General features: G+C 36.0%; 1 protein-coding gene and 2 long non-coding RNA genes across 3 annotated transcripts; 1 reads left to right on the top strand and 2 right to left on the bottom strand.

Annotated features, from left to right (window-relative positions):
- Window positions 1–27,109: 27,109 nt before the first annotated feature.
- On the bottom strand, window positions 27,110–30,567 carry LOC115961042. The gene is made up of 7 exons (XM_031080092.1): window positions 30,451–30,567; window positions 29,804–30,114; window positions 29,470–29,691; window positions 29,252–29,344; window positions 27,981–28,082; window positions 27,346–27,889; window positions 27,110–27,255 (listed from the first exon to the last, which is right to left on the bottom strand). Exons 2-7 carry the CDS (start codon window positions 30,005–30,007, stop codon window positions 27,236–27,238), a joined length of 1,185 nt encoding a protein of 394 aa, XP_030935952.1. The 5' UTR covers window positions 30,008–30,114; window positions 30,451–30,567; the 3' UTR covers window positions 27,110–27,235.
- On the top strand, window positions 29,319–40,163 carry LOC115961044. The gene is made up of 3 exons (XR_004085287.1): window positions 29,319–29,402; window positions 38,563–38,568; window positions 40,150–40,163. It is a non-coding gene; the product is annotated as an uncharacterized LOC115961044 (long non-coding RNA).
- On the bottom strand, window positions 33,506–35,575 carry LOC115961043. Its single transcript, XR_004085286.1, has 3 exons — window positions 35,454–35,575; window positions 34,494–34,578; window positions 33,506–33,811 (listed from the first exon to the last, which is right to left on the bottom strand). It is a non-coding gene; the product is annotated as an uncharacterized LOC115961043 (long non-coding RNA).
- Window positions 40,164–72,089: the final 31,926 nt, after the last annotated feature.

Here is a 72,089-nt window from a genome sequence, read left to right on the forward strand (position 1 = left end):
TTAATATAACTTAATGTCCCATGAAAGCAAATCAATAAAGAATTAAAATTGTATAATTATGACTATAAAAAAAAAAAAAAAATTACCTTCAAATCTATATAGCTAACTTTTAGTATACAACGTAGCTTCCACATTCTCAGGTAAAAGACGTGATTAATACAGAGTAAGAATTTTTTTCCCAATGCTACAACTTGATTCAAAAGCAACAGTAGTTATCGGAATGCTCATGAGATCCCGTGTGCAAGAGAAAGATGGAAAGAGTAGAGAAACTGGGAAAGGAAGCTTTGTGGGTTTTCACTGGTTTGGTTTGACTCAACTTCCAGCTTTGCCGTTTATGGCTTTGTGGCTTTGGTCCTTTGGAGTTTGGACAATGCACTACAACTCAGTTGAATCCTGAATGAGATATATATATATATATATTTAATGGTTGTCTTGACTGATGAGTGATGACTCTTGATAGCCTTGGCCCTTGTCTAACATGTTGTAGGCAATTGGCATTGGCAAGCATAGAAGCTAGGCTAGCTAGCTCTTATTGGTACTTTTGATGATTTTTTTTTTGGTGGTACTTTTGATTAATTAAATAGCCATTCTCTATAATATATTAATTATTAGTTTTGGTACTTTGTACTTTATGCACCTAGTATCAGAACGTAGTTAAAATATTTTTTTAGAGAATTTTTTAACGAGTCGAGTCATGGATTATTCGAGCGGATCGGGTTGACCCGCAAAAAAATTAGGTCGGGTCATGAGTCAACCCGTTTTTGCTTCGGGTCAAAAAAATTGGGTTCAGGTCAGGTATTTCTTGGGTCGAGTCTGATCAGAAAATTTTGACCCGTATTGCCATGTCTAGTCTCAACCTGTCAAAGTAGAATATCAATTAGTATGAATTAGATGATATTGAATACCACCTAGACATTTTTGGGGAAATGCATGTTCCTTTGTTCATGCGCCAGATTTTCTTCAGTCTACATGTGTATAATGTCATACACTGCATGAACCAGTCTACAACATGTTCAAATATCTTGTCATACATAAATTCAATTGCATAATAGATACATCAATAATTTAGCCTCAATCGATGCAAGAATATTACGGTGGATTGACTAATTATCTCCCATCATCCAACGGTTTCAATGCTTTGTTTCTTATGCTATCATACCCAGCAACTGTATTGGAAGAAGAACTTGGACCAACATCAATACTAAATGATTGAGTAGGTGCACGACGCAAGTACTCAGTCTGTTTTGCATAGACACTAGCATTTCTCCAAGGGTGTTTTTCCATGATAACAAACCCCTCCAATTCCATTGCCACTTCCTTCATAGAAGGCCTATCCTCGCTTGTCACCTTTAAGCACCTTTTTGCATGATTAGCAACCTCTTTTAGTTGCTCAATATTACCCTTATTAACAATATGATCTTCAAGAATTTGAACTAGGCGATCATCTTTCACAGTAGAAATAAAGAACATTGCTAGATTTCTGTCAATTTCAGGCCTATCAAATGAAAGTGCCATCTTACCAGTCAGAAGCTCTGCCAAAACAACACCAAAAGTTTACACATCACTTTTCTCTGTTAGTTAGCTAGTATGGAAGTATTTTGGGTCCAAGTATCCAAAAGTTCCTTGCACCAAAGTGTTTAATTGTGTTTGATCTAGAGTAACCAGTTTGGAAGCTCCAAAGTCAGACACTTTTGCTATGAAATTATCATCTAACAATATATTTGCAACTTTAACATCTCTATGTATAATTGGCACAGAAGTTGCAGAATGCAAGTACGTAAGTGCTCCTGCAATTTCTACAGCAATCTTCAAATGTTTTTTCCAAGAAAGTAAGGCTGATAAGCCTTTATCATGAATGTGTTTAGAAAGGGTCCCTTTTGTGATGAATTCATAAACTAGTAAGGGCACTTTTGTTTCTAGACAACAACTTAATAGCTTAACCACATTCCTATTGTTAACATGGGTAAGCACAATTATCTCATTTACGAATTGCTCAATTTGGGTCTGATTACCAATTTTGGATTTCTTAATAGTAATCACTTTGTTATTTGGTAATATTCCTTTATAAACTATTCCATAGCCTCCTTGACCAATGACTCTACTTTCATCGTAGTTGTTGGTGGCCTTTTTGAGCTCTTTTGCACTATAAATTATGCCTGTTTCTACAGATTAGATCGTTTTTGTTGTAACAATAAGCCACCATTTTGTTGGAAGAATTTTTCTCTGAGCTTGATGAGCTTGTGAAAACTAATTTGGGAAAAATGATTTCATTGCATGATTAGAATTACAAGCACTAATCTATATATATACAAGCTAAGAGATAACTAACAAAAATCTAATCACTAATAGCACTTGGCACATGTGACACATGTTTTACTAACATCAGCTTGCACGTGAGTAATACAGACATGCACTATTAACTAAACAAAACTACAAGTCGCATACATCAACTAACTACAAGTCATGTTGCTCTGTTCTTCTAAGTTTTGACTTTCCCTGCTTTTTGTGTGTATAAACTTATTTGCTACAACTGATACTTTAGCAACAGATGCTGCTTGATTAGAGGACTTCTTGGACTTCTTCTTTTGATACTCCCCCTCAAGATGGACTGAGGGCAGATGAATATTAATCAGTCCCATCTTGGAAATAAGCTCTGAGAATTGATTAAAACCCAAGGCTTTAGTTAACACATCAGCCAATTGACATTGAGTCCTGACATGTATCAACTTAATTACCTTAGCCAACACTTTATCCCTGACCACATCACAGTCAATCTCTATGTGTTTGGTTCTTTCGTGAAACATTGGATTAGAACCAATATGGAAAGCAGATTGACTATCACAAAAGAGCAAAGCTTCCCTCTCATGCCTTACTTGAATGTCCTTTAGGAGATAAAGAATCCATACCACTTCACATGTAGCTACTGCCATTGCTCTATATTCAGCTTCGACTAAGGATCGTGAGACAATGGACTGTTTCTTGGATTTCCAAGAAACCAAAGAGTCTCCAATGAAGATGTAATATCCAATAACTGATCTTCTTGTGTCTGGAAATGAAGCCCAATCCGAATCAATGAAACCTTTCACATGCAATTCTGAGCAGCTGAAAAGAACACTCCCTTCCCTGGTTCATTGTTCAAATACTGTAAGACCCATAAGTTGCCTCCAAGTGTGGTTTTCTTGGCTTGGACATAAACTGACTCAACTTATGAACAACATAAGTGATGTCAGGTCTGGTGATTGTTAGATACAACAACCTCCCCACTAATCTTTTGTACTTGCTAGGATCATTTAGCAACTCTCCATCATACTTGCTCAACTTAAGGTTCTGCTCCATTGGGACTTTGGAAGGCTTGCAACCAAGCATACCAACATCGCTTAGAAATTCCAATGCATATTGTCTTTGACAAAGGGCTATACCTTTATCAGTCCTTGCAACTTCTAGACCAAGGAAAAATTTTAAATCTCCTAAGTCCTTGAGCTTAAACTTTTGATCCAATAAAACCTTGAATTGATCAACCTTGTCCTTGTCATTGCTAGCAATTAGCACATCATCGACATAGACAAATAAAGCCATGAAAGACTCCCCCTGCTGTCTAGTAAATAATGAATAGTCTGCTTTGGACTGCACAAGGCCTTATTGAATCAAAGCTTCAAAAAATTTGGAGAACCATTGCCGAAATGCTTGCTTCAAGCCATAGAGAGATTTGTTCAATTTGCAAACAACCTCTCCCTTGCTGTGGAAGCTAGGTGGAAGAGCCATGTAAACATCCTCAAGTAAATCCCCATGAAGGAATGCATTGTTTACATCAAGTTGGCTCAAAAACCAGCCTTTCATAGCAGCCACTGCCAACAAGCACTTCATAGACACCATCTTGGCAACAGGGCTAAAGGTCTCAGTATAATCCAAGCCCTCTTTCTGGGTCAAACCCTTGGCAACCAACCGAGCTTTGTATCTTTCCACAGAGCCATCAGACTTATACTTGACCCTATAAACCCACTTACACCCAATGGCCTTTTTGTTTGAAGGAAGAGGAGTAAGGGTCCAAGTATTATTAGCCTCCAAAGCTGCAATTTCAGCATCCATAGCAGCTTGCCACTTGGGATCAGAAACAGCTTGAAAATAAAATGGAGGTTCAACAATAGAAGAGATGGAACAAAAAAATGACTTATAGGAAGGAGATAAGTGATCATAAGAGAGAAAAGAAGAAAGAGGATGAGAAGTACCTGACTGAGGCAGGTTGAGAGTAGGAGCTGTGGTCACCTGACTACAATGGTAAGCTTGAAGATATGATGGAGGCTTAGAAACTCTAGAAGACCTCCTAAGAGCTTGATCAGGAACCATAAGCTCATCTGGAGCCTCAGGCAGATTTTGAGGAAGATCCTCATCAACATCATGATGAACATTAATGATGGTGTCATCAGAAATGGGATGAGAAGCAGCAAATGGAAAAGAGGTACAATTTGGAGAAGTATCATAAAAGGAAGATGGAATGGGGGACATAGTAGGAAGTGGAATAAGAGAAGGAAAGGAAGACACAGCTTCATGAATAGAGAAAGGAAAAACTGTCTCATGAAAGACTACATCTCTAGAGACAAGAACAGTGTGAGATAAGAGATCAAAGAGCTTATAACCCTTGATATTATAGAGATATCCAATAAAAACACACTTCCTGGCTCTAGGAGAGAACTTAGAAAACTCAGGACCAATTGTGGAAGGAAAACATAGATAACCAAAAGCCCTAAGATGGGAATAAGAAGGAATCTGTCCAAACAGCAATTCATAAGGAGTTTTGGGCAGTCTATTTATCAAGTACATAGCAGTGAGCACACAATCACCCCAAAAATAAAGAGGCAAGTTAGACTGAATTTGTAAAGCTCTAATAGTAGATAAAATGTGTTGATGTTTTCTCTCCACGACAGAATTTTGTTGTGGAGTATAAACACAACTAGTTTGATGAATTATGCCCTTAGCTGAATAAAAATAAAAAAACTTAAACTCAAGAGCATTATCAGACCTAAAACATTTGATCTTGACATTGAATTGAGTGAAAACCATGTTATAAAAGGAAACAATCAATGCTTGGACCTCAAATTTTGCTTTGATGAGAAAAAGCCAAGTTGCCGTGGTGGCATCATCAACCAAAGTAAGAAAATATCTATGACTAGCTGAGGTAGGAACAGAAAATGGACCCCATACACCCATATGCACTAAATCAAAAGAAGAATCACACATTGTATTATTAAAAGGAAAGGGCAATTGTTTTTGTTTTGCCAATGGACAAATAGTACACTGTTTAGTACAACAGTTTTGTAAGAAAGGAAAAATGTTGCTCAAAGATTGAAGCTTAACATCAGAGGGATGGCCTAGTCTAGAATTTCACAAAGAATATAGATTATTGTGAGCATTATTAGAAGAAAAAGCAGTAAAAGAAATAATCTTGTGCTTGGACAAGAAATCAACAAGGGAACTAGAAGCTGAAAATAAGCTTGACTGTTACAGTAAGTACAAACCATCAGACATTTGGCCCACTCCAATCGTGTTCTAATTGGTAAGGTCCTGTATAAAGCAATGAGTAGAAAGTAAAACCAGACAAAGAAATTGTGTTTTAGTCATGGAATTGACAGATAAAAGGTTAAAAGAAAAAGATGGTACACATAGGACATTAGTGAGGGTTATATGTGAAGAAAGTTGGATAGTGCCAACATGTGTGACAACAGCTGATTCCCCATTAGGAAATTGTACCATAGAATGTGAAATAGTAGTAATTGAAGTTAATAAACTCACAGAACAGACTATGTGGTTAGTAGCCCCAGTATCAATAACACAAGTCTCCATATTGTAAGCCTTTCTATTAACAATCTGAGCAGAGAAGACAGAATGCTTGAAGTTCAAGGACATACCTGCCATTGTGTTGTTAGGGAAACCCACAGTATTGGGCATGTGGTACTCCTACCCTGTAGTATGTTGCTGAGATGGCTGTGGTAATGCACCAATCAGGGCCAGCAGCTGTTGGTACTGATCTGTGGTGAAGGAATGAGCAGGAGTATTAGCAGCTACATGACCAGGTACACCTTCTTGAGGAGTCATTGCCATATGATTGTGAGGTTGATCTAGGGTAGGAAAAGAGACCAAATGAGCCATGGACTTGTTCTTGGTTTTGTAACCTGGTGGAAACCCGTGAAGCTTGTAACATTTGTCAATGGTATGGCCTAGCTTGCCACAATGAGTACACATCGGTCTATCTTTGCCTTTGCCATTATAACCCCCATTAGTGAAATTTTGAGTCTTGGTGGCCAAAGTAGTAGATTCAACCCTTGTACCCATGCTAACACTCCTTTGCATTTCTTCTTGAATCAACAAAGAATGCACCTTGTTAACAGAAGGTAAAGGATCCATGAGTAGAATTTGAGTTCTGACTTGAGAAAAGGAATCATTGAGTCCCATGAGGAACTTCATCACTGATTCTTTGGCTTGGAGAGATGTGAGCCTTTGATTCACATTGCACTGACATTTGCCACAAGTGCATAAGGGAAAAGGGTTGAGACTTTGCAACTGATCCCACAAAACCGTCAACTGTGTGAAGAAATCAACGATTTTAACTTCACCTTTATGAAGCTCTGAGATCTGCTTCTGCAAATTGAAGATTTTTGGTCCATTTTTGTGACAAAAAGTGTCCCTTAAATCATTCCAAATTTCTAAAGTAGTTTCCCTATAGACAATGCTAGCCTGAAGTCTTGGAGAGACTGAATTCATTATCCAAGTCCCTACCACACTATCTGCACGAATCCAGGCTTGGATTGCAAATGGAGAATCTACAATTGGAGATAACAAAGTGAGAGAGCCATCTATGAAGCCAAGCTTATTCTTAGCAATGAGAGATTTCCTAATAGACAGAGCCCAAGCAAGGTAGTTTTCTCCACCGATTAGAGGTTGAGAAACAAGAACAGCACCAGGATTTTCTCCATGGTGTAAGAACAAAGGATCATTCACATTTGATGAATCCTGTGTGGAAGATTGAGTTTCAGAGGCTGCAGCAGTAGCTATAGCAGTGACAGCCATGGAAAAAGCTTCAAAGCTTGTGAAGAAGAAGAAGAAAGTTCTCTAAGAAAAATGAAGAAGAAGGTTCCCAAATCTGTTAAAAGAAAAAAGAAAAAAAAAAAAAAAAACCCTAGGTTTTGCGCTCTGATACCATGTGAAAACTAATTTGGGAAAAATGATTTCATTGCATGATTAGAATTACAAGCACTAATCTATATATATACAAGCTAAGAGATAACAAACAAAAATCTAATCACTAACAGCACTTGGCACATGTGGCACATGTATTACTAACATCAGCTTGCACGTGAGTGATACATACATACACTGTTAGCTAAACAAAACTACAAGTCGCATACATCAACTAACTACAAGTCATGTTGTTCTGTTCTTCTAAGTTTTGACTTCCCCTACTTTCTGTGTGTATGAACTTATCTCCTACAACTGATACTTTAGCAACAAATGCTGCTTGATTAGAGGACTTCTTGGACTTCTTCTTTTGATTCTTTTTTTTTCAATCCCCAATATATCCAAGAGCCGACCATAAACAATAGTAAAAGGCCAACGCTGATACCTGCACACATTTAAACATGCATTTTCACCTTGAACAGCTTTCTAACCTTTTGTATTCGTCATTCCCATTAATTTTAATTTTGTAATGGTAAAAACTTTGAAATGGTATGAACTAAATATTTAACATATCTATAATACAAAGATGACTAAATCAATATGTGAATTACAAATTTACAATGTAATTTGTGACTATGACTACTGAATAAGCATATAAGATGTGTAGAGGATCGTGATCAATGTGAAATGGAACATGCAAAGCAAATGTCAACAACACTAGACAACGACTATCTACGATGGGTAATTATTGGAAAATTGTTGTTATGACTATCGATGGCTACACCAGTGTCCGAAATGATGACATTGGCAATATGAAATGGTAATTGGTGGTTTGTAACTTTGCATGAGGAATAACTATAATGTAATATTTAAGCTTATAAAATTGATAAAAATAAATTTTGCTTTCACATAATCGGCTTTGCATATAACTTTAGGTAATTCTATAATCAAGACCTTTTAAAAAATCTAAAGATCAAGTTTCAAGTTTCTCAAAAAAAGTTTCAAATTTTTTTATTTAAAATTTATTTTTTTTAAAGAAAACAATTGAGTTCTGTAAGGACGCAATTTAAGTCCCTCACCCAAAAGATAAATGAACATAGGCCCAAAAAGCCCAATACAATGAATTTGTAGAGAATGGGTTGGAAAACTAGGCTTTAATGAATCAGACAACAAGTAAAGTAGATTTTGATGACCAGAAAATGAAAATAAGCTGGTTTAATCTAAAGGAAATCATCCTCGACACAGTCCGAGGAGATCAGTTCTTATATATTTCTTAGAAACTTGATTATATGCTTCAATGCTTGATTTCTACAGTGTTTCTTTCTTAATTTCTCGATCTCCTCCCCTCCGGTTCTCCTTTATATTCTATACTATCTTCCTCCTTCATCTTTACCTTCCACGTGTAGTCTAGATTACTGGTGTTGATCCTTGTCCCATCAGCACCTTCTTGAAGTATTTGAGGAGAAGCTGTGAGGCTGAAAGATACTGTTCAGGTATCACTTCTTCATTAATATGGCTAGAGAGTTAGCCGTAGAGCATTTAATGCAGTGGTAGCAGTTTTTCCTTTAGATATTTCATGGCCTCCCTTTGTCTTGTTCCTTCTGGATACTTATCTTCATCAGTGGAACTATTCGAAACGTTGCTCTTGATGTTAGACCGCATCTTCTGACCGTGTCCTAGGATCACTTCCCTGGAACATAACGCCTAAATCCCTTCCTTTATTTATCAGTGCTGACCTCTATCCCATTTCTTTCCATCCTCAAGCTTATGAGGTGTCCTCAGACTGGGCCCCCGGCCCAATACATTCTATTGGGCCCAATATCCCTAAAATAGCCCCTCGAAATTCCCCTCTTTTTCTCCTTGAGAAAAAAGGAGGATTTCAATATTATAGCATCCATTCTACTCATCGTACATCACTCCTGATTGTGTAGATGCCTTTTTAACTACCCAAGGCTTGCTCTTGATGCTTCAGTATACAAGACGTGAACTCATTAAATTTTTCAGCTCTATGTTCCCCACGTTCTACGGTGCGATACGAAACTAATGACTGAGGATTTTGCTGGAACCTGAGCGGGAATTTTCCTGCTCGTAACTCTCTTTTGATATAAATACTACCTAAATCAATCATTCATCTCACTTTAGCATTCATTTCACTGTAGAGCTCATACACTGAACTTGCAAACTTACCCAAACTACTCGTGCCCTCACAAATACCAAGAGCTAGTTCGAGGAGATCAGGTCCCTTCTTTAAGTAAGTCTTTACAAACCTTTTCACTTTATTTTTCCATATACTTTTCTTTTCTTTACGTCTTTTTCTCCTCAACTCCTCTTACTTCTCTCAATCTTCTTTGTACCTCCAAACCTTTCTTAGGAATGGGTAGATTCGCCTATTTGGTAGACTCTGAGGAGGGTTTAGAGAGCTTTAGAGCTCTATATAGGATCCAGCCAGGAGTGATTATTAGGTATTGTAAAGAGGGAGAGTGGCATGAAAAAAGGTAAGAGGGAGAAGTGGTAATCCCAATGATTGCCTTTATAGAAGGTGGGATGAGAATTCTCATGGACACCATTACTAGGGACTACCTTAGAGCTCATAGGTTAGCTTTCATCCAACGTGCCCTAAATAGGTTTAGAATATTAGGGAGTGTAGATGCCCTTAATGAGAAAATGGGCTTAGGGCTGACCCACCATGATGTCAACTGGATTTACAACCTCCACCACCTAAAAGGGTAAGGGTATTACCTAAAATCTAGGTACCTTGTGGTTAGGCTCATCTAGTGCCTTCTCGACTCTAACAAAGGCCTAAACAAGGACTTCCTGATCGTATCAGGGGAGTGAGACGATGGCCTTCCCTGCTTAACAAGAGAGAGGACACCAGGTGGGGTCTTAGCTCTAGGTTGAGTATTTATATATGAGTTTTCCTTTGATTTGTTTTGTTTTTTGCTAATGATGTTTTTCTGTTTTTCCCTATAGTTTTGCAGATAAGAACACTGCTATGCCTAACTTCAACCTTGTCAATCAACCAACCCTAGAAAAATACTAAAGGCCAAGATGTTCGTCCATAGTGATGGCCAGCTTAGAGCAGCACACCTCATCCTTGGCTACACCCCCATCTCCAAGAGCTACCAAGTATCGAAGTGCATCATCAAGGTGAAGGACCCTCATCTACACTGGATAAGTGTTGCCGCTCCTGGCTTTCTCATCATTGGTTCGATACCAGAAGGCACGCTCACCACCGATCCCATTCATGAAGTCACACCAAAGATAGCATTACCCTTGCAACGCGCTACCAAGGAGGAGGCAACCCCATCCCAGCCCACAATCGGGGAAGTGGAAGAGGTTGTTGAAGTATCTGACTCAAAAGACAATTTCGAAGTCTTTAATCAGCCTCTATCCCTAAAAGTCTAAACTGGTGACCTTGGCCATCCTTCCTTAGCCCAATCGAGCCATCACCGAGGATCTACTTCTATACCAGACAATATAGGGATCCAATGTAAATCGAGGTCCACCCTGTAAGAATTGTTGGAGTCCCAACTAGGTAGAGACGTGCTTGGGAAGGTAGCCAAAACTAAGCTTCCCACTCCTCCACCCATCCAACCCCTTGATATTGATCCTGTTGACCACAAAAGGAAGAGGGAGGAAAAGGGTAAGGAAGTGATAGAAATAGGGAGAACCCATCCCTCCCAGGAAATTAAGCCTTAGAGGGGGGTCAAGCAGCCTAGAGATATGCAGACGAGGTCAGCAAATGAAGGAGAGAGGAGGGGCGACCATCGAGCTGCAGCCCCAACCTAGGCCCCATGCATGGAGCTAGATGGAGCTCCTCTCCCTAGTGACGCCTCTATTCAAGACTTCTAGTAGGGCACAACTAGATATATGGCTAACACTGTAAAGCAATCCCTGTTGCTACCCAAAGACATGACTGACCTCAAGTTTATGAAGTAGCATGAAGTCTTCCTCGGCCTAAAGAGGGACCTGGCCATGGTAAGTCTTTTTCTTCTCTCCCTTTTTTTTTTAATTGTACTTTTCTTCCCTTCTAGGACATCAAAGCTATGTTTAGGGCCGAGGAAATGGTGAGTAGTTCCTATCAAAAGATGAAGAAGGAGGAGGGAAGGAAAATCACGGTTGTAGATGCCTTCCATGTGGCCGAAAAGAGCAATCAGGATCCAAAGAGCAAGTTAATTGAGGTGGAGAGGGGTAAGAGAAGCGCAAAAGCTGCCTTGAATAGCGTTGAGAGGCAGGCCGAGGGGCAACAAGTGCTTCTTCGTCAGGGCGAGGACCAGCTGGCCACCTCTACAGAGTAGATTATTGCCTTAAAGAAAAACTTAGAGAAGGTTGAAAAGGCATGGGCTCAAGCAGAGAAGGCCAAGGATGAGGCCGAGTAGGAAGGGAACGACGAAGGAATGGTGGAGACCGAGAAAGCCCTCAAGGTTGAGGTCTTGGGGGTATGTAGGAACTACTACCTCCAAGTATGGAATAAAGCTCTTAACCAAGCTGGGGTTGAGTCTTCTTTTGTACTTAGGAAGGCAGAGAGTGTATACTACCCTCCAGCCATCCAAGCATCTAGCCCGACCTACTCGAGGACTGAGGTAGAAGTAGGCAAGGATAGTCTAGCCAAGTTCCTAACCTCCTCTGACAACCCCTTTGAGGTGGCTAAGGACCCCAGGGTAATCGAAAAGGAAAAGAACGCAAACAAAGGAGTGGCCCCTGATGCAAAGAAGCCCCCAACTATCACCTAGGACATTGCTACTAAGAAAGAAGTTCCTAACAAAATAGAGATAGTCTTGGCCACTCTTCCCCTACCCACCAAGGTTGATCTTGCAAGCAAGGGCCCTGAGGTCTCTAAAGCAGCATCCACTCAGCCCATCAAAGCCTTTTTAAAAGAAAAAATTATAATAAAAAAGAAATATCTTTTAGTGTAATCCTTTATTTATTTATTTATTTTTTAACTATTGTTTTTATTTTCAAAGTTTGTAATTAAGTCACCCCTTTGTATCCGGTCTGTCTCTTTCCAAGGCTTCAATTAATGAAAGTTATGAACATTTTCTTTCTTCCTATGATTCTCATACAAGTGTTGATATAGTTTCTATCTTATTTAACACCTAACTAACATGGAAATGAGATAAAGCTCCACTTAGTTTTCTGCATAAGTGGTAGCATAGTTATCCCACCTTATATGATTAGCAGCAAGATAAGTTAAATCTGCTAAACTCCCTATCTCAACAAAGTAAAATTTTTACTTAAAAAAAACATACACATTGATGTAGTATACATACAAGTTTAACTTCACTCAATCCTCCACTCATTAGTAAAGTTTAAAGGACTAAATGAGCAATTAACTCTCAAACAAATATAGGTATTCCTGCAAATGCTTTAAGTGATGCTCATGAGCATATCTTTTTCTTTTAAACATGTTACCACAATGAAGACCTTTGCCATTTAGAGTGGTTGACCTCATTTGACATTCAAATATTTAATAAGTAGTACTAACTTTACCTCAGGCATGTGGTCCGAGGAGCCAAGTATGGCTAGGGCTTTGTTTTTATACCCAGCAGAATGATAGGATGTATTAATTTACCCAAGGCATGTAGTTCAAGGAGCCAGACATGACTAAGGTTGTGTTTAACACTTAGAAAGATGTCATTAAGTATTAATTTACCTGAAGCATGTGGTCCGAGGAGTTAGACATAACTAAGGTTCTGTTTAACACTTGGAAAGATGTCATTAAGTATTAATTTACCCAAATCATCTAGTCCGAGGAGCCAGGCATGACTAAGGTTCTATTTAACACTTAGAAAGATGTCATTAAGTATTAATTTGCCCAAAGCATATTGTCTGATGAGCTAGGCATGACTAAGGTTTTGTTTAACACTTAGAAAAACAGTTTAAAGTATCAATATACCTAAGGTATGTTGTCCGAGAAGTCAGGCATGACCAAGGTTCTATTTGATACTTAGGGAAATGATAGAAAGTATTAATTTACCCACAGCATATGGTTTAAGGAACCAGGCATAGCTAAGGTTCTGTTTAACACTTAGAAAAAATAGTTTAAAGTATCAATTTACCCAAGGTATATGGTTCGAGAAGCCAGGCACGACCAAGGTTCTATTTGATACTTAAACAAATAGTTGAACACATGATGCATAATGTAATAAACCAAAACATGGCAATGGAAACTTTTATTAATAATAATACCTTCTCAGGTTGTTTATATTCTAGGGGCATGGTACAAATTTTTCATCTAGATCTTCGAGATAATACGCACCTATTCCAGCCATTGAGGTGATATGATATGACCCTTTCTAGTTGGGCCCTAACTTTCCCCATGCTAGGTTCTTTGCAATATCTAATGCCTTTCTTAATACTAGGTCTCCAGGCGCTAATGGCCTTAGCTTTATGTTAGCATCATATCCTTACTTGAACTTATGTTGATAATACGCCAGTTAGACCGTGGCATTTTCTCTTTGCTCTTCAACTAAGTCTAGGGCTTTTCCTAACAACCCATCATTGTTGCTTGAAGTGAAAGAACTTGCTTTTAGTGTTGGGAATCTAGTCTCTAGAGGAATGACAGCCTCGGCTCCATAAGTCATTGAAAATGGTGTCTCTCCTGTTAATTTGCAAGGTGTGGTCTGATATGTCCAAAGAACGTGTGACAACTCTTCCACCCATTTTCCCTTCGCATCATCCAACCTCTTCTTGAGTACACCCACTATGACCTTATTAACAGCCTCGGTCTGTCCATTCCCTTGTGGGTAAGTCGGGGTGGAATACCTATTCGTAATTCCCAAGTTATAACAATACCTCCTGAAGGCTTTGCTATCAAACTAAAGTCCATTGTCCGAGATTAGTGTTTGAAGCATTCCAAACCTAGTAACAATGTTTTTCCAAACAAATCTCTTGGCATCCACACCCTTGATATTTGCCAATAGTTCAGCTTCAACCCACTTGGTGAAGTAATCCGTGCCGATTAGTAAATATCTTTTATTCCCTGCTACCTTAGGGAAAGGTCCAACAATATCCAAGCCCCATTGAGCAAAGGGCTAAAGGCTGGATAGAGGATTAAGGACCAGTCTTGGTTGGTGAATATTTGGGGCAAATATTTGGCACTGGTCACATTTCTTCACGTATTCTTGTGCTTCCCTTTGCATGTTTGGCCACTAATATCCCTGTGTAAAGGCACTGTAAGACAAGGATCTGCCTCCTGTGTGGCTTCCATAAATCCCTTTATATAACTCCTCCAGAAGTAACTCTGATGTCTCAAGGTGTATGCATAACAAGTACGGCTCAGAAAAAGAGCATTTATACAACTTTTGGTCCTCGGACAGCCAAAACCAAAGAGCTTTTCTTCGTACCTTGCCAGCATCTGACTTCTCCTTGGGTAAGATATCCTCCTTAAGGAACAATACTATAGAGTCCATTTAGCTAGGTCCCACTCTAATTTGATGGATATGGACCACCTCATTCTTCACCTCAGTAGGTTTATGCAGATCTTTAACAAGGATAACCTGAGGCAGGCTCTATGCCGAGGAGGTTGTGAGCGTTGTCAAAGAATTAGCATAAGTGTTTTCACTTCTAGAAATGTGCTGTAAATTGAAAGACTCAAAACCTGATTGTAAACGTCTAACCTGATTTAAGTACTCTTGCATTCTTATGTCCCTAGCCTCCAACTCCCCCTGAACTTGGCCTACAACCAGCCTTGAATTTGAGAATATCTCCATTGCTTTTCCACCCATTTTCTGAACCATGGTCATTCCTACCGACAAAGCTTCATACTCAACTTCATTGTTAGTGGCCGAGAAGCCCAATCTTAAGGATTTCTCAATTATGATCCTCTCGGGAGATATCAGGATTAGCCCTACTCTAGATCCTTTGTGATTCACTACACTATCAATGTATACCTTCCATGACAAAGGTTCTTGTAAGGAGACTACCCTAACCGATTTTCCATCCACATCCTGCTTCTCCATTCTCTCTTTTAATGGGGATACAGCAAACTCGGCCACTAAATTAGCAAGGACTTAACCCTTGAAAGAGGTGTGAGTCATGTACTTGATATCAAAATCCCCTAGGATTGTACCCTACTTGGCAATCCTCCCTATATAATTAGCACTTTGAAGTAGAAATTTGAGCGGAAGTTGGGTTAGGACAATAACTGTGTGTGATTGGAAGTAGTAGGGAAGTTTACGTATAGCATGTACCACTGCCAAAATGGGCATCTCCAGTGGAAGGTAACGAACTTCGGCCTCATGTAGTGACTTGCTCACATAGTAAACTGGCCTCTGCACACCACTATCAACCCGTACCAGCACCAAGCTCACCGCATGGGAGTCCACTATAATGTAAGCAAATAAAACCTCATCCACCTCGGGTCTAGACATAATGGATGGCCGAGAAAAGTATTCCTTCAATTGCTAGAAAGTCAAGATGCATTCCTTGGTCCCTTTAAATCCTTTCCACTTGTTCAACAATTGATAGAAAGGCCTACACCTGTCTACTGACCAAGAGATAAATCGGTTTAAGGCAGTAGTAATTCTTGTCAACTTTTGGACTTCCTTAGGATTCCAAGGTGGTTGTAGACTATTAATTGCCTTAATCTGATTAGGATTGATCTCAATTCCACAGTGAATGAAGATATAGCCTAAGAACTTTCGTGATCTAACACCAAAAGAGCAGTTAGAAGCATTAAGGTGTAGCTTGTGCCTCCTTAAGATCTCGAAGATATTCCCGAGGTCATTAACATGCTCAGATTCTAACTTACTCTTGACCACCATGTCATCTATATAAATCTCAATGTTTTTTCCTTACTGTGGCTTGAATATTCTGGTTATCATCCTCCGGTAGATAGGCCCCACATTCTTTAAATCAAAAGGCATCACTTTGTAGTGGTAATTTCCTGTGGGGGTGACCAAAGCTGTTTTCTCTTGATCACTCAAAGCCAGTGGTAGTTGGTGGTACTCTTGGAAGGCATCAAAAAAGCTCATTCAAGGATGGCCTACAGTTGCGTCCACTAGCTGATCAATCCGAGGCATAGGAAAGGGGTCCTTTGGATAGGCCTCATTCAAGTCTGTGAAATCCACACATACTCACAACTTTCCACTTTTCTTCTTTATTACTATTGTATTGGCCAACCATTCAAGGTAGAACACTTCTTTAATAGCCCTAGCCTACTTAAGCTTGTTCACCTCCTCTTTGATAGCATCAAAATGCTCTTTAGATGAGCGTCGAGATGGTTGCTTCTTAGGGAGGATAGTTGGGTTGACATTCAGATGATGACAAATGAAGTTTGAATCCACCGCAGGAGCTTTATAAGCATTCCATGCAAGCACATCAATATTCTTTCTAAGAAATACTATCAACTTTTCCTTCTCCCGAAGAGGCAACTGAGCTCCGACTTGAAAGAACTTCTCCGAATCATTATCTATAACAATTTCTTTCAGCTTTTCACACTTTGCCTCTTCCGACTTCGCGTCTGCATATGGGACTGGAATCTTTGATTGCTATAAGACCCCTTCAATAGAGGTCGAGGACTCAACCTTAGGCTGATGCATAATTGCAGCCACCAGGCACTACCTAGCCATGGATTAACTCCCAACAAGCTCTTCAATCTAGTCCTTAGGCAGATATTTTACCTTCAAATGCAGAGTGGAGGAAACAACCCCTAGGGCATGAAGCCAAGGTCTTGCCATAATGGCCGTGTAAAGGGAATAGGCATTCACTACAATGAAATTCACTTCCACCATCTCTAATCTTGCTTGTATAGGCAGTTGAATCTAGCCCTTAGTAATAACGACTTTTCTGTCGAAGCTTACCAAAGGCGAATCATAAGCTATTAAGTCCTTAAGTTTTAAGCCCAGCCTATTGTATAAATTAGGGTACATAATCTTTGCTTCACTGCCTTGATCCAACATCACACTCTTAACATCATACCTCCATATCCTAAGGGTGACTACCAGGGCATCATCATACGGCTGTATGGTTCCCACCTTATCCTCCTTAGAGAAACTCATCGCTGGTCGGTTCTCCATTCTAGCCCTCTTCAGCTCAGGTTTTGAGTTCTCGGCAGGTAACCAGGCCATAAGCATCACCCTGGAGGGGTAAGAGTTGGTTCTCCCTAGGGCCACAAAGATGACATTGATGGTGCCTAAAGGGGGCCTCCAAAAAGCATTCCCCTGAACCCCTGACCCTGCTTGGTCTCCTTGCCTATTGGGCAGATACAAAAATTATTTTAACCTTCTATCTTTGATTAACTGCTCTAGATGATTCCATAATGTTCTACAATTTTCAGTGGTATGTCCTTATTCCTGGTGGTACTGGCAATGAAGGTTTTGGTCTCCTCCCATCTTGTTTGGCCATTTAAAGTATGGCTCATTCTTGATTCTCTAAAACTTGATTTACTGGTTTTCGGAATCCCGTATCAACCATTTGAGGACCTGTAGGCCCAGATTACCTAACAAAATCCCTTTGGGGTCTATTATTGTTGTATTGGTCTGACCTGAAGTCCCTCATTTCCTAAGGGACAACCTTAGCTTTTCCTTTCCCTTGTTGTTTGTCTTCCTCGACCCTGTGTACTTATCAATTCGGTCCATGAACTAGCGTACGCTGGTAGCAGGTTTCCCAGTCAAAGACTTCCTCAAATCATGCTCAACAGGTAAGCTGACCTTGAAAGTCCTGATGGCCACATCGTTAAAGTCGTCATCTATCTCGTTCAACATCTCCCAGTATCTGTCTGAGTACGTTTTCAGGGTTTTTCCTTCTCTCATGGACATAGGCAACAAGGAATCTAAAAGCCAAGGAATCCTATTGCACGTAATAAAGCGAGATCCAAATGCCCGAGTGAGTTCTTTGAAGGAATCAATGGAACCTGCTCCCAAGCCATCAAATCATCTCATCGCCATAGGCGCCAAGCTGGATGAGAATACCTTACACATCAAAGTCTCATTCTTAGAGTTCACAGCCATTCTCTGATTGAAATAGCTTACATGCTCCACAGGGTCTGTTCGACCATTATACATGGTGAACATGGACTGAGAGAACCACCGAAGAAGTACCCCCCCCTAAATTCTTCGCATGAAGGGTGATTTGGAAATTTAGTTGAGTGCTCTACTAATCGCATCATTCCCCAAGCCTTTAGAAGATGAATTTCTGTTTCTGCGTCCATGATGGTAATCCTCATCATACAAGAAAGACCTACTAGGAGGAGTCCTTAATCTGTGTCTATAGCTATCATCCTCTTCATCATCAAAAAGAGAAGTCAAAATTGGAGGGAGTTCACCTTTGCTGTTAATGGCGCAACTTTCTCTTTAAATGACCAATCTCCAACTGCATGTTCTTGGCATTTTCCTCACGAGAGAGGTGGCTCCCACCTTGAGACTGGCTCCTATTAGTATGGGTAGTATGCACACTCCCTTCCTGGTCCTTTCTTCGTTCAAGGTTGACAAAATGATCTTTACATTGGGACCCCATCGATTCTGCCTGGTGTGGACCTAAACTGACCATAATTGAATGTCAAACTCGCTAAAACACCAAAATTTCCCACAGATGGCACCAATTGTATGGACGCAATTTGAGTCCCTAGCCCAAAGGATAAATGAACTTAGGCCCAAAAATCCCAATACAATGAATTTGTAAAGAATGGGTTAGAAAACTGAATTTTAATAAATTAGACAACAAGTAAAGTAGATTTTGATGACAAGAAAATTAAGATAGACTGGTTTAATCTAAAAAAATCATCCTCGGCATAGTCCGAGGAGATCAGTTCTTATATATTTCTCTCAATCTTGATTACAAACTTCAATTCTTGATTGCTACAGTGTTTCTTTCTTAATTTCTCGATCTCCTTCCCTCAAGGTCTCCTTTCTATTTTATACTATCTTCCTCCTTCATCTTTACCCTCCATGTGTAGACTAGATTGCTGTTGTTGATCCTTGTCCCATCAACACCTTCTTGAAGTCTTTGAGGAGTAGCTATAAGGCTGAAAGATACTATTCAGATATCACTTCTTCATTAATGCGGCCAAAGAGTTAGCTACAAAGAATTTAATGTAATGGTAGCAACTTTTCTTTTAGATATTTCATGGCCTCCCTTTGTCTTGTTCCTTCTAGATACTTATCCTCATCAGTGGAACCGTCTGGAATGTTGCTCTTAATGTTAGACCGCATCTTTTGACCTCGACTTTAACCAGCCGAGGAAGCATTCATCCTCGGATGACTTCCCTGGAACATAACGCCTAAATCCCTTCATTTATTTATCAGTGCTAACCTCTATCCCATGTCTTTCCTTTCTCGGGCTTATGAGGTGTCCTCAAACTAAGCCCCCAGCCCAATATATTTTACTGGGCCTAATATCCCTACAAGTTCAAAGTCCAAACAACACACTAGGATAAAATATAATCAGAAGGATCAAGGGTGTTAAACAAATGCAATAATGTCAAGGGAGTCAATTTTATACCAAAAGTCATTTTGGTTTGGTATGGAAAATGAAATATTTTGACACTAGTTTATACCAGAGTTACTATATATATATATATAAATATATATATGCTTTTTCTTTTTTTAAAACATACTATTTAAAATACACATATTTTACAAGCTTAAATATTATCCTAACTACATTAACCCAATGTATTAACTTAAATAACATGGTTTATAACATTTGTTTTATAAATATTTCACTAACATAAACATCAATTCAAGCTAAAATACCCAAAAAATTCATATTATAATTAGTATATGCCAGTACAACCTTATACTTTATTCAGTACATTTTAGAAGAGTATGATACTGATTTTATGGCCAGTAAAATATATATAGCCTATACTGATACAATGTTGACTTCCTTGAATAAAGCATTATCATCATCTTGGGCCAATTACAAACAATACATCTAGTTCCGATAAAAACCATTTTTTCATTAAGTTCTTTTTAAATGCACAGTACCTCTATAAAAATGAGTTTTTAAATTGTTGTGTTTTTATATGTATTTTTTCATTAAAGAAAAGGCAAAACCTTATTACAATTTTTTTTTTTTTTTTTTTGATAATATGATAGTTAGAACTTGAAATGGAGGGGATTTGAACCTTATATGTCTCCCTTAGAAACACCAAAAAGTGTCAATCAACTAAGCTAGAAAGCTTTTGGCAATGAACTACATCTAAAGAAACTATACTTAAGTTTTGTATCATAATAAATAGTGATTTTAGCATTTTTATATACATAATCCCACTAAAAAATTGTTCTAACATAAGTTTAGACAAATTAAATATAAAATAAAACCATGTTAATTTTAATTGATTCAATTTTTTTTAAAGAATATATTTTACTCAGCTTTGAACTAGGTTTTTTGCTCTTAAAGTTTTCCTAAATTGAAAAAATTAAAATTTGGTTATATTGTTTCTTGTTTATGAGGTTCTATATATAACGTGCTAAATACCCTCTAAAATTTATCTAGGCATTAGAGTACTTATTATATGAACCGAACGATAGTTTAGTACAAAGTAGAAACTAGAAAATGATACAGTTTTTTGTTAAATTGAGTTTATCTATTAAAAGCTACTTTTGCATAAATAATCTGTTTAATCAATTTTTCTAAAGAAATTTTGAAGTTCAAAATGGATATTAAAGTATAATTTAGGTGACAAATTATAAACTATGGGGTTGATATGCTATTTAGAATTCCTAATTTAGTTTGGCTTTAGGGTTTATTTGTTTTCTATTATTCTTTATTTTTTTTACTAGACATAGTTTTAAATTTTCACTTTTTTTGACATAGAATACATTTAAATAATTTTATAAAAATAAGTCAAGTAAAACCTGACAGATTCTCCATGGTATTGCACCCCTTTCTTTCTAGGTCAAAAAAATAAAAGAAGAGGGGAGAAAGAAAAAAAAAAAAAAAGAATGCGATGGGTGGGCTTTGGTTCTGGTCCTAACTCAAAATGGGCCTTTTCAATTGTGCATCTCTATTTATATTGGACTTATAGAAGGTTGACTGCGAACTTAGGTTACAAATTTGGGGGGGTAAATATGGGCCCAAGATTGAGAAAACATAAAAAAATTCACAATGATTGCCTGCTCATTGTGATCCCGGATCGCACCTGGTTCTATGGCTAACACAACAGATCTCCCAAATTTTGTTATGACTTATGGGACCCAAGAGATTTACACTAAAATTTTTGAAAACGAGTGATTTATATTGTTTTATTAGTTTTTTTTGTTTTGTTTTCTTTCTATTTTTAAGAATACAAAATTTCACAATTCTTTTTTGGAGATATTTATAATATGCTATTAATTTTGCAGCTAAAATCTTACTTTTCTCAAATTTTCAAACATTTTGTACATGAGAAGGCGTCAATGAAATTACAAAATTTCACTTAATTCACAAGTTGTATATGAAATCCTAAATCTCCCCTATTATAAAACAAAAGCTTCTATTTTATCCCAATAAATATGCATTATTATAAAGAATGTTTTATTCTACGTTTTAGTATCTATTCATGTTTTCCACTAGACAACATTGATCAATGAGGCTAATGACATATCAAAAGCATTTATAGGGTTTGCGGGCACTGTAAAAAAAGATTCCGTAAAAAAAAAAAGGAAAAAAAAAAAAAAGCGTTTAAAGGGTTTGTGGACCTTCTTCAACTAGGTAGAATCTTTCTTTTTTCTTTTTTCTTTTCTTTTTAAATTTAAAGTCATGTTAACTGTGCTTTTAGAGTAGAGTAACGTTAGAAATACAAACTTTTTTGCAAACTTTGAAGTGATGACTGGTTATTGATAAATGAAAAAAATGATGTTAATAGTAGTCCTAAATGAAAACTAATAAAAAGTAAGTTACATTGTCAGTTTGTAAAAATGTTGTAAAATAGTTTGTAACTGTAGCATTACTCTTTAGAGTAATTGTTAATAAACTATATTATAAAAGTTTTAGAGCTACTTTCATAAAAAATATAAAAAAACTGTCAGAAAAATTAATTATTTTATTATTTTTTCACAAAATATTTCTAAAAATAATTCCTAAACTAGCCCTTAAAACATTCATTATCATTTTCTTTTTATTTTATATAATATTTACATGGAATCTACACAGTATCCACAGATTACAATATTATTTTTTTCACATAAAAAAAAACAATATTATTATTTTTGGCTGAATGACATATTATAATACTAGAGGGTAATATTTATATTTACATCCTCCAAAAACATTACTCCTTTGATCCTTTCCTTCCTTTTTTTTTTTGGGTTAAAAACATTACTCCTTTCTCTCACTCGAGAGATAGATCTCGTGGTGGGATCCACGTGAGGAGGAGGCGTATGTAATATGCACGAAAGCCACTAGTATCTCTAGTCATGTTGTCCAGCAGACAACGTTGACCAATCTGGGAAATGCATTTCGAAGGGTTTGAATTTCTCTGCGTTGATTTATTCTACAGTAACATCAGACTGAGTAAGATGTTTGTCTTTTAGTAGAAAGAAGTAATGGTGTATATTCTGCCGTGTCTGCTTATAAGATGTTTGACTTCACATCTGTGTGAGACTTCAGTAATAAATTTTAATATACTAGTTGGGGGTGCTTGCCATTATACTTAATTGTCACGTAAAGTCAAATATAGAACTTATTATCAGCTTATCTTTATAATATAAATTCCAATTTAGATCAAACCCACTTCTATATTCAAATCCTAATTAAAGAAGACAAATATATTCTATGCCATGAAACAATTTTGCTTTTCAATGCCATCAGAACATTGAACATTATCAAAATTCAAAACATCATAAAGAATTTATAAACAATGATCTTTCTCTCGACTTTTTATACTCTTAATCTCATTTGCTGATCCACACTTTCTACTTTGTCAAAGGTTTAGGCTCTCAAGTATCTGTAGTGTTAAGCCATAAAACCTTCATGAATTGGCACCTACCGAAACACCATTAATCTCCTTCCTCAAAGTAGTTTTATAATTATAAGAACATTAAGCCAGTCAAGCTCAACCAAATAAATCATGAGTCTTGTTCTGATGCATTGTCACTCTTTGAAGGTGTGTTTACAAATCTCCAAGGGTACAATTCTATCCCTGCATGGATTCTGGCACCAGCCACCTCATTGATGGCCACAACGTCTGTAATCTCTTTCAAGTCCTCTGCAGTGAGCTTCACTTTCAAGGAGCCAACATTATCATCTACATGCTTAATCTTGGTTGTCCCTGAATGTTTGCAGAAAAGGCAAGTGAAATGTAAAATAGAAAGTTTGTGAAGCATGAAAAAGCATGGTCTAGCCATAGGGCTGTGAATATGCTAGTACTTACTTTCCACAAAACATTACAGAATGATACTAACTGAATAATGACATGTAACAATGAAAATTTTAGGAAAGCTTACAATGCTGATCCCTATGGAAAGAGTACCAAAGGATGTGAAGTGCATCAATTTTGTAAACTCTTTAAGCATTTGTGTTCAATTAATAGTTTAATTTATACCAAGGAATATGATTATTTAACAAACCTCAAACTTCAAAAACAAAAACTTTAAGGAACCTCAAGTGTAATGCAGAAAAAAATATCCTTCGAATGCTTAGGCTGCTTTCCACAACTCAGCTTTCCTACTATGATTAAAGGTAGTTCCGAGAGGACTCGTGCTCTAATAGCTACTTTGAGATTGACAAATTCGTTTAATGCACCGTGACAAGGGGGAGAAAGAGGAGAAAACTAATCATTTATTACTGTCAGCTTATCAATTTTCTGCAATTTCATTAGATTCTCTCTTGAACAAAACACCAATTGCAGACCAGCAATTGCCATATAGCAAGTCTACTGCAAGATGTTTGGATCAAAGTAACAAGAAATAGACAGTGTACAAACACTTGAGATGCAAATAAATAACAAGTACAAAAATGATGACATCCAATTGCCTTTAGAGGAATATCCAACCTTATTTCAGATATCTACAAGTAACATCAGGATTGAGATATTTTTGGATTTCTAGTATTGGCTAATTCCATGCCAAATTTTTTCATTGTAATATGCAAATATTCCTTGTATTGTACTTCATTGAGTTCTATTTGTATTGGAGACGAGGATCAGAAACATCCCATGTCGAGCGAATTTACCAATTACTCTAAAAGTTCAAGCTAAGAAACAAGAGTGTAAGCTACTTATTCACAAGTTCTAATAACCTCATTGCCTAATTATGCACCAAGTTTGATCCTTATTGACGAATTAAAAAAAGAACCATTCACTTAATTTTATTGCTTAAAATTTGAACAGCCTCTCCTAAGAGAGGTAAAATTGTAAGCTCTCCATTTGTTTACTTAAGAATAGGAAAGAAAGCAAAAGTTAGAGCAATTCATTCTTTTTTCTTCTATTAGGATTTTATATTTTAATTCTGATCTCAGCTTCCTAAATTCATAGCTTTGACAAGACAAGTAATAAGCTCAGCTTCTTTTCTATTTTTTCTCTTACTAAAAGACCCAAAATCCAAAATGACACAATCTAGACTATTATTTTTTTTTCTTTTCTTTTTTCACCCCTCTTAAGTTTCTCATAATTGAACTCACATCAGCTCAACTAAGCTTATAGCTTCAACAAGAGAAGTAATAAGCTCACTTTCTTTTTCCATTTTCCTCTTACCAAAAGACATCCTTAGATAAAAAAACTTGTACCATTTCATTAATTTATACTTTTGTCACCTTCTGGATTTATTATAATTTAATTCTTATATAAGCTAATAGCTTCAACATGTAAAGTAAAAGGCTCACTTTCTTTTCTATGTTCTATTTTCTAAAAAGCCAAAATCACAGTAAAACACACACACATATAGATGTGATATATAAAAGACCATGAAACAAACATTAGAAAAAAAATGATATTGGGCCAAAGGAAACAAACACAACCTTATATATCATTATGTGATGTGCCATATATCAAAATTGTCCATTCATTTGGCTTCCTAATTACTATTTACTATTCTTGTGGCTTGACAAGCAAGAAAGGAGCTTTAACTCCAAGAAGCACATTTTTCTAAAGAAGTGACATTCACATAATTTCTTACTTTAACAAAGAAGGCATAATTTCAACAAACCATGTAAGTTAAATTTTGTTTCTCTATTTATCTTGGTGGCGAGAAATAAAAAGAGAGTTAAAATTATGTTTAAACCGAGATTAAATTGCAAAGAGAAATCTCATTTAAACATCTACTATATCATTTGTCTTAATGACAATTGTGAACCATGAAATGGCAATATTCCAAAGCCAAAATAGGCTTAAACCACAAGTAAGTATTATGTAGTTTCCTATAAAATGTAATGACTGAGGAAAAACCACACATTTGCACAACTATTAACAAAAACATATTTATGCGATATTCTTATATTAAACAGAAATTTAATTACAAATTACAAAAAGTATGAAAATAAATAAATAAGTGAAAAATGATAAGGCAAATAGAAACAAAAAGGGGAAAAATAATATTTGAACTCCAAAAAAAACTTATAACCCAAAATATCTAAGAATTGTAAAATTCAAATTGCTAATACTTTTCTTCTTATCCTTTTTGAGTTACCAAATAGACTTCCAACTCATTTTACAAACTTAATTTGCTTACATAAGAAAATGCCAGAAAACAAAAGAAATCAAATCCAAATTTTAATACTCACTTCATATCCCCACATTTGAACACACACACACACACACACAACCCAAAAGATCTAAGAATTTCAAATTTTAGATCTCTATACTTTTCTTCTTATCCATTTTTAGTAACCAACAGCCTTCCAATTGATTACACAAACTTCAATTGGCTAAATTAGACAATGCCAGAATATTAAAAGAAAACAAATCCAAATCTTGCTCTTAACCATTCTCATCTCAAAAGACACACATGCAACATTTTCAAAGCAAAGAAAAGAAGCATGGATATAGCTATATTCGAATGAAAATGTGAAATCTTACTGAGGAAAACTTTGGGCAAAATCAAGAACACCTTCTCCATCTACAATGTACATAAATGGCGACCATCGAGCTCCACTGTTTGTTGTTTGTAATTTTTGTTTAACTATCTCATGCATTGCATGGGTTAGCAACTAGTTGTTAATCTAATTAAAAAACCTCCATCCGTTCTTGACCATACACACAAGTGCCATAGGGTGCACTACAAAAAAAAGGTCCTCTGGCCGCGTTTTTAAAACGCGGCTATATCGCAAAAAAACGTGGCTATAGCCTATAGCCACGTTTTTTTAGGCCACGGTTTATAATGTGGCCTAAAACCCGTGACTATAGGACTGATGGTCCTATGGCCGCACTTTTTAACCGCGGCCCAAGCCCTAGTCCTATAGCCTCGTTTAAAACGCGGCCTAAGGGTACGGGCTTAGGCCGCGTTTTAAACGCGGCCTAAGCCTTTACCATAGGCCGCGTTTTAAACGCGGCCTAAGCGTTTACCTTAGGCCACGTTTAAAACGCAGCCTAAGGTTGATCCTTAGGCCGCGTTTAAAAAGTGCGGCCTAAGCTCCCATTGTGATGGCCTGTGACACTCGTTTAAGCCGCGTTTTAACCGTGGCCTAAGGTTCAGGTCTTAGGCCGCACTTTTTAAACGCGGCCTAAGGTTCAACCTTGGGCTGCGTTTTAAGCGTGGCCTAAGTTTCAACCTTGGGCTGCGTTTAAAACGCGGCCCAAAATTAAAACCTTAGGCCGCGTTGTAAGTGCGGCTTCAGCCCCCCGAATTCTTATTATGAATTGGTCTATAGCCACGTTTTTAACGTTTAAAAACGTGGCTATAGTATTTTTTTTTTTTTTTTCCCTTCTTATTTCCTTTTTCTGGGCAGATTTTTACAAACCTGTCAAACATACAAAATATCTCTATACCTGTCAAACCCAGACTTCCAAGCATTAATTTTCTCTAATAAGAAATTTCTCAAGCATTAATTTTCAATATTCCAAACAACTATACATGAAGAGTCCACGAAGTTACAATATTTGACACAATATTACAATCATGTTTACAATATTTTCAATATCCACGAAGTTACAATATTCCGAATATCCAAACAATTATACATTACAAGAGTCCACGAAGAGTCCTCACTATGATGTAGCGCTATTACCTGAAAATATTATATACGCAATATTAGTAGCACATAATATTGCAATAAACACGCAAGTTTTATGGCCATTAAACGCAAAGTTTGTATTACCTGAATAACCGTGTAAACTTGAGATGACATTCTTTTGTAAGAAGGCTACCATTTCATCCATTCTCCGCTTTGCCTCACCCATTTCCCGCTTTGTTTCGTCCAGCTGCTGCTGATGCCGTCTTTCTGATTCGCGCATTGCTTCGGCCAGTTGCTGCTCATGCCGTGCATCTGACTCCCGCTTTGCTTCGGCCAGTGCTTCGGCTAGTTGCTGCTTATGCCGTGCATCTGACTCCCGCTTTGCTTCGGCCAGTGCTTCGGCCAGTTGCTGCTGATGCCTTTGCTCTGAGTCAGCAAGTTGGTCCCTCATCGAATTTTCCAATGCAGTCATTCGTTGGGCTGTTTCAGTGGACGACGGCCCAGGCACACATGGAAGGTTGGACCCACTTCTTCCTGATGGGGTTGGTCCAAAACCGACCCCACGGACACGTCCAGAATGTTCTTTGCCCATCACTTGAGCGAACGCATCATCTTTTGCCCAGAGAATTCCATCGCGATGGTCTCCTACTAGTTTGCCCCCGTTGGCTAAAATTGCTTTCATTTTCTCCTGTTTTCATATAAGAACCAAATAACATATTATTTGCTATAAACATTTCACGCACAAATTAGAAAATAAATAGGTTATGATATAGGCTTACAATCTTCTCTCGCACTTCATTACTAATAGGAGTCCCATCTTTCGTGCAGTATGCTTTTATGAAAACATCTGCACGCTCCACTGCTTGGCCGCTTTCTTTTGCCTACATCATATTCAACAGTCTCATTACAATAGTGAAAATTTATGTTGGTGATATGAAGCGAGAATCGACAACCAAACATAGCAAATGGAATTTGGAACATAACATGCAATATAACCATAAAACAAATTCCGTAAACATGTAGTTTATTACGTTCAAAAAGACGAGTTGTTTTCTTCATGTGAATGCTGTGTATCAAGCGGTTTTTGGTACCAACCCTCTTGCCCTTTGATTTAATAAAATAGCCATTTTATAAGAGGTAACGTTTGAAAAAGTGTGGCCATAGCACCCTTGTTGACAGCTTTGAAGACATTTTCGCCACATTTAAAACGCGGCTACAATGCCACAACTATAGCCACGTTTCTTAAATGTGGTTATATCTGTTACCTATAGCCACGTTTAAAACGCGGCTATAACCCCCTAACTATTTTTAGAATTTTGTCTATAGCCACGTTTTAAACGCAGCTACAACCCCCTAAATATTTTTACAATTACTCTATAGCCACGTTTCAAACGCAGCTACAACCCCCTAAATATTTTTACAATTACTCTATAGCCACGTTTTAAACGCAGCTACAACCCCCTGCCTATATGCATCCCAATTGCTATATACCAAACCAAACTCTTGCTAACAAAGTGGCAAACATAAATATTAATGAAATCTCTAATCAAAAACAGGAAATATCACAAGAAATGTCTATTAACAATCATAAACATGCAAAAAAGCCAAGTCTTCCTTACCCCAACACTGTGCATATGATCAGTAAACTAGTTTCTTCAAACTCTTCAGATTCATCACACATAATAATTTTAATTCAACCAAACAATATGTACGGAAACTCTATTTGTGATTTTTTAATATTGATTATTTCTAAACCAAGAAGTTTATATTATTACAGTAATGAAATTGTGGATTGCTTAGTTTGGACCCTACGACAATGTTGGGCATTGCCACCATTACTGTCATCTCCATGCAAGCCCTTCCTCAATGCTAAACTCACGCCGACAACATCTATTTTAATTTTCATGAATTCGAATCGACCATGTTCTTTCAACAACAAATAAATAAATAAATACAACTAGAATTTATTGATACCACCAATATGTCACAAGTTCAATTAAAATAGTAGAGCATTAAAACTGTGAATGTTGTTGCATAATGCATTTCTTACCATATTGTCAGCAGTTTGTGCAAAACTTATAGGCCCTGTCCTCGCTATATCCGTCTGAAACGAACGACTTCTCTTGTTCGTATCCGTTAATTCCTTTACACATTCCCGCCAACAAATTAAAACAAACAAATCAGTTAAAACACTGTACTCGGTATAGACATTTCTACATCATATGTATAGTACCAGTAAAAGATAATAGAGCAAGAAAATAGCGCAACCTTCGTTTTACCGGCAAACCAATAGTCAACTAGTGCGCGGTAGTCCTGCTCGTCAGCCCAAGATGGTTTTTTGAGATAAACCTCTTCTATTAACGCATCTTTTGGGTAGCATTTTTTTTTTAACTTACTCCTTCGATTCCTTCTCAACTCCCCTAACAAGTGCATTGCCCAGTTCATTTGATTTGCTGGTTTGATAATATCTGGGTCAATGATCCACTTTTTCTGAAATGCAAAAATTGAGTTAGCATAGTGCAATAATTCACCCTACTGAAAATGTCATTTAGCACATACACGACTATACATAACAATTAAAAGTAGCTTAATTTGATACAACCTCTATCTCTACCCAGGCGTCTTCTTTGCATTTACGGTCGACATGCGTCCAAGTAGCAGGCATAAGTGGGCAATAGTTGCGGCAGATGCATAAGGTGCCCAACCACCTTTTGAATGTTTGCCCGCTTTCCCCAACCGGTTGCATGCTCCCATTTAACCCACATACAAGTTTCTTGTTCGGTGGGAGAGCCCATATTCGCTGCATTAGCGTTATTCCACGTCTTTTATTTATATTATTGGATATTGGGGTTTCCCGAACTGCATCTTCTGCACGCCCATCATTGGATGGTGCGGTTTCTTGGACCAAATCGTCTGCATATAGTAAACCATTATTAGAGAGAATGAAATTTCAAAGTTCACAATTACAGAAAAGTCACTGTATATAGCTCAAGTGCTCAACTAACATGATATATGTGATCTTTGTAAATGTGGACATTTTGATACTTAAAGAAACTAATAATAACAAATAAGTCAACCATAATACCTATAATATTGGTAACACCATTACTGCCAGTGTCATGTACATGCACAGCCAAGTTGAATATCATTTCCAAAGCTCGTAAATCACATGAATATCATTATTACAGCTTGGGTAAAATAACCTCAAACAAAAACATAATACCCATCAAAAGAAATTAGAACTTTTACCTCAAATAAAGTGATGAAGATGCTTTGGGGTTCCTAAGTATTTTTGCAGTGATCTTGTTGAAAAAATGATGGTGAGGATTGATTGCTTTGGAGTGGAGGCCGGTGGGTGAGTGTGGAAGTGAGTGTGTGTGTGTGTGTTTAAGTAAAGATAAAAGAAAGAAAATGAAAGACCCTAATAGAGGCAGCCAGCCAATAGAAAGAAGAGAGGTGGGTGAAAATGAGTGATGGGGACTGGTGTTAGGTGGGGGGGACGTGCGAACTAAAAATCTGACTTGACCCCCTCTTTTCTTTTTGTTTTTTCTCTGATGACAAGGATGTTACACATCCACAGTGAACAGAATATGAGATAAAAGTAACTGTGCTAAATGGAGTTAGGAATATTAACCCAAACTCCAAAGAAGTTTAGTAAAATTTCCTTAAGGACACTCATTACCATTTTCCTTCTTAGTATTACTTGATTTTGCATGAAATGTGTGCCACTATATTTATTGAGTCCAATTTCATTGGAGTTTCTGTTCCTTAGAAATTCATTTACTTTTCCAAGGAACAAGTCCAATTCTATTAAATCGGGTCATCACCATTTTAGGCTTTGCTTTTTATTAATTGCTTAAAGAAGTGCACATTTGAAATCGATTTGGTCCCTAATTATGTCAAGTGGTGGTACTTAATTGGATCATTTCCCTAAATCTCACTTCTTGTAGAACCCATCGAGGAGAAGATTTAACAAATTCTGTCCTTACCCCCAAGTTTGCACAGCCAATTTGGTTCCATGCACAACCAAATATTTTCCATACCCTCAACAAATTGCAAGCTGGCCAAGTGCCAAAGAAAAAGCGATCTCCCATCCCACGCGACCTCACCATCTTTTACTAAAAAATAAGTATGGCCTCCCATGCAAATCAAGTTTCCTAAATATTTTTCACACGTCTCTACCCTCTCCACAGATAAACACCCAAACTCCCAGACACGCTACAAAAACTATCAAAACCCAGAAAATACACAAACAAAACCTTCTCACAAACAAAACCTGCAAGAATCCCTGAAACACCCAAATTCCCAGCCAAGAACACCACCAAAAATACCCAAAAACAATGCCCTTGCAAACCCAAATAGAACCATAAATATCCCTGTTTTAACCCATAAAATCAACCCCAAAATCGACAATCTCAACCCCCACTGAAAATAACCCAGCAAATCCTCCAAAACTCTCACTACAAATATCCTACAATAAGCCAAGAAAAATCCCACTGGAACTACAGCCAAAACCCCACTGTCAAACCCTTAACAATTCTCAGGAAGACCCAAAAATAGTCACTGTAAACCCAACACTGAAAACTCCATCAGATACCAATAAAAATCCCTTCATACAAACCAACCAGAAAACCCATTTGAAAACAGCATCAACAGAGCATAAAAAAAAATGAAAGATAAACGGAGCAGAAGCATAAGCTAAATACCAAGACATGAAAGCAGAATACAAAGAAGGAAAGAAGAAATTCAAAAGCAGAGAACCATACAGAAAATTTTCTTGAAGTTTAAGGTCAACAAATTTTCTACTTTTGATGTTGGGCTTACTATTTTTTTCCCCTATATTTTAGATCAAATTGGTTTTTGTTGGGCTTTTTGCATTTAATGTTTAAACATGCTAAGATATTGTCTAGGTAATCATATTTAAGCTCATTTTATCTGTTGAATTTAAAAAAGTTTGGGATCAGGAGTTCAAAATTTTATTTCAAAGGGTCAACAAAATATTTTAAAAAAGTTTGGGGTCTACTTTTCCCTAGTGTACATTTGAAAGTCTCTCTCGTTCAAGGTTGCTTTTCCTTTTGTATGTTCCACAAGTAGAGAGCTTGGGTGCCCTACACTCATTGGGTATCTTCAATTGATGTATTCTTCTAGATTTTATTTATTTAATAAATTGGTAATCTATTTGATAATAGCTTTGCAGCTTAATTGGCAAATTGTGAGGTTTCCAACACATGGTTTTTGAGAACCTCATGAAGCTATACAGAAGAATTAAAACTCTATTGGTGTTTTTGTAACTTATCCAAACCCTATGAGGTGGTTTTGCATTTTAACCTTCCTTAAAAAGAAACATTTCCATGTCCAATGTTAACCCCACTAAACTTTAAGGGGAAATAGGGCCATAAAGGAGGTATGGTGTTAATTATTTTTAGAATTAGAGAGAACAATGTTATTTCCTAAAGATTGAGTATAATAGCTAGGTGTTGTTCTTGTCATTCGGCTTAAATTTTTAATATTATTGAAAATATGTTTTTAAGGTATTCATTAACAAAATCGTATAAAATACAATTATTTTAAATATGGCAGTAAAGTCATTCTTATAACACATCCTTCCTTTTGGGATTAAAAATGGATGGCTTGAGATTAAAAAAAAGGTTAAGTAAAATGTCACAAAATCTCAAGAAACTAGATTCCCAGATGTCCCCCACACCAAGCCACTATTTATGAAAAAACTCAAAACCCAGCTGTGAAATCGTACTTAAGATTAGTCCAGTTCAAGAAGACAGAGAACACAACCCAATATTTGCACTAATCCCATTAGATGACCTGAACAAAACCATAAAACACAGGCACAAAAACTGTCCCACAACCATTTTAACTATATATATAATGTGCTTCCATCAAAGTGAATTAAAGAAGAATATCTAATTACATAAATTTAGAAAACAAACAAATCTTGATAATGTTTTCATTATTCTTATAGCTGGGTTTGAGTAACTGTATGACCTCATAACAGAGAATGCATGATGCAAAGCAATGCTTGATAAATTTATTTGTGAGGAAATTGGTGATGGTGGGTTTGGTAACATGTATAAATGGAACATTAATCATGGGGTTAGGTCCTACGCACTCCCAACTGTTGGTGTTAAGGAAAGCCATAGTTGTGGGAAGTTCAATATCCTTAATCCATGAATATATTCTTCCATGCAAATCCTTAGCAACTATATCCAGGTCTTAGATATGGAGAGCATCTCTTAAGAGACACAAGCATATACAGTATCAGCGCTCATGTTAATATACAAAAAAAATACCCACTTATAGGTATCTCCCAAAGTCTCAAGTGCAAAGAATGTGGGTTCAGGCCAAGGAATTAATCAATAATATGGATTTTTCACATCTGACTTGAGCTGTTGACGGTAAAATCCAGTTGATTCAGCATGTTGTTTAACACACACACAGAATGCAACCCTGCTCAAGTAAAGTGTAGTATAAACAAAGAGCAAAATTTCTTTAAACAATAGCTCTTTTCTGTAATAAGAAAAGAAAAAAGGTTTATTTACAGTCTATAGCACAAATCCAGATCAGCTATTTGCTTTATCCCGAAGAAGTGCTCAACCTAGAAGATGGACAGAAAATTGCACTTTGTAATCAGTGCAAGCAATACGGAAAGACAGAATAAAATTAACGATACATAAACCCAAATGGAATGCTATTGAGCAGAACGCATGATTCTTAACCTCTTTCTTTTTCATAGGAAAATCAGCAGTGTTGAAAAGGATGCAAATGCATACCTCTAGTGACCTATTCTCTAACTTTTAGAAATGTGAAGAGGTATTTTTAGCTTGTAATATTCACGAATCTACAAGTTGTCAGGATTGATATTAGTAAACTAAGAATTTTTTTTTTTGATAAGTGAAAAAATAAAAATAAAAAATAACCACGTATTCCCTTTTTTTTAGTTGGTAAGTTACAACCACACCCAGTAGGTGTTAAAAGTTAAACCTCAACCAAATCCTCCAGCTGTCTCTTACATTGGAAGAAGGTGCCATTTGAGCCAGAGCTAGGGCTCATTAGCAGCATTCTCCTGTTGTACACTGGGCATCTCTTGATTTTTATTTTTATTCTTTTCCCCATGAAGCAAGTCTCGTGAAATCATTTACTAAAAGAAAACTACAACCACCACCACTAAAACCGTACTAATATATGAAACTTAGAAGGCTGGGTACATACTTTTTTATTTTCATGGATATAATAAAATCAAGGATAATATCACAAAATAGTATTAAGATGTTACTGACCTTTCTATCACCAAGCATTGGTGTCAAGCCCCCAGGGAAGTCCTTCTCAACAGTAGCAAAACCACTTCTAGGATCACTCGTTTGCCTGGTAAAAAAATACACACAAAAAAGAAAGAATAAATATACCAAGTAAACAGAGGTTAAAAATTAAAAAATGTTTTTTAGACCATACAGCTACAGACTACTCATGCTTCACTAATTCAAAGCTTTGATTAAGAAGAAAGCCTTCGTTGGAGCAATGCAAAACATAAGATGTGTTTATCAACCAAATATAAATACGAAAATCATTGCGTTCATTGGAATAGCAATAGCCTTATTCGTTTGAGAGCAAAACATGCTCAGGGTGTTGAGCATTATGCTACCTAGATTAAAGTGAACTTTTGTTTGCTAGAACACGCTCTCTCAAAACGATGTATACTCTTTCAATTAATTTTTAAAATGTCCAATTTCCTATCCAAAAGAAAAAGAAAGAAAAAAAAAATCATACTTTTTCACACACACACACATATATATATATATATAACATTAATTTTTTAAGATTTAGTATATTTTTAGAATCATAATTTTATATGACAAGAAATTCATACTTCATTCCATCTCGTCAACCATTACCAACATCATCAATTCATCAAATGTTTGTTCAGAGCCGAAATTGAACATTCCCTATTAATATAGTTTCTTTTTCTATATTTGATTTATATAAATAAAAGTCCAACTGACTGATCAACTCCCATATTCGTTTTTTTCCTCACTTCAATTACCTAGCAGCCACGCAATGGCTTGCAAGAACAAGCTTTCCTTTATACCATAGTAATTAACGGAAATTCAACAACAAGGATAAAGATTATTGCACAAGAAACCACATAATTGATATCCAAAACTTAACCTTATGATGATCTTCTAGCAGGTATTGACACCAAATTCATGCAAACTAGAGAGAGAGAGAGAGAGAGTACATACGCTTTTTACCACCGACAGCCTTGTGAACCAGCCTTCTCGGCGATGGGCTCGGCGGCGTTGGGTATGGGTTCGGCCTTGTCAGCGTTGGGGTCGTCGGCGCTGGGCTGGTCTCTCGGCGTCGGCGTCGGCGTCGGCGAAGTTTTTTATGGAAGGATTTATCTGACGAAAGAAAAAAAATTAGGGTTTATCTGGAGATCGGATGGAGGGTGAGGGTTGAGATCAGATGGAGGGTGAGGGTTGAGGTCGGAGATGGAGGGTAAGGGCTTCAGAGATGGAGGCTTGAGAGATGGAGGCTTGAGATCGGACGGAAGTGATGAGGGTGAGATCGGATGGAGCGTAGAGATGGAGGTGATGAGGGGTCAGATCGGATGGAGGTGATGAGGGCTTCAGAGATGGAGGTGATGAGATGGAGGCTTGAGATCGGACGGAGGTGATGAGGGTCAGATCGGATGGAGCGTAGAGATGGAGGTGATGAGGGTTGGAGAGATCGGATGGAGGTGATGAGGGCTTCAGAGATGGAGGTGATGAGATGGAGGCTTGAGATCGGACGGAGGTGATGAGGGTCAGATCGGATGGAGCGTAGAGATGGAGGTGATGAGGGTTGGAGAGATCGGATGGAGGTGATGAGGGCTTCAGAGATCGGGTGGAGGGTAGCTGATGGGTTGGAGAGATTTTTATTATTAATATTTATACTTCCCCTAAAGCCGCGTTTTTAACATGCGGCTATAGGGGAAATCTGAAGCCCCGTTTCTTAACCGTGGCCCCATCCTGAACTAGAGCCGCGTTTTTAACACGCGGCTTCAGAACCAGCTCTTAGGCCGCGTTTTACGTTTAAGAAAACGCGGCCTCAGAACAGAACTAGAGCCGCGTTTTAAACACGCGGCTTCAGACAAGTCCTTAGGCCGCGTTTATATCTCAAAAAAACGCGGCCTCAGAACCTGTCTATGGCCCCGGGTAAAAAACGCGACCTTAAGGTTCTGTGAAGCCGCGTTTTCTTAAACGGGGCTTTAGGCTCAACCTTGGGCCGCATTTTAAAAATGCGGCCACAGTAAAAGAAGACAAAGAAAAAAAAAAAAAAAGAGTTTGGGAAAAAATAAAATGCGGAAGTCCTTAGGCCGCGTTTTTATCTCAACAAAACGCGGCCTCAGAACCTGCCTATGGCCCCGCGTATGAAACGCGGCCTTAAGGGAGGTCTTGGGCCACATTTTCAAAAACGGGGCTTTTGCCTGACCTTGGGCCGCGTTTTTTATGGCCGCGGGTTAAAAAACGCGGCCCAAGGCCCCCGCGTTTTGTAGTGGTGGAAGTGTGGCACACGTCATGTGTATTCTAATGCCGTATGCCATATGGATTCTTTCTATAATTTATTACTTTATAATTTATGTTACTTTATGTACTCCATTATATATATATATATATATATATATATATATATAACTCAGGGGGTTGGCTGAGTTGGTTGGCACTCAGTCTCAAGGTGCTTATACTGGGTTCGACTAGGTGTGCTTCCTAGTTTGAGTTCGGTTACCTGCAGTTTGAAAAAATCCTTTGGGCCAATGATTTACCCCACTATTCCTCTACTCTTTTTGAAACTGTTGTAGCACTAGAGGCCATCATTATCATAAATAAGCTGTTGTAAAGTTGGTTGATGTAACTATGAATATAAGTGGTGTGAGAGGGGGCAAGGATCAAGTTTAAGTATCTAAGAGAAAGATCCACACACGTATACATTTAAATTAGGTTAGAGTAAAATTATATCTTATATCTAAGAACTATGAGTGGACCTTATTTTATAGGGGTCATTCCACAGTAGAGTAGTAGATCCATGTCATGATCTATGTTTTGTGCCAGAAATAGAGAGAGTCATAGGACATGGACTAAAATAGGCCATAAATACAATGGATTGTTTTGAAAGGAGGTGAGTTCACTACCATTTCTTAGTACACGCTTGCTGCACCACTACTTGTTTCATGGTAAAATTCCTCTTGTTTTGGTTTTGCAATGAGTCTCTACCTCTCAGTTCCAAACTGATAAGAACTTGGATTTTTCCTTACCTACCTCTATGGCATGTATTAGGTGGTCTAGCCATCTATTACCTCTTTTGGGAAAAATGTCATCCTAGCAAAGAATTTTCCCAAAAGAAGCTATGGCTGGAAACCCAAAATAGACTCTTTTCCCCTCACCACTAAACCACACCATTTGAATCCTTTGACTGTGGGCCCACCTCCCTTGTATTGGCTGGGTACAAGTTGGTGGTGCTCCAACCCTTATGTGCTTGCTCCACTATCCTCTGTTATCATTTAGTGAGTTAGGTTGGGTAGAGATGCTTTGCATTAGTGTTATCATTTAGTTCAGCAAATTATAATCTTAGTGAGTCAATTTGTATAATTCAATAAGATTTATATTTTGTGGAGGATATTAAGTAATTTCCATGATTGATTATAGGTCCTATTTAAGAGTATTTTGAGACTATTTTGGAGGGTGTTTCAGCTGGACTTTCAGAGTGATTCAAGTGTTGTAAGTAATTATGCATAATATGCACAAGTTTTTGTCCATTAGGTTCTTAGAAGATAAAAGTTATGCATTTCAAAATTTCATTTTCTAAAGTTTATCAAAAGTATTTCTGCATCATTGAAAGAGAAATTTCAATTTTTAAATAATGTTTTAAAGAGAAACTTAGAATTCTAAATAATGTTTTGAATGTCTAAACCTCATTTAAAAGATGATTTCAAAACTAAACTATTTTCCGAAAAGAGTTGAGTTTCAATGTAAGTTTTCTAAAAAGGTTTTTGTTCTTTAAATTTGTTTAAAACCAAATGATTTCAAATTTATATTCCTATTTTCCAAATTTTATTTAAAATGTTTCTCTTAGCAAATTGAATTTTCAGACTAACTTAAGAATTGTAAAAATATTTATATAAATTCCTTAGTTTCTATTCATGCCCCAAGAGAGTTAAACATCCTTTGATTTATGCTTCAATTTGATATTGTGATATTTGATATGCCTTTATTGTTGGAATAATTGTCAATATTAAGAAAATTATTCTATGTTGTATAAACTTTGCATTTTTGTGATATGAGACTCAAAATAAGTGTTTTTTGAGTTGATTAGGTATATGTGTAAGCCTACTCATAGGGTTGTATGTGAGAAAAAAGTGTTGATCCCTCACCAGCCGATGTTAGATATTGGTATTCGCTCACAGGATTGTACGTGAGAATATGTGATATATGTATATGTGATGTTGTATTCTAATCAATCATATGTATGTGCTTTCGAATGATTTTAAGGTGTGATTACATCAGGGCCGGCTCTATGGTGTAGCAAAAGATGCGGCCGCCTAAGGCCCCAAAGTAAAAAAAAGGCCCCCAAATTTTAACCAATAGGATTATTTATAATTAATAAATAAAATAATTTTTTTTACTAGATGAAAAAGAAATAAAAAAATAAAGAAAAATGCAACGTCGTCCACAATATTTTTCACAACACTTTTACAACTAATGCTAAGTAGCAAGTTATTACAGCCTATTGTTGATGGCAAAAAAAATAATTATAGTGATATTTTCAAATAAAAACAAAAAGTAGTTTAAAATCTAGGATTTGTTGTAAAAAATATTGTGAATGTTGCACTTCTAAAAAAAAAAAGAATAATAATAAGAGTTTAATTAGCAAACTTTTACTAGTTTTCATCTAAATCTGCCACTAACACCATTGTTTTACTTACTACTATTAATCTACCACATCAACAAATATGAAAAATTTTGTCAAATTTTTTCTGTCTTAAAGATTCCAAAAAAAAAAAAAAAAATTTCTATGTAGTTCATGTTAATTAGCAGTAATTTTACATCTAAATTAAGATGATCAATTTTCGCCTAAGGCCCTCAAATGCATCAAGCCGCCTCTGGATTACATATGTATTAAGTGATTCTTTATATGTTTTAGAATAATTATATTTGATATCATTGAATGAGTTCGTGAAAAGTCAAATACTTGTGCTTTGCTTGACTTTATCCTGTTGTGTATTGTGTATAATTGCTTACTGGATGTATGACTCACCCCATCAATTACAATTTTCAAATTAAAGTTTAGTTAGAGAACAGAACCTTTGGATTACTTCTTAAGGTGCAAGGTAAAGCGTGGAAGTTTTTAGGCGACGTCAATAATACTTGAAGTCTTAAAGGATTATTAGTTTTTTTATTCCGCTTTAGATTTCACATTATTTAGGAGATTGCCCTAAATTGAGGATTTTAGTATTGTAAAAGATTTATTAAGAGCATTGTTTATTTGGAGTTTTATTGAATTATGTTTAAATTAATTATGTTTATCGAGTTATGTAAAATCAGCAAGTTAGTTATGCATCTATGTTCATTCTCCATGGATTTGGGTCGTGACATACGCTCTTCTCTTCGTGCTCCCAGCAACAAACCCATCAATACCAAAATCAGCAAGCCCAGCAACCAAATCCATCCATACCAAAATCAACAATCATCCAGACCCAAAATAAACACAAACCCATACCAAAATCACCCAAAAAAGAAAAAAGAAAAAAGAAAACAAGAACAACAACAACAACAACAAAAAACCCAAATCAGATGAACCCAAACCCACCATGATGTAGCCGCCACACCATTAAACAAACCCAACACTGCCAACAACCAAATCTAAACCTAGCCAAATCTGAACCCATTAAACAAATCACAGCCAAATACCCATCACCCACCACCCACAACCACCAACATCAACCCACAACCACTGAAATTTACACCCACCACTGAAACACCCACCAAAAGCAATCCACAACCACCGATTCAAACCAACCCAACAATTGCAAGCAAAACCTAGCCACCGATAAAGCCTTGCCACCTGAGAAAAACACACAGTGATTCAAGCCTCAGCCCCAAAAACCTAGACTTTTCCACTGAAGCCACATCCATTGATTCAAACCCTGGCCACTGATTCAAACCTCAGCTAGTGAAATCTATGCCTAGTTCCACTGATCCTCTGATAGAGAGAAAAAAAAAATAGAGGAAAGGTGCAGAGAAGTGAGAGTGAGAAGAAAGTCAGAGACAAGAGAAAGTGAGGAGATAATTTCCAAGAAAACAATATATATTTTTTTCATCCTAAGCTACAGTGAGAACCAACTATTCACAGGTTGTAAAAAAATTTGGGTTCCCACCCTCAAATGTGAGTGGCGTTTTGCTAGTTGGTTGCTAAAATAGCAACTGGGAGATTTTTACAACCTCAATACTATTGCTATTAGATGAAGAAGAAAAGTAGATAACCACCTAGACATCGGTGTCGTAGGGATACATGTTCCTTTGTTTGTATGCCAGATTTTTTACAACCTCATTAGTCATTAGATTAACTAGTTGTGAACCTACATGTTGCTCGTGATAATTATCTTATAGTGATTTTATTAATTTTTTTTACAATTTAAAATAATTTAATAAAGAGTAATGTACTTCATAATCATATTTTTATTTATTATAGAAACAATAATAAATCATAAATATAAATTTTGTTGTACCAAAATGAAAATAATACAATTTTTCTCAGAAATTCAAAGGGCAAGTTAACAAAAATATTCATTTTTTAATAAAATTTATTTATAACATTTTGTGAATCATTAAAAAGAATATAAAATTTGGAAATTATTCTTTTAGTTTCAAACAAACTTTCTCAAACCTTATTTTTTTTTGCTTACAATCCATAACACGAATAATGTAACTGAGAAAATTAATAAAACTTAGCAATGATTAATTGAACCAATTAGGAAAACAATTTTTTATAATTTCATCCACCCAAAAAATATTATCAAATAAAAAATTATTAGCAAAATATAAGACTTAAATTTCTATATTTGCATCGTTATAAAATAATAACAATAATTAAAATAAAATTGCAAAATTTAAAATTTGTCACCCATCGATTATTTTCAATTGGTTAACCTATATTTTTCTCTAAATAAATGACATTATAGTGTACTTCTAATACAATTATTAAGAAAAAATTAGTAAAGTCTCATGGTTAACATCTTAATTGAGCACTATAAAAAATCATGTTATGTAATAGAAGAACTATCAATTTACAATAAATACCGAATTATCCAATTAATGCTATGTAATAGAATAATATTATATTTTTATATGCTATATTTAATTCTTTATAACGCAATAGGATAATATTTAATAATCGAAGAGAAACAAAAAAAAATTAAAAAATTAAAAAACAAAGCTAAATTGCATTAACCCAAAGTAGAATTTTAAAAAGTATAAAAAATTATCAACCTAAAGGAAATATGCAAGAAAAATAAAAAATCCACCAAAAATTAGAGAGAGAGAGAGAGAGAGAAAGAGAGGAAGAGAGAGAGTGAGAGAGAGAGAGAGAGAGAGAAAGAGAGGAAGAGAGAGAGTGAGAGAACCTTTTTGTTGTGAGGGAAAATTATGCATAGAATGGAAGAGATAATGACAAATTTATAGTTAAAGGGTGTGAATAAGAAAAGACAAAAATAAAGAAAGACGAAGAGAAAAGGGAAGAATGATATTAATTTAGAGTGTAGTGGAGAGATGAAAAGGTAAGGAAGAGAGAAAGGTTGGAGAAGTAGTGGGTAGATGAAAAGGTAGGGGGGAGAAAGGTTGGAGAAGTACAAATATTTAAAAAATAATTGATAAACAATTATAGGAAAATTGGAAATAATAATAATAATAATGACGTGGACACTGATGTGGCTTAACTGGAGCATAGTAATAATAAATGTTACGCTTTAGTTTTTAGAAATATATAGATTAAAGTAACGAAAAAAAAAAAGTGCATATGAACCGTATGTTTAGAACATGTTCAAAATGAATCTAATACAAAAATTTCTGCCACTTCTATTCTCTAGTCTAAGGGTGTGTTGTGAAAGGCATTGTACCTGAATTGGCACCTCCTCATGCACAAAGTACTTGGGGGTCTTAGGGGGAAAGGGTTTGAACTGCGGGGTTAGCAGCATGTTGTAATTATCTCTAAAAAAAAAAAAAATAGTCTAAGGGTGTGTTTGTATGAAGGTGAAATAGAGTAGATGGAAAACTTTGGAAAGAAAATAGGAAGTAAAACTTTTTTAAAGTGTGTTTTGTTGGGTGGGGAGGAAGGAAAATAAATGGTGGGGCCCAGACATTTTTCTCCTTGGGCCCACCAAAATGGAGAGAAAATTGAGTGACGATGAATTTTTTCTTGATTGACAAAAATGCCCATGTGCATATGCCTTCATTTATTTTTTTTTCTTCTCCCTAGGCAGTAAGTAACGTTGCTTTTTTTTTTTTTTTTCTTTCTTTCTATTCTTTTGTTTTCTTTTGATTTTCTAGGCTTGGGCGTTCCCATTTTATTTATTTATTTTTTAAGATGTGATTTTTATTTTGGGACATGATTTTTATTTTTTTAATAAATTTGGGTGATTGCTCTTCTTTTGTGGTTATTTGTCACTTTTTTGTTTTAATTAAACATCGTTTTTTAACAAGGGTATATGAGTAAATTTATTCAAACTCATTTTTTCCATCGCTCAACTTTTTTACTCCCAATCAAACAAAAAGGAGAGAAAATAAAAATATTTTCTATCCTCCCACATTTCCATCCTACCACCATTTTCTATTCTCCCATTTTTCCATCCCTCCAACCAAATGGATCCTAAATGATTAACAAGAGATATATTAATTATTCAGTTCTCAATTGATGCAAAAATATTACGGTACCAACTAATTATCTCCCATCATCTGGTGTTTTCAATAGTTGGTTTCTCATGCTATCATAGCTAGTAGTTGGTCTCACAAAAGGACAACTGGTGCCAAAATCAATGCTTAAAGAGTGAGTAGGAGCATTGAGCAAGCACTCAGTGTCTTCTATATAGACATCAACATTTCTCCATGGGTGTTTTTCAATAGGTCTCAACCCCTCAGGCTCCATTGCTACTTCCTTCATGGAAGGTCTATCCTCCCCTCTCACGCTTAAGCACCTTGTTGTAAGATTAGTAACTTCCTTTGTGATCCTCAAGAATTTGAAGTAGAAAATTCTCTTTTACTACAGAAACAAAGTGAATTACTAGATTTCTCTCACTTTCAGGCCTACCAAAAGAAATTTCCTTCTTACTTGTGAGTAGCTTTACCATAACAACACCAAAGCTATAGACATCACCTTTTTTATGAAAGTATTGTGAATCCAAGTATCTAAAAGTTTCTTGCACTAAAGTGGTTAATTGTATTTGACCATTCCTATCAAACACAATAGCAATTTTTTGCAAGGCTTTTTTTTTTCTTACATTTTGCATTTCTATCATTCCTATCAAACAAAGTATAAATCAATACTTTGATTTAATTTATGATTGAGACTACAAAAATTAATTTTAAAATGTTCATTTAATAAATCTTTTTTTTTGGGCATATATTTTTTCAAAGAATTAGTTTATTGTAAATAAAATATATTTAGATATATCTTGTTTTTTTACGTAATCAAAACTAGGGTTATTATTGTGAAAATCTATTATATATAGGACAAATTTTGGCTCCAAATGTAGTTGAAGCCTTGGGCTACAACAACAAATAGGAAGATGATATTATTCCCCAACCATATAAATCCTGTGCATTGCATGTGATAGAACACATGTCATCTTCCTATTGGTGGTTCACTTCCAAATTAACATAACCAAACTTTTTCCTTATATGGAGGGGTTTAAGTTACACTTGGTGTAACTTTTTTTAAGAATGTTACATTACCTAATGACTTTTTTTTTTTTTTTTTTGAGAAACACCCAATGAATTTTTATTGAATAAATTAATTTGAAAATCTAACCGTTGGATTACATGTTCTCTATATTCTTAACAAGCATGCCAAATTTCACATTAATTGGACATTATTTACTATTTGATATATAAACTCATCTTTATGCATAATTTTAAACTACAAAAACTTGCACTCTAAATACGTGATTGATGATTTAGTTATTGATATTTGATTGTCTTGAAGTTTTGCATGCAAAAAGAATATAAAAGAAATAATGTAATCCACAGTTGATTTGTCCAAATTCGTTTGCAATAAAAAAAAAAAATTAAGAGATGTAACATTCTTTAACTTGAATATATATATATATATATATATATATTTATTTGGGTTCAAGTTATACTTACTGTAACTTTAAGTAATGTTACACACCCAATATTTTTAATTAGATGTGAATTTTGACAAATCCACCGTTAGATTACATTATTTTTGTATATTCTCTATGCTTACAAAATTTCAAGGTGATCAAAGATTAATAACCATATCATCAATCAATTGTTTAAATTTAAGTTTTGTAGTTTAAAATAATGCATAAAAGATGAGTTTATGGATCAAATCATAAATAACATCCAATTGACATGAAAATTGTCATGAATGTTAAGAACATATAGAATATGTAATTCAATTGTGGTATTTGCAAAATATGAAATCTATAATAGGTTATTGGACGATGTAACATTGCTTAGAATTATACTAGGTGTAACTTGAATCTAATTATATATATATGGAGAGGGAAAGATTCATGTTATATTTGGTATAACTTTACTAGAGTTGCACCCTTCTTTTAACCATTTATTTTTATTAAATTCGATGGTTAAAAAAACACTCTGCCATGTCGATGTTATTGAGTAAAGTATAAATTGATTGTAACTCTCTCTCTCTCTCTCTCTCTCTCTCTCTCTCTCTCTCTCTCTCTCTCTGATATGGCTCCATAAATATCTAAAACTCAGGCATAAAATATTCAGGGAAGGTTTCCCCATACATGCAAAGACAAAAAAATATTGAGAGGGGTGAAAAACATAATAAGGAAACTCATATATGAAAAATACTACCTTATACCAAAACAAAATAGTTTGGAAGCTTATCTGAAAAATATTAAAGAAAAATTGAAAAAAGAGAGGAAGAGCAAACAAGAAAATGTTGGAAAATCACAATTTGAAAAAAATAGGCCTCTAGGCCATTACACAAATAAATAAATAAATAAATACACAAAACTAACATAAATAAGGATTAAAAGCCACCCGTGATACAACAATTTAGAAAGTTTAAAAATTGGGAATTGAATCAATCAATACTACCAAAGGTTATTCTATTAGCACTGACCTAGTTTACAAAATGCAAATCAAGAATTGGGTTGTCTAGCTGACCCACCCACTTGAGCCATTTAACTGAACTTGAGCTGATTGCCAATTGATTCAATGAGCCTGGCAGTCAACAGTACGTCCCTATCTTCAAAATCTAACATTGACAAGTTAAGTGGAGGGCCTTTTCTTCCAAAATCTGACTTGACCCAACTTGACCATGAAAACCCTTAAATACAGCGAGTTCCACCAAGTTTAGCTGTTAGATTCTAATGATTTAGGATTAAATGTTTAGAATTTCAACTTGTATGCATTGGCAAACTGAGAACAAAAACATGTCTAGGATAGGTGTTAGACATTGCTTAAAGGGGTTCAGGTCAAGACTCAAGAATGTACAAGTTGCAGGAAAAAAGGATTAATTTTCTGTGAAGCTCAACCAATCGAATGGTGAAGCTCGATCGATCGAAAATCATAGAAAAAGAATTTCTGCAGATTTTTTAAACAAGCCTAAGTCCACAAAAATGTTTAGGGTTTTAGTCCAACACTATTATGTATAAAAGGTAAACCTTAGCTACGTTTTGAAGACTCTTGAAAGACTTGTGAGTTACTCTTGTGAGATTTGAGAGGTTATGTACCTTCTAACTCCACAAGCATCTACCAGAATAAGAGCTACAATCAAGTGCTAGTGAAATTTAGTTGCTGCAAAAATCAACAAGCGGTGATCTAAAACCTTTGAGTGGGATCTCAAAGTCACATGCGTGGGTGCAAATCCAAGAGGGAAAGAGTCTGTAGATTCGAAGTTTGCACGTGGTTGTGTTAGGAAGTTACTACTGGAGGTAGTAATAGATTTAGGGTTAAATCTGATTGTAAAAACTTCAATTCTCTATAGTGGATTTATTTTACCTTGAGGATAACTGATCAAATCCTCCTCAGGTTTTTACCTTGAAATTGTTGATTTCATTGGTTTTCCTAGGTCATTATATCGTTGTGTTCTTTATTTTCCGCTGTTGTGCATGATATGATCTGTCCTTATTTAACCTAGATCTCATAATTAACCTAAGTAATCTCTTGGTTAACATATAAGGTTAAACAATCTGTTTTAAGGGGTCTAAATAAACAAACAAGTGGTATCAGAGTAGGTTAGCTCTTTTTTGGATAGTTTACCTTGAGTTGATCCTTGACACTTGCTGTCATGGATTCTATTGTCTTTCCTTTACATTCAATTAGGCTGAAAATTGAATGTGCTTTATCTCAGACTAAGTGGATTTTTTAAATGTGCTAACCCTATTCTTAATTTTCTTAGTATAACTACATGTTGCAATAACTATGTTTGTTATACTGTTTTGATTGCTTTAAAAGTAAGTGATACTTGTGTTTGTGGTATTTGGATAGTGGTTGTTCTAGGTACATAACAGGTAACAAAGCCTTGTTTAAGACTCTTTTTGAAGGAAAGATTGAAATTGTCACATTTGGAGATGGAAGCAAATCAGTCATCAGAGGTATTGGAATAGTGGACATTCTAGGATTACCAATGTTTGAAGATGTCTGGTACATAGATGAATTAGGGCTAATTTGCTGAGTATCAATCAAATTTGTGATAATTGACTGAATGTATTATTCACCAAGTACGAATGTGAAATACCTGATGGTAGAGGTGGTTGCATCTGTGTTGGAATAAGGACTTCTAAAAATTGTTGTGGCATAACTCCAAGCATCAGTCACAAGTACTATAATGTAAAAGTAAATCAGGTGGACTTATGGCATCAATGATTGGGACATGCAAGTCATAAGAAAATTGAAAAAAAATCTCTCAATGCCAAGCTGTTCTAGGTTTACCGAAATTTGAGAAGATTGAGAAAAGTATATGTGAACCATGTCAGATCGGTAAACAAGTGAAATCCAAACATCCGTCCATAAGGGAAGTTCAGACATCTAGACCGTTAGAGTTGTTGCACATCGATCTAATGGGTCCTGCCAAAGTTTAAAGTCTAGGAGGGATGAAGTACATTCTAGTTGTTGTAGATGACTTCACTCAATACACTTGGGTGATTCTTTTAAGAGACAAATCTAAAGCTCTAGACAAGATGATTCGTTTATGCAAGAAGCTACAAATTGGGAAGAATGCTATGATTGCTTAGATTAGAAGTTATCATGGAAGAGAATTTGAAAAATCCAAGCTTGCATCCTTTTGCAATGATCAAGGAACTAAGCAAGAGTTCTCAACACCCAAGACACCTCAGCAGAATGGAGTTGTGGAAAGAAAAGACAGAGTTATTCAAGAAATGGCCAAAGTCATGCTGAATAACAAAAGCATGGCAAAGTCATTCTGGGGGTGAAGTAGTAAACACAACATGTCACATACTAAAGAGGGTATATTTTATACTGGATACTAAGAAGACTCCATATGAACTCTGGAGAGGGAAAAAAGCCAGTTGTTAAGTACTTTAGAATATTTGGTAGTGATTGCTACATTCTTCGAGATCGTGAGAATCTTGAAAAATTTGATGCAAAGAGTGATAAGGGAATCTTTCTTGGATACTCCACATCAAGCAGAGCATACAGGGTGTACAATCTTAAAACCAAAATAGTAATGGAATCCGCAAATGTGGTGATCAATGATGAACAATGTACTAAAGATCATTTTGATGTGATTCATAGTATTTAGGATAAACCCACAAAAGTTGAAGATGTTCTACCCAAGGAGTATATTGGTAGACTTGATGACCAAGAATTACAAGTTCTGAATGATGTTGTGTCTGAACCAACCACACCAGTTCATGAAAGGATACAAGAACAAGTTGAGACTAGTACCACTCCAGAACCACTCTAGAACCACAAAGCACATCAACTTCATTAGTGAAAGGCCCATCTGCTAGGGTCAAGCTGAATCACCCTGTTACCAACATCTTGGGAAACCTAAATGACAACATGCATCTGAGATCAAAGGCTTTGAATGTTATTACACATTCACGTTACCTGTCTCAAGTAAAGCCTAAGAAAGTAGATGAAGCTCTAGAAGATGCTGATTGGATAAATTTTATGTATGAAGAACTCCATCAATTCATTTAGAATGATGTGTGGGAATTAGTTCCCAGACCAAAAGATGTTAATGTGATAGGTACAAAATGGATCTTCAAGAACAAGTTTGATGAACATGGAACAGTGATAATAAAAAAATCTAGACTTGTTGCTCAACGGTACACTCAAGTAGAAGGAGTGGACTTTGATGAGACCTTTGCACCTATTGCTAGACTTGAGTCTATCAAAATACTCTTGGCCATTGCATGTCACTTTAACTTCAAGCTCTATCAAATAGATGTGAAAAGTGCCTTTTTGAATAGAATGTTGCAAGAAGAAGTATATGTAGAGCAACCCAAGGGTTTTATGGATCCATATAGACCAAATGATGTCTACAAACTGAAGAGAGCATTGTATGGTCTTAAACAAGCTCAAAGAGCTTGATATGACAGGCTAACTTCTTATCTTATAGAGAATGGCTTTAAAAGAGGAAATGCTAATAGTACTTTTTTCATTCGAAGGGATAAGAAATATTTCATTGTGGCATAAGTCTATGTGGGTGATATAGTTTTTGGCTTTACTAATGATACTTTTGCTAAATCTTTTGCAGAGGAAATGAAGAAAATCTTTGAGATGAGCATGGTAGGTGAACTTCCCTACTTCTTGGGATTGCAAGTGAAGCAAACTGACAAAGGGATTTACATCAACCAAGCCAAGTATGCAAGAAATCTTGTCAAGAGATTTGGACTTGAGAATGTTGCTTATGCTAGAACACCAATGGCCACCATCACAAAACTGGGAATTGATCCATCAGGTCAACCTGTTGACATTATTATATTTAACTACCAGTCATTTTGTTATATCTTTTAGGGTTGATGTATGTGTTATATTTCAAGCTAATCCCAAAATGGCACATTTAATTGATGTTAAAATATATATATATATATATATATATGTGAGTGGGACTTGTGATTTTGGTTTGTTTTATAGCAAAGAATCAAATGTTTCTCTTGTTGGATACTCTGATGATAGGAAAATCACTACTGGTGGATGTTATTATGTTGGAACTAACTTGGTTGCTTGGATGAATAAAAAGAAAAATTTTCAATTGCAGAAGCAAAATATATTGCTACTGGAAGTTGTTGTTCACAGCTTCTTTGGATGAAAAAACTATTGGGTGATTATGGTTTGACATAGGATACTATGGTTGTGTATTGTGATAACTTTGGTGTGATTGATATCTCTAAGAATTTGGTTCAACAATCTAGGACCAAGCATATAGATATTAGATATCACTTTATTAGGGATCTTGTTGAAAGGAAAATTGATTCTCTTGAGTATATCCCTACCGATCATCAAAATGCTGACATTTTTCTAAACCTCTTGACAGTAGCAAGTTTGAGTCTCTTTGTCAAGTGATTGGTGTTATCACATGTCCATAGTCTCTCTTTGGATAACTATGGTCCTTGTGCTTAATCTTTCAATCTTTTGTGACTAAAATGTTTTTCATTAGGATTTTCTTTTGCATTATATTCATGCATTTCATTCTAGGCTTATTTATGATGTTTATAAGTTAAATATATATATATATATATATATATATTGTATTACTCATCTTCAAGTGTGTAATTGTGAGAGACCGTGCCGCCGGCCCCCTTTATTTGGATGTGTTTGGGCCAAACCCACATGAATGGGTGGAGTCATGTTATTGCCTCTCAAAATGGAGGTTCAACTAGTTCTATTTTCCCCTCTAGATTAAGGGTCTTACAATTGAGTCGCCACTTATTTAATTATTGAGATAAATAAGAAAACCAAAATTGAAAAATTCCTCATTTTATTATTTTCAATTGAATTTACATTGATCATAGGAAAATTACATGGCTTTGGTCCTAGATACAATTTAAGATAAAGTACATAGCTTTGTTTCCTAATTACAATCTAGAAATTGAAAATTACAATGATAAGCATTGGTTTATCAACCCTTGATCTAAATTTGGAGACTATGTTACAAGGTGCGAAGGTGTTAGGCACCCTCCTTGCCCGGTGAAACTAGTCTTCTAGACTATGGTGGCCAACATTCATATCACATCATCCAATATGTTATCCATCAATTTGCATGTTGAATTCATCATGTGTGCATGTAATAAACCCTAATTCCATTTATTAAGCATGTTATTTGGATTGAAAAAAAAATTCTAGTGAATGTGTGTGGATGGTGATATTCTAGATTTAAGGATTTGAAAGAATTATTAAACAAACATGTTTTTCATATTTTTTATATGTATCTAAGATTAAAATTAGTATTATACATGAACATGTGATGAACAACAAAGAACATGTGAAGAATATATAATAAAAATTAAGAATATTCAAACATATTTAAGGGAATTTAAATGATTACTGTCATACTTTAATCTTAAACTCTCATCATGGCAACACAAAAAACAATTAGGGAAATGGATTATATCTTCATACAAGGTCCATATGGTGGAGGAGGAGACTCTTGAGGAAGGTCTTAAGGGAGGAAAAGAAAAGTTAGGAGAGGGAGAGGAAGGTCTTAAAAATATCTTGGTCAACAGAATGCCCCTCATTGACAGAGCTTAAAGAGCGAATGTCAATATATGAAAAAGACACCTAACTTTGCAATTAGTATTTAACCGTGGTGAATGTATGATGCATGCAAATCGTCATGTAATGGAACAAAATGTAGACTGAATCTCCAGGGAGATTGCCTACGGTGAAAGGATTAGGTCCAAACGTAGTTCATCCATGCAGCTTTTTTTTTCTTTCTTTTTTTTTTTTTGGTTCTTTTTTTTTCTCTCTTTGTTTTTTTTTTTTTTTGGGAAAAAAATGAGTACAAGACATGCTTGCTAGTGGTCACGACAAAATGAGGATTTCAGTCATGATCTTGAATTTTGGACATGCTTCCCAGAAGTCCAATGGATTTGAAGTTTTGGACGTGCTTCCTAAAAGTCCGATGGTTCGAAGTTTGGATATGCTTCCCAGAGTTCCGATGGAATTGGATTTCGAATGTGCTTCCCAAAGGTTCAATGGATTTGAATTTGGACGTGCTTCTTAGAGGTCCCATGGATTTGAAATTTGGACGTGTTTCCCAGAGGTCTGATGGAATTGGATTTTGGACGTGCTTCCCAGAGATCTAATGGTTTGAAGTTTAGACGTACTTCCCAGTGGTCCGATGGAATTGGATTTTAGATGTGCTTCCTAGAGGTTTGATGGTTTGAAGTTTGGATGTGCTTACCAGAGGTCCGATGGAATTGGATTTTGGACGAGCTTCCTAGAGGTCCGATGGTTTGAAGTTTGGACGTGCTTCCCAGAGGTCCGATGGATTTTAATTTTGGATGTGCTTCCTAGAGGTCTAATGGAATTAGATTTTGGACATGCTTCCCAGAGGTCCAATGGTTTGAAGTTTGGACGTGCTTTCCAGAGGTCTGATGGAATTAGATTTTGGACATGCTTCCTAGAGGTCCGATGGTTTGAAGTTTGGACGTACTTCCCAGATGTCTGATGGATTTGAATTTTGGACGTGCTTCCTAAAGGTCCGATGGTTTGAAGTTTGGATGTGCTTCCCAGAGGTCCGATGGATTTGAATTCGGACATGCATCCCTGAGGTTTGATGGATTTAAAATTTGGACGTGCTTCCTAGAGTCGTGTTATTGCCTCTCAAAATAGAGGTTCGACTAGTTATATTTTCTCCTCTAGATTAAGGATTTTATAATGGAGTCGCCACTTATTTTATTATTGGGATAAATAAGAAAACTAAAATTTAAAAATTCCTCATTTTATTAATTTTCAATTAAATTTACATTGATTATAGGAAAATTACATGGCTTTGGTCTTAGATACAATATGAGATAAAGTACATAGCTTTGTTTCCTAGTTACAATCTAGAAATTAAAAATTACAATGATAAGCATTGGTCTATCAATCCTTGATCTAAGTTCAGAGGCTATGTTATAAGGTGGGAAGGTGTTAGGCACCCACCTTGCCCAGTGAAACTAGTCTTCTAGACTATAGTGGTCAACATTCATATCACATCATCCAATATGTTATCCATCAATTTGCATGTTGAATTCATCGTGTGTGCATGTGATAAACCCTAATTCCATTTATTAAGCATGTCATTTGGATTAAAAAATAAATTCTAGTGAATGTGTGTGGATGGTGATATCCTATATTCAAGGATTTGAAAGAATTATTAAACAAACATGTTTTCATATTTCTGATATAGATTTAAGGCTACGTTTGTTTCAGTGTAAAATATTTTCCGTGTGTAACATAATTTCAGGTGAAAATATTTTCAGGTAAGGAAAATATTTTCAAGTGTTTGGTTGCATTTCAAAAAATGCTTTGAAAAATATTTTCTAGTGTTTGGTTGTATTCCTGAAAATACTCTAGAAAACTCATTTTTATTATATTTCTCACATTTTCTTAGGATCCAAACATATATTATTACAGAGAATCAAAATATATATGCAATCAAAGAAACAAAAATCAAAACAAAAAAAATCAGAAAAGCAGCGAAGCATGAGAGAGGGACTTAAGTGACAGAGAGAGAGATCGGCGGCAGCCAGTAGGGGGTTTGAGAAATGGGTTTGCGGAATGGGTTCGTTGGAGCGGGTTTAAGGAATGGGTTTTTTGGGTTTCTGGGTTTCGGGTTGAGTTTGAACAAGAAAAAATGGTGGGGACGACTTGCCAGTGCTTTGGGCATTACTCGACGAATGACTCGGTCTTGGGTAGGTCTTGGACGAGATCGGTCTTGGGTGGTGACGATCTAGATGGCGGGGCTGATGAGCTTCCAGCAGCAACTATGGGTGCGATCTCGCCGGTGTTGGGTGCGACTCGCCAATGCTTCTAGTGGATTGGTCTTGCTCTTTCTCTTTTTCTCTCTTTACGCGTCTGACGCTAGGTTCGAAAATAGTTTGAAGTGAAAATAGAAATGTAAAATAATTTCAGGGTCAAAGGCTTCTTTTTATGATCAAATGAAATGCAAATCCGGAAAATTTTATTTTCCATGTGCAACCAAACGTACGGTTTTACGGAAAATGATTTCCTTAAATGGTTTGAAGCCAAAACAAACACACACTAAGATTAAAATTAGTGTTATACATGAACATGTGATGAACAACCAAGAACATGTGAAGAACATATAAGAACAATTAAGAATATTCAAACATATTCAAGGGAATTTAAATGATTACTATCATACTTTAACCTTAAACTCTGATCATGGCGACACAAAAAACAATTAGGGAAAGGGATTATACCTTCATGCAAGATTTATATGGTGGAGGAGGAGACTCTTGACGGAGGTCCTAGGGGTGGAGGAAAAGAAGAGCTAGGAAAGGGAGAGTGGGTCTTACTCAATACCTTGAGTTTCAAGAAGACTAAGATATGACAAGATTACTCAGCTTCACTAGAACTTAAGAAAGGAGAAGAAAGGGGGGGGGGTTGTGTCTTTTGGAATAAAGGAGATGGGGGTTTATATAATAATGGTGGAGGAAATATGAATGGAAGACCATTTAATGAGGGTTGAGAAAGAATCATGAACTTAGACCTCATTTTAGCCTTTGGGGAAATTTGGTGTATTAAATGTGGAGATTGGTGAGAGTGAGGAGCAAGCCAAAATCAGTTTTCCCGTAGCTGTTGTAACAGCTTGTAGAGCCAAATTCGAAAAATCATGTCTAACTCAATTCTGATCAGAATTATCTCATTCTTGTGCTCAAATTGAAGCTACGGATGTCTAGTTTCTGGGGAAATTAATCTCATTCACAAATTAAAAATATTCTGAGAGATATCAATGAAATGGTGAACAGAGGTCATTTGTTAGAAAATTATTTCAGCATAATTAATATTAATAGGTCCCAAATCATCTCCCAATTAACATTAAATGGCTCCAATCACTCACTTTTCAGACTTTATTGGTTCCAAATTTACTCTAATTAAAAGATAATTACACAAATTACTCATTGAATAATTAATGTTTAACTATCTAATTAATTAGGTGTATGCAATCTCGCCATAAAATGTAGTCCTAACCAATCGAATTATGACACATCATTGATCTCAAATTGATTACACTTATAACCAATTGAAATCAATTGGTCATAATCACATATAGTCGGACTCAATTTGTGATAGTGCATCTTAGCCATTAAAACTTGATTTGATGATAACTTTCAATCTGGTAGTCTGACTAGGGCTTATGACCAGTCGATTTGATCGTTACAACATTAAAATTATTTTGGTGAAATGAGATTAAGGATCTAATGGCTAGAATCAAGATGCATATTTCCAAGGCAAAATCACCCTTTTACCCTCTAAGTGAGGATAAATGCAGGTTGCAAAATTAGGTATTAACAATAATTGAGGTTGGCTTATGAAATTTGTATTTCATGACTATGTACCTTATTTAGCTTAGATAAGCTATTTTTCTGCACTTTGCTAATTTGTGCTATGTAGTGCTTAAATTGTGAGAGTTGTTTATGACAATTCCCAACATATATCGAATTTCTGAATCATCTGAAGTAGAAGGTAGAGGAACATTAGCAGCAGCAGCATCAACAGTGGGATCAACGGGCTCCTTAGCCGTAGCATTACCTGTAGAAGAAGGAGGAGTAGGAGGTGTGACACCAGAAGGCTCTACCCTAGGGCATTTAGAGCTAGCTCTCATTCAGGCAGCTCTCTGCCTGAGAAAGGTGGCACCTATAGGAGCTATGATATAGACAGGCTCAGACGCTAGAAACTCAACTAAACCAAGATGCAAAAGAATCTGGTGAATAAAAACAGGGAAGAACAAGGCATGAGTGGTAGAACTACTTCTATGAACCTCAATCAAAGAACGAATGAAAAGATGAGGAAAGCTAATAGAAGCATCAGTAACAAGGGCATCAAAAAATGCATAACGTTTCAAAGGAATGGTGTGCAGATGAAAGATAGGCCAAAAAGAATGACAACCAATCCTAAAGAAAAGATAGTGAATCTCTATGAGTTCAGCAGTAGTGATTTGAGGATCAGAACCCCTCTGGATAGAAGACCCAATGATATAAGACATGATGTCGTTCAAGGGAAGAGACTCATCATAAGGGTAGACAGGATGTTGGACCACTGGTACCCCAAGAGCATCAGCCACTACCGAAGGGGTAATGGTGTACCTTACACCTCATACCTAACTCCTCACAAAAGTGTTGGCATCATAGGAGTGAACAGAGGGGTTTGAATAGAACTCTCCGATCAAGGTAGTTGGAGGAGGACGAAAAATATTCAGTAAAGGAAACCAGCCCCTACGCTCAAAGTTACGCCTAATCTCAAGATCTAGCTCATCTAAAAGAACCTTTCTCTAAGCCCAAATGTTTCTCCTAAGGTTAAGCTTCTCATACGCTTCCTAGTTTTTCTCACTCAAGAACCTCTCACTATCAAAGGTGGGGGAAGAAGAAGAAGTGGAGGTCCTATTGACTCTAGTTTTCCTAGGCATGATGCTAAGGAAAGAACAAGACAAACAGAAAAGAACCAAAAAGGAAACAAGAAAAACCAAGGGCAGATTGCAAGTTAGCATAGAAAAAAATATAGAAATAATAATTCTATATAATGCATGAACATTAGCATCACATGATGCATGCCCTAATGCAGTGAGAATAGGTTCAATTTAGGTTTAAAATCACAAAATTGGCCTGAGCATAGAGGTTACATTAAAAACCCTAAAATTTGAAAAACGCCATTTCAAAAAACCAACAATTTGACCAAATTGATTATTATACATGATAGATAACAATTTTTAATGACCAAATCAATCAAACAAACAAGCCAATTTCGTCAAATTAAACCAAATTGAACAAAAACCCCAATTCGAATTCATTCGTGCCCCAGAATTTTCAATTTCTCACAAATCACCAAATTGATCAAATCAAAATATCAAAAAATAGTTATATAGCATCTTATAACAGAAACCCATTGATCAATTTTAAGAGAAATAGCTTGTATCATCAAAAATCCCAAAAATCTATTGGTTTGAAATTTTCCCCAAAATGCATGATTTAATGCTTGAAATATGAAAATAAATGCAAAAGGAGGGGTAAAGAGGTCTTACCGGCCTTAGAGGAGAAAAACTTGCAAAAATTTTGGAGAAAGACAACAAAAATTGATTTAGACCCTTGACCGATCGAAGAGAGAGAGAGAAGAACCTTTTTGAAAAAGTTTGAAAGTGACTTAACACATGAAAAACAAAGGTTTTAAAAAACCCCCTATACGATTTTCAATTGATTGAAAATTAGGTTTGATTGATCGAAAATCACTTTCAATTGATCCAACAGCGATCGAAACACACAGAGCCAAATCAAAATTTTAATCACAATTTCGATCAGTCGAGAAACAGGTTTGATTTATTGAAATTCTAGAAAAACCAATTTTTTTGAAAAACTTTGATGCAAAAACTCCTTAAAGCATAGTATGTTATGAATAATATGCATGAGTATGAGATGAAATACTTTTCAAAAACACTTGTTTTGAACCCAGTTTTCCCAAAATTAAGGTTTTCAAACAATTCTCCTTAAATTCTCAAGCTTCAAACACATTTTGCATAAAATTCAAGGAATTTTCAAACTCGGTTGGCCAGACCAAAATCACACACAATAACATGTACAAAGTTTAGCAAAGAGTAACTTGTGTAGTGTGTGCAGCTAGCAAAAGATTGAGATACATGTAAGGTGATATGTAAATAGAAATCAGTCACAATTTCTACAAAATTCATCAAATAGAATTTGAAAGAGACTATCACCTAAAGAGTTACATCATATAACCCACACATCTCCTAGAAAATAAGCTTGCAATCATGTAAGTTTCTTGATTTGCCTCATAATATACACACCAATTTTATTTGAGCAGAAACTTATTAAAAATCGTCGGGATAATGTACACATCAATTTTATTTGATTGTGAAGTTATTAAAGCCAAATAATGTACACACCAATTTTAGCATTTAAACTAAGGCTACATCTTATGATCTTTTTGTACATGTGCTACACTTTCTCAAGTACAAAATCTTATGATATACACTAAGGTGTTCATGATTGGCTAGTAAATAGTGGTAAGATGGTTATTTATGCCTTTCTCAATAAGTTCAAGTTCTACAATAAAAAACATAAGGTTTCAAGATCAAGATCATATGATTAAAAACTATAAACATCTTCCCACACAACATGCACTACAAAGCTCAAACTAGTAAAGTGCAATAAATGACCTCATCCAAGCTAAACAAAGTACATAAATACGTTATGTAAAAATAAATTAGCCAACCTTGATTTCAAATCCAAGAAAATAATGCAAAACACATTTTGCTTCCTTTTTCCTTTTTTTATTTATTTTTTAAATAAATAAATAACAAAACAACCTAGAATGAAATGCATGAATGTTATGCAATGCAAATCCTAGAAATAAAGAAAACAAAAGAAAAAAAGAAAAACAAAGAGCAATTGTCACAAAGAGTAGAGCAATGAAGCACAAGGACCATGTCAGAAAGACTCACTTAGATTGAGCCTTTTGCATCTGAAACTTTTTAGATGCATCTCGTGCATTGGAGTTCTTATTCACATTAGAATGATTTCTAACTCCAGGATTGAAATAAAGGTTAAGAGCCTTTACCAATTCACCAATAAGTACTATAGGATCTTGTGCTTGAGGCACATATACTTTTGGTTTGTTTGCTCGCTTAGCAGTTTGCAGCTTGAAACAGTTTGGATGAATGTGCCTAAACTTTCCACAAAAATGACATACCCAAGCAGACTTATCATGCAACTTGCCCTTAGGAGGGATATGAGCCTTAAGTTTAGACTCTTGAAGATCAACCCTAATCTTCCTAGGAGGTGTAACTTCTACAGATTTAGCCTCATTTATAGAGGGTTTGACAACCTCAATCACAAGGTTCGAAAAAAAAAAGAAGGAACAAAGTTTATGGAATAGGGTGTAGTCATAGAGATGCTTTCTACAAAACCTAAGACAATTTTGTCAGAGAGAAACTTTTGAACACTCGGTATGTGATCAAGTTTGGAGCTTGCAGACCTATCAGTTTTTTCTCTAAAACAGATAATTCAAGTTCCAAATTCTTAACTTTATCAAGCAAAAGCATGTTCTCAGTCTTCACATTATTCAACAATTCATTAACATCAAATAGTTTCACAAGCAAATTTTTCTTTTCAAGTTCAAGAGATGTAATTTTCTTTAAACCTAAATCAACACTCATAGCATCCTTTATAGCAACTTTGCAAAGTTTATTGTAGGCTTCTTGTACATCTACATCCTCAGAAAGTTTCCCATCAGAAGGTTTCTCCTTAACAACAACACTTTCATTTAACTGTAGTAGTAGCAGTGAAAGTAATGAAGTTTCCATCCTCATCACTATGAGACTCATTGTCAGAAACTTCATCATCACTAAGGGTTATAATCATAGCCGTACCCTTAGACCTCAAGAATGTTGGACATTCAGATTTCACATGACCATACCCTTGACATCCAAAACATTGTTGACCCATAGTATTATTAGAAGGTTGACCTACATTTTCTTTAGGATTTTCAATGTTATTAACCTCAGTGAGATCATTCCTCCTGAAATTTCTAGGTTTAGCAGTGTTTTTACCTCTTGCCCTTCTGTTATTGTTCCTAAGAAAATTTCTAAAGTTCTTGGCAAGGTAAGCAATCTCTGTAGTAGAGAGCCCATCATCAAATCCACTAGCATCAACATCATCAATAGACTTGAGAGCCATTGATTTGAATTTGCTAGTCTTAGGTAGGTCCAACTCATAGGATTGAAGAGATCCTACAGTTCATTAATAGGGATGGAGTCCACATCCTTGTTTTCAATGATGGCTGTCACTTTGGGTCTAAATTCCTCAGTCAAAGATCTAAAAATCTTCCTAAAAATTTTGGTTAATCATAGATTTCACCCAAATTATATGCAAAATTAACAATATCATTAAGCTTAGCATAGAATTCATTAAAAGATTTATCATCAGACATCATAATGCTTTCAAATCTAGTTGCTAATTACTGCAACTTATTAATTTTAACAGCCTTTGTGCCTTCATGCATAGTCTGGAAGATATTCTAACCAATATGAGTAACCTCAATATTACAGATTCTCTTAAATTCCTCCATAGAAACAGCATTAAAGATAGCATTCATAGTTTTGCTTTTGAATGCGGTTGCTTCTTTTTGAGAAGTTTGCCACTCACTAATAGGAGTAGCAGGCTTCTCTCATCCGTATTCAATGGAGTTCCAGACTCTCTCATCAATTGATTTCAAGAATGCTTTCATTTTTACTTTCCAATAAGCATAGTTATTCCCATCAAAGTGAGGTGGAATAACAAGAGAGTGTCCGTGTTTCATGACAACCGGGGTCAAAGATCAGCTCAAAGATCAAAGGATCTACAACAAGAGAGCTACCGGCTTTGATACCACTTGTACATTTTTAGACCCCTTAAAATATAACCAGATTAACCTAAGTAATTAGCCAAGTGATTACTTAGTTAAATTAACAAATCTAGGTTAACACAAATATATCATATCAATGTAAAGTGCAGAACATAAAGAACACAAAGATATGATGACCTAGGAAACCAAATCGGTAAAAACCTGAAGATGATTTAACCTAGCTATACTCAAGATAAACTTGAATCCACTATGAAAGAATTGAAATTTACACAATAGCAACTTAGACCACTAACATCCTATTGCTACCTCGAGTGGGAAACTTACTACCACGACCACGTGATAGCTCCGAGTCCATGGACTACTTCTTTCTTGGATTCCTAGCAATTACAAGCACACCCGCTTGTGTATCTTTAAGCTCTTTAAAGTAGAAAATGAATTGATCACCAAGTTCTTGACATAATCTTGAAACTTGGAAACCCTAAGTATATGTGAAGGTAAACACCTCTTGATCTAACAAAAGATTCACACACATAGCATAAGGAGCATCTCCAAAATGTGGCTAGGGTTTTACCTTTTATACTTAAGACAAGACATAAAACCCTACATGTCAAACAGGCTTGAGCTGAGTTGGAAAATACTGTAGAAAAACAATCTACACGACTTTTGATCAATCAAGTCTAATTCTTGATCGATTGAGCCAGATATAATTGCACAATAAATTCTACAGTAACTCGATTCCAACTTTATATAAAAAGAAATATTTTGAGCAAGTCTAAACAAGACTAAATCGTTTTGATCATGGTTTCCCAACATTACAAATTGAAGTTCTAAGATATTTGTAAGGTTGAATTTATTCAACCATCTAATTGACTTTATTCCGTGCCAAATTTGCTTGTAATTCAGCAATTAGTAACCCTGTATTTAGGTGGGTTTGATGTAAGGGTAGTGAGTGAGATAGAGTGAAGTTTGCTCAAGATTGTGCAAGAAAACAGGGACTCGCGGCTGGGACTCGCGGGTGACTCGCGGCTTCAAGCCGCCAGAAGATGCACACGTGCCAAGCATGCTGGAAGATGAACAGTCATGCTAGCTGGAGCACTACAGGACAAAACAGAACAACTGGCCATACGGTTATCTCGCGACTGGATCTCGCGACTTGGTCAAGCCGCGAGATCAAGCCGCGAGCCACCCCTGTTTTGTAAAATCCTGACGTTTCATATTCCTCTCCACTCCAGTATAAATACCCCTATTACCCACAATTGAAAGAGAGCTTCCAGAGAGAATTTTGAGAGAGAAACCCTAAAGAAAAAAAAGATTGTTTCATCCACAATCTATACCTTAGAGTCTCTACAAATTCCTCAACTCTCTTCCTCTCCATTGTCAAATCCTTGAGAGGTATTGTACCAAACCTGGTTCTCACCATCATCATCACTGTGAGACAGTTGTTTGGATTTCTGGGAAGCAGTTAGGAAGGAACCAATCTTCATTGGTTGATGCTACGGTCTAGTAGCGGAATCCGGGAAGCTAGAAAAGAAAAAGGTTCGGCGCAACCTCGTTGGAGCAAGAAGCTTGGAGGGCTTAGGTGCACTAGGTAGATTAGGCTTGGGGGTCTATTGCTGTCCTTGTATCCCAACTGTATTTTCTAGTGGATTGTTTACCGCTTGGAGGGCGGCGGAGAGGTTTTTCGCCGAGGGCTTCGGTTTCCTCTTCGATAACACATCGTGTGTTATCTTTGTGTTTGCATCTTCCTTCCTCTATCTTTGCCTTTAAATTATTTGCTGTGGATTTTATTTTGTTATGGCTTAGATAGTATTTAAACAATTTGGTGTTATAGCATGTGTTAAGTTTCCGCATACTAATTGTTTGACATATTGCTTGAATTGGTTAAGTTGTAATTTGGGGGTCTAAACGTTCAAAGGTGTTTTTGTACACGTTTTTGAACTTTCATTTGGTATCAGAGCAGGTACACTGTTATTGGTTTCATTACCATTGTGTGATCCTTGACTCCCTTTTGAGATGGAGAGGTCTCAATCCCTAAATGCACCTCCATATTTTGATGGTAGTAATTATGCTTTTTGGAAGGTTCGCATGAGAGCTTTTCTGTGTTCTATTAATGAATCCGTTTGCGATGTTGTTGAGATTGGTTGGACCAAACCTGAGGCAGCCAAATCCACATGGGATAAGGCAGCACTTGCTGCATCTAATGTTAACAGTAAAGCACTCAATGTTATTTTCTGTGGTGTGTCTCCAGATGAATTTCACAGGATTTCTCATATTACCGTTGCCAAAGAAGCATGGGAGATCTTGGAAACTACCTATGAAGGCATGAAGAAAGTGAAAGACACCAAGTTACAAATGCTAACCACTCGGTTTGAGGAGCTCAAAATGAGTGAGGATGAGTCCTTTGACTCTTTCTATGGGAAGCTAAATGAAGTGGTTGTCAGCAAGTTCAACTTGGGGGAGAAAACGGAGGACTCAAAGATTGTAAGGAAGATCCTTCGATCATTGCTGGAAAGTTTTCGTGCTAAAGTGACAACAATTGAAGAGAGCAAGGACCTTGATGACATCAAAGTACAGCAGCTGGTTGGTTCTCTACAGACTTATGAGATGTCACTGCCCAATCAACGAAAGAGTAAATCTCTTGCTCTAAAGACCATTAATGAGAAGGTGGAAGATCAAGACTCATCGGGAGAAGATGGGGTTGACAAAGATGTTGCTTACCTTGTCAAAAATTTCAGAAAGTTCTTGAAATTCAAAAATAATGGCAAATTTGATGATAAAAGAAAATTCCAAAGTTCTGAAAGGGAGAAAAGGGAATTCAAAAAGAAAGATGGAAAAGAATCCCAACCTACACAAGGTGTCACTTGTTTTGAATGCAACGGGCATGGACACTTTAAGAAGGAATGTCCTAATTATTTGAAATCAAAAGGTAAAGTGTATACCACGACCTTGAGTGATTCGGATTCGTCTGACTCAGAATCTGAAGAGAGCTGTGATGGAGAGGGGAACTATTCAGCTTTTATGACTATTGCTCATATTGAGTCTTCAGAAGAATTGAATTTGCTTGTGCAAGACCTTGGAGAACATAGTGATGATGAAACACTAGGAATTGTTGAAGAATCGGATGTTGAAGAAGATGGAAGCACAGCAAATCTTCGGGAGAATTATAAATCTCTCTTGGAGAAGTCGGGGGAGTACACAAGGGTGGCCAAGGCTACTGTGAGAAAAATGAGGAAGGCTGAGGAGGACTACAAAAGTCTCCTAATCCGATATAAGGAGGCCAAATGTGAGATAGAAACACTGAATGGTGAGTTGTCCGAATCTTACACAAAAGTGAGATTTCTTGAGAATGAAGTTGTGCAAGCAAATGCTAAAATAGAAAGGGTCACCACCAAGAAGCTAGATGATGTCATCTCATCTCAAAAGAGCTTTTCAGACAAATCCGGATTGGGATATACCGGAGGAAGTTGTTCATCTGGAAATGTCACTAAAGAAGTGAAGTTTGTAAAGGCCAAAGATCCAGTTGTAGCTAACCTTCCTGGTGAGAAGCTAGAGGTGGAGGAGAAGAAGAATGTGGTGAACCAACGGATGTTAAATCCCCGTAATCAGTTTGTAGGCAGGTCTAAATCTCGTGCCAAGTCACGTCCACGACCACAAAGAGGTCCTAGAGGAACTTATGTGTGCCATTATTGCGGAATTCAAGGGCATACTCGACCAAATTGCCAAAAGCTGAGAGCAAAGAACAGTGCAACTCCTCAAAGGTCCGGAGGACCCAGAAATGATAGGAGAATTTGGGCAGGTGATCAATCTAGAGATGAAAATGGAGATCCCGGAATGATGAACGTGATGAAGATGATTGGTGCATTCACCAACTGCTTGGAAAGCTTCTCACGAAGGTTTGAAAGCCCTAACTCCCGTACCCAATCCTATAAGGAAATCACCCCAAACGCAAGTGACGTGTGGGTGAAAAGGGGTACTCATGCATAAGCATTACAACATGTCCATGCATTAATACTTCCTATGCTTTGTGACAATGTTTGTTTGTTTTGCTTGCTGTGTTTTTGCTGATTGGTTGTTTGTTTTATCTACTTGTGCATATTTCTATTTTTGTCTTATCAATCTTTTTGTTTCTTGTGTCAAAAATCCAAAAATCACATAAAAAATTAGAAAATCAAAAAGCTTGATTGACATTGTTGAGTCTTTGTCTCAAAACTTGTTTTGCCTTGTACCTTTGTGCTAATGGCTTTGTGCATTTTCGAGCATTGCTTGTTTTCATGCACTCATATCACTGTGGGAAAAATCTTGAAATCTATGTGATTGTTGTAAATAGATCTTCAAACTTGTCATGAATGATTAGTGAATGGTTTTGTTGATCTTGAGACATGCATAGACTTGTGTCTATATATCTTCCCACTCTTTATTTTTTTTGCTAAAAGAGCTCACCAAATGTAAATCTCCAAATGAAAAGAGATATTGAGCTGCAAAAGCCTGTCGCACATTCTAGTATTTGACTAGGAAAAAGGGTAAGCGACCTTATATTGATGTGAATGTTTATTCAAAAAGCCAAAGGCTTATTCATTATAGTGAAATATCAAATATTACTCTCTAAATGAGAAGTGACTGACTCAAAAGATCAAAATGATCAAATGTTATGACTAAAAGTGGAGTCAAATGTAAAGCTCCTACTCATGTTATCAAGTTTTGTGGGAGGTCATATATACATATTTCTATAATTGAGATGGGTCACATGATCTAGTGTGTATGTCTTGGTTGAATTGATCATTGAAGCTTCACATTAGACTAAGGACTATCTCATTGTTGATATCCACACACAACACACAAGTTTATGTTCAATAAATGCCATATTCATTTGTGTGATTGTACTTGATGAAATGTGTTTTCACATGCTCAATCTTTGTTAATTCAAGTACAAAAATATTTTTGAGTGTTTTAAGTGTTTTTGGAAAGTATTTTGTTTGAAAAATCTGAAAATTTCAAAAATCCAGTTTTGCCCTGTTTTGGCGGCTCAGTCGCGGGTATGTCAAGTCGCGAGCCTCAGTCGCTACTTCGCTGGTCATTTTTGGCAACTTATTCGCGGGTGGAAGGTCCAGTCGCGAGGTTCACTCAGAGATTTTTGCGGCTCAGCTCGCGACTCACTCGCGGGTAGACCTTCCAGTCGCGAAAAACACTTAGAAAAATTTTTCAAAATTTTGATCTTGAGTGTTCTGGCGGCTTGAGCTGGCGACTGTGTGGCGACTCAATCAAGTCGTGAAAATCGCGTGTTTTGCAGAAACAGGAGCAGTTTTTAAATCATTTTCAGTTTTCCCTCGAATTTTTGTGACTGTTCACCTTCTCCCTAAACTATCTCTCTACCAAACACTCCATGTTCCCATCTCCAATCTCCATTGTTGCATACTTATAGCTCAAAATCTTCATGTCACAGGTATGGGTTTTTTGTTTTGAACTCTTTTCTACTTGTTTTTGTGTTTTTTCCCCTTGATTTTTCGCATATGTTTGAAGATTTAGAAATGGGTTTGTGTTTTGGTTTTTGCTTCTTGTTCATGCCTCACTTGCGAATGATGCTGCTAGAATATGTTCTGATCTTAGTTGTTTCACTATTTGCTCTTCATCTTGTGCTTAGCTATGTGATTCTTTAATTTGATCTGAACTTTGTGCTGTTGAATTGTTTCACATTGTTCCTTTTGAGGCTGTGAGTTTTACTGTACTAAACATGCATGCTCTACTGTGTAAATCATTTGGGAGCATATGTGAGCTTCACAATGCTGTTTGTGAGTCATATCAATTCCATAATTTGCCTCATTGTCCTCTAACTGCCTTTAGGATAGTTTTTATACATCTGATACTCTTATATGTGTTTCCTATCTTAGGCTTGTTTATCCATATGTTTGATCCAAGTGCCTTGTGTTTAAATGTTCCAAGATCATTTGTTTGGATGAAATCTCTTTGTTAATTACATGGGACTGACTAGCTCTTCACATATATTGGTCTATTATGTTGTGGCCTTTTCTGATTGATCACAGATGGCTTCCTCTTATGCTAAGAAGAAAACTCCTGCAAAGAAGGCTGACAAAAGATTGAAAATGGACTCTAAACTATTTAGGTCAGTTCATCATTTTGAGAGATACAGGGATAACTTCATGACAGCAGGAATTATTCAGGAAAGATTTGTAGATTTGGAGGATTTGAGACAAACCTTTATCCCCAGCTGTTTTGAAGGAAGAGGATGGGAAAAACTTTTGAGTGATTTCCCTGTAGTGTGTGAACCCCTGATTAGGGAATTTTACTCAAATGCTGTGACAAAGGAGAATGAGTTAAGTTGCTGGGTTAGAGGTAAAGAATTCATTTTGGATGCTCATGTCATAGATGATGCCTTAGGACTTGAAGGATTAGAAGATGAGGAATTTATCAACTACAAGGATAGGAGTGTCTCTATTGAAACTGTCCAACAAAGGATAGGTGGGCAGAGAGAGGGAAAGTGTTTGAATACCACTGCCTTTCCAGTGGACATGAGGTGTCTAACAATCATTATGATGTTTAACCTCTATCCCATTAAGAAGTTGACTACAATCAATTGTGCTAGAGCTATCTTTCTGATGGATCTAAAAGAAAAGAATTTCATAGACATAAGTTCCCACATATATGACACCATTGTGGATGAGACTAGGACAACCTCTAGGCCAAAATTGATCTTTCCTAGTTTACTAATGAGGATTTTTAGAAGGAAGGGAGTTCCTATCCCACAAGACATCAGTCCCATGTCCACACCTTCTGCAATTAACAAGCTTACCTGCAAGAGGATAAGTGTCAGGCTTCCAAGAGAAGAGGATGAAGGTGATGAAGGAGAAGGTGTCCCTATGGAGACTGAAGCAGAGGCAGTAGGACATGCATCAACCTCAACACCAAGGAGGAGTGGTAAAAGACCCAGAGCATCAACTTCTTCAGATACTCCTCCAGATGCTTTCCAAATCATTCTGGAAAGACTTGATGGGATCAGGGAAGTCCAGACTGAGCACTCTGAGAGGATGAGAGCTATGCAAGATCAGATTGATGTTTTGTCTGCCAAATTTGACAGCTTCACCACTCAGCCTGAACATTGACCCTTTGGCCATTCCTGTCAAAAAGGGGGAGAATTATGTTCCTGCTAGGAGCAGAAAAGCCTCAGAAAAGCTGCTCTTAAGGGGGAGCAATGTGTTGAGGGGGAGTTGTCAAACTCTAAGACTCTGTTTATATGTTTTTATGTTTTGAGTACTCTTAGTGTTTATGTATTGGTAACTGTTTACTTATAGTACTCTTAGTGTTTATGTATTGGTAACTGATTACTCATACTCTTGGTTTAAACTTTAATATATTTTGATGATGTTATTCAGAATGTTTTGTGTTTTGTACCCTTGTGCTTTTGTAAGCTTTTAGGGTTAATGTTTTATGCATAGTTTGTAGGCTATATGGTTTGTACCTTGCTTAGTGCAGCCTTTATGCTATGTTGAAATCAGTACTCTAATCTAAATGTTATGCATTTTGGTTTATGTACTGTCACTCTTGTGCCCTTGTAGGATTGTTCCTAGATGCATATACATTGTGTGTTATGCATTGGTTGAGTGTTGAACATACAAGTGTCTTGCCTTGTGCTTGTTAACTTGTATGTCCTTGTGTTCATTTCAAGTGTGAATGAGCACTGTGATCACTACCTTGTGGTGTTCACTTGGTTGGTCAAGCTATGGTTTGTTTCTTAATTCCATCTTTGCTTGATCACATATTGCCTGTTTCATATGCTTTCTATAATTTTCTGCCTACAATGATCATGGTGTATTGTTGTGTTTTAGGAGTATTATGTTTATATGATTCAAGTGCTTCACAGCTTCTAGAGTTAGGTGTGAGTGAGTTTTGTTCAACTGTTCCCAACTCACATGTTAAGTCTAGAGTCTGTTTTAGGGTTTTGTCACGGAATAGCCAAAGGGGGAGATTGTAAGGTTGAATTTATTCAACCATCTAATTGGCTTTATTCCGTGCCAAATTTGTTTGTAATTCAGCAATTAGTAACCCTGTATTTAGGTGGGTTTGATGTAAGGGTAGTGAGTGAGATAGAGTGAAGTTTGCTCAAGATTGTGCAAGAAAACAGGGACTCGCGGCTGACTCGCGGCTTTAAGCCGCCAGAAGATGCACACGTGCCAAGCATGCTGGAAGATGAACAGTAATGCTAGCTGGAGCACTACAGGACAAAACAGAACAACTGGCCATACGGTTATCTCGCGACTAGATCTCACGACTTGGTCATGCCGCGAGGTCAAGCCGTGAGCCACCCCTGTTTTGTAAAATCCTGACGTTTCATATTCCTCTCCACTCCAGTATAAATACCCCTATTACCCACAATTGAAAGAGAGCTTCCAGAGAGAATTTTGAGAGAGAAACCCTAAAGAAAAACAAGATTGTTTCATCCACAATCTATACCTTAGAGTCTCTACAAATTCCTCAACTCTCTTCCTCTCCATTGTCAAATCCTTGAGAGGTATTGTACTAAACCTGGTTCTCACCATCATCATCACTGTGAGATAGTTGTTTGGATTTCTGGGAAGTAGTTAGGAAGGAACCAATCTTCATTAATTAATGCTACGGTCTAGTAGCGGAATCCGGGAAGCTAGAAAAGAAAAAGGTTCGGCGCAACCTCGTTGGAGCAAGAAGGTTGGAGGGCTTAGGTGCACTGGGTAGATTAGGCTTGGAGGGTCTATTGCTGTCCTTATATCCCAACTGTATTTTCTAGTGGATAGTTTACCGCTTGGAGGGCGGCGGAGAGGTTTTTCGCCGAGGGCTTCGGTTTCCTCTTCGATAACACATTGCGTGTTATCTTTGTGTTTGCATCTTCCTTCCTCTATCTTTGCCTTTAAATTATCTGCTGTGAATTTTATTTTGTTATGGCTTAGATAGTATTTAACCAATTTGGTGTTATAGCATGTGTTAAGTTTCCGCACACTAATTGTTTGACATATTGCTTGAATTGGTTAAGTTGTAATTTGGGGGTCTAAACGTTCAAAGGTGTTTTTGTACACGTTTTTGAACTTTCAATATTTAAACCTAAAGTCTTAAAACCTAACAAAACTCATGCTCTTGATTTTGAAGTTACATTCTTTTGAATTCAAAGACTAAAAAATCCTAGGAGAAAGGCATAAATAACTACCTCACCACTATTACTCGCCAGTCATGAACACATGTGTACAAATTATAAAAGCCGTGCTCGATAAGGTGTAGCACTTGCACAACAAGATTAAATAAAGTGTTGGTTGTGGAAAGAATGAGAAAATCAAAAGAAAGTTCAAATATTAAAAGCAATAGAAAAAAGAAAAGAAAAAGCTTTTACAGGATTTTAAGCATGTTTTCTAGGAGATGTGTAAGTTATATGATGTAACTCTTTAAGTGATAGTTACTTTCAAACTTATGTGATTGATAATGTAGAAATTGTGTTTAATTTCTATCTACATATCACATTTTATGTATCTCATACAGTTACTAGTTGCACACACCACACGTAAATTTTTGTTAAACACTGTTAAATCTTTGTTAAACACTATAAATAACCATCTCATCACTGTTACTCGCTAGTCATGAACACCTATGTGCAAATTATAAAAGCCGTGCTTGGTAAGGTGTAGCACTTGCATAGCAAGATTAAAAAAGGTGTTGCTTGTGAAAAGAATGTGAAAATCAAAAGAAAAATCAAATATTAAAAGAAAAAGAAAAGCAAAAAAAGAAAAAAGAAAAGAAAAAGCTTTTACAGGATTCTAAGCATGTTTTCTAGGAGATGTGTAAGTTATATGATGCAACTCTTTATGTGATAGTTACTTTCAAACTTATGTGATTGATAATGTAGAAATTGTGTTTAATTTCTATCTACGTATCACCTTTTATGTATCTCAAACAGTTACTAGTTGCACACACCACACGTAAATCTTTGTTAAACACTGTTAAATCTTTGTTAAACACTATAAATAACCATCTCACCATTATTACTCGCCAGTCATGAACACCTGTGTGTAAATTATAAAAGTCATGTTCGGTAAGGTGTAGCACTTGCACAGCAAGATTAAAAAAAGTGTTGCTTGTGAAAAGAATGTGAAAATCAAAAGAAAAATCAAATATTAAATGAAAAAGAAAAGCAAAAAAAGAAAAATTAAAAGAAAAAGCTTTTACAAGATTTTAAGCGTATTTTCTAGGAGATGTGTAAGTTATATGATGTAACTCTTTAGGTGATAGTTACTTTCAAATTTATGTGATTGATAATGTAGAAATTGTATTTAATTTCTATTTACATATCACCTTTTATGTATCTCATACAATTACTGGTTGCACACACCACACGTAAATCTTTGTTAAACATGTTAAATCTTTGTTAAACACTATAAATAACCATCTTATCACTGTTACTCGCCAATCATGAACACCCGTGTGCAAATTATAAAAGTCATGCTCGTTAAGGTGTAGCACTTGCACAGCAAGATTAAAAAAAGTGTTGCTTGTGAAAAGAAGGTGGAAATCGAAAGAAAAATCAAATATTAAAAGAAAAAGAAAAGCAAAAAAAGAAAAAAGAAAAGAAAAAGCTTTTACAGAATTTTAAGCATGTTTTCTAGGAGATATGTAAGTTATATGATGTAAGTCTTTAGGTGGTAGTTACTTTCAAATTTATGTGATTGATAATATAGAAATTGTATTTAATTTCTATCTACATATCACCTTTTATGTATCTCATACAGTTACTAGTTGCACACACCACACGTAAATCTTTGTTAAACACTGTATATGTGATTGTGTGTTAATTATTGAGGCCATCCAAAATTGTGCTTCTTGAAATGTTTAATACTTTTTGGGGTTTGGGGAAATTTTTTTGAATCTTGATAAAAATTGATTTTGATTGAAGAGAAAGTGTTTTGAGAAAGATTTGGAATCATTGACATGCATTTCATCTCATAAAAACTGGTTTAAGAGTGTTTTTGTAGAAAATTTCTAGGATTTCAAAATTTTCAGATTTTTTAGGTTTTGATTGATCGAACCTGTTTTCGACCGATTGAAAAATCCAATTTTTAAGGCTAAAACTCTTGGCTTGACTCGATTCATTCTCCGATTCCTTTCGATCAGTCGAACCTACTTTTAAAACATTTTCAATTCCTAGCTCAATTCCTCCCAATTGATCGAAAATCGTTTTTTTAAAAAAGAAAATAAAAGGAATTTGAACATTGTTCTTCACTCTTTTTTCTTCCTCTTCATTCCCTCTCGATTCCTTTTAGTCAATTTTTTTTTTTTTTTTTTTGGTCTTTTTCTGATTCAAAGCTTCAAGGGTTTTCTTCCTCCATACTTGATAAGACTCTTTTACCCCTCCTTTTTGTTTAAATCACCTGCATTCATGCATTTTCATCAATTTTTCTATAAATTTTGAACTAAAAGAATTTTAGGATTTTTTATTTATGATTTTGAGTGTTTTGATCCAAATTGTTGGATGGGTTTTTATTCATGCATCATTTAACCATGATTCATATGCTTTAATTTCAAAAATTTCAAGATTTCTACAAAATTTCGAAATTAGGGTTTATGTGTTCTTGAGAATTTGGGGTTTTTGTTCAATTTGATGAAATTTACTAAAATTGGTTTATGATATTGTTTAATTGATTGAATATAACATGTTTTATACTTGTTGTGTTGTTCAATTGATCAATATAAATATTTTTGGAAAATTAGGGTTTCAAATTGGGGATTTTACTAAATTTCTAATTTTCTTGGCCAATTTTCAAAATTGAGATAAAATTGAACTGTTTTTGTGTAATAGATCGTGCATCATATGTGTCTTTGCATCATGCATCATATGGTTTTTAAAATTTCATGTTATTTTGTGCCTTAACTCTATCTGATGTAGCCTGCCCTTGGTATTTGTTTCTGCTTTGATTTTTCCTTTTTCTTTAACTCTTAGACACGGCTCCTAAGGTTGGTAAAAAGTATAAAACGAAAGCCAATAGGAACTCAACATCCTCATCTACTTCTTCTTTAGTTGATAGGATTCGGTTTCCTTTAATCAAAATT

Source organism: Quercus lobata, chromosome 9, assembly GCF_001633185.2.
Source record: "Quercus lobata isolate SW786 chromosome 9, ValleyOak3.0 Primary Assembly, whole genome shotgun sequence".
Taxonomy (NCBI): domain Eukaryota; kingdom Viridiplantae; phylum Streptophyta; class Magnoliopsida; order Fagales; family Fagaceae; genus Quercus; species Quercus lobata.

Bases quoted from the DNA above. Each gene is read 5' to 3' on its own strand.
- LOC115961042 (XM_031080092.1), bottom strand. From the start codon at position 30,007: ATGCAGCGAATATGGGCTCTCCCACCGAACAAGAAACTTGTATGTGGG. The intron at 29,692-29,803 runs GTTGTATCAAAT...TTTGCATTTCAG, and splicing joins ACGCCTGGGTAGAGATAGAG to AAAAAGTGGATCATTGACCC. The intron at 27,890-27,980 runs GTAAGCCTATAT...ATATGAAAACAG, and splicing joins ATGAAGTGCGAGAGAAGATT to GAGAAAATGAAAGCAATTTT.